Source organism: Heterocephalus glaber, unplaced genomic scaffold (assembly GCF_053883595.1).
Source record: "Heterocephalus glaber isolate CG9 unplaced genomic scaffold, H.glaber_assembly_v1.0 deba00001497, whole genome shotgun sequence".
In the NCBI taxonomy this organism is placed as follows: Eukaryota; Metazoa; Chordata; class Mammalia; order Rodentia; family Bathyergidae; genus Heterocephalus; species Heterocephalus glaber.
In genome coordinates this window covers 17,859,274-17,930,442 of record NW_028258320.1, presented here as the reverse complement: position 1 = coordinate 17,930,442, position 71,169 = coordinate 17,859,274, and the positions used below count along the sequence as shown (strand labels likewise).

General features: G+C 49.8%; 1 protein-coding gene across 1 annotated transcript; it reads left to right on the top strand.

Annotated features, from left to right (window-relative positions):
* Positions 1-36,401: 36,401 nt before the first annotated feature.
* LOC147825579 (collagen alpha-1(XIII) chain-like) lies at positions 36,402-62,443 on the top strand. Its single transcript, XM_087184776.1, has 2 exons — positions 36,402-37,240; positions 51,774-62,443. Exons 1-2 carry the CDS (start codon positions 36,959-36,961, stop codon positions 51,864-51,866), a joined length of 375 nt encoding a protein of 124 aa, XP_087040902.1. The 5' UTR covers positions 36,402-36,958; the 3' UTR covers positions 51,867-62,443.
* The last annotated feature ends 8,726 nt before the right edge of the window (positions 62,444-71,169 follow it).

The following is a 71,169-nucleotide window of genomic DNA, read 5'->3' as shown; positions in this document are numbered from 1 at the left end:
ATGTGGGTTGCTAATAAGATGATGACTTGGGACCCACATCCTAATCTGCTGACTCTATGACTTGTTCCCTTTCTGTCTCTTGCCCGGACTTTCTAGCGGAGTGGACACAGAGAAGGCCTATAAGTCCCTGACTCGGGCTTACTCCTCCTCCAGCTCCTGACACTGTGGGAGATTGATGGGCTGTTCCCCGGCAAGGCCCAGGAGCTGGTTCCACTTTGAGCCAAGGATGTGTGCAGAGGGACTTCCCCAGGCCCCGGGGCAGGGAGCCACATCAGGGAGGCATGAACCTCAAAGAGCATCACCCTCTCCCTGAAGCCCTGGCCCCTCCCCTTCCCCAGCTTCCCTTTAGCCCATCTCCACAGCTGTCTGTACTGGGCTCCTGAGGGTCTGGGGTAGCCAGAAGTTCACGATGGCAGGTGAGACAGTCACTGGGCCTCCGGCACCTGAGAGCAGGCTCCCTTCCCAAGATGGGCTACGGAAGCCGGCCTGCAGCCTGGGGTCTGGGCTGGGGCCCTGTCACAGGATATTTGGCATATTGGGAGATGTGGGTATAGACAAGACATCCCTACTCGCATCTGGAGTCTCGTCTTCCTGCCCTGCCTTCCCATAGCTTCTCCCTTCCCACCATCTGACATTCATCAGAATTCCAGCACGATGACATGCAACTCACACATGAGGCCCAGGAGGATGAAGAGGAAGACACAGTTATCACGGGGCTGGCCCACAGGAGCAGGGAAGTCTGTGAGCAGTGTTAGCACTGAGTGCTGGTCTCAGCTCCATCACGAATTCCGTGTGGCCTTGGGCGAGTCACAGCTTCATTCTGGGATGGTGTCTCCATCCATCTTTCCTTTGAGGGATCGTGTGAGTCTGGTCTAGTGTTCATTCCTCCACAGAGCCTGACAGCACCATAACCGATAACCAGTGCTAAGCACTCATCATGTGTGGTGCCTGGTCTTCAGGCGGGATAAGCATGTCAGTCATCAATCGTTACAATACTCCTCCATGACAAATGACCCCAAACTTAGTGGCTTAACACAGCAATTGTTTATTCTCAAGGAAGTTGGCTGAGGCTTAGCTGCTCTGGGCTCTGCCTCGGGATGCTTCTATGTTCAGCTGGGGACACTTGTCCCAGAGATGTTGTGTCTCTCATCCTCCCAGGACAAGGGAATAACTGGGACATTTTTCTTTCAAGACAGTGACATGAGAGACAAAAGAGGGATGAGGAAGTGCATGAAGCCTCCCAGGGAGCTGGTGCTTTCCTGCTTCTGCCCTAGGCCACTGGCTAAACAAGTCTCGAGGTGGAGCCTAAAGACAGGGAAAGTCACTCTACCACAACCAGGCCATGCGAGGTATGGCTACAACAGGAGTGAAGAATCAGGGCCAAGCATCCACTCTGGCCCACAGAAATGACTCAGCTTCTTTTAATATAGTAGTTAAACTCTTCTTTCATTTACTTTATCCCTGTTATACTAAAAAAAAAAAAGCAAATGAACAAAAATATATCCCCTTAGTTCCCCACTTGAGAATTTAAGACTTAAGCATGAAGCCTCCCATGATTAAGCAAAAAAAATTCCCCCTTGCTGGGAGGGTAGCTGAGTCATGAGTAGAAGCTGAGAACAGGGTTTAAAACCAAGACTAGGTTGGGAAGGATTTCCCCAGAGGCTAAAATCAGAGGATGTGTGAATGGTGTAGATAAGAGAAGATGTGAGACCTGTTGTGAGAAGGTTGCCCAAGAATTGTCACGTGAGCTGACTTAGCAAGAGACCTCATGTCTAATGGCCTGCGAGCTGCTGGGGCTCTGAAGCACCATCTGCCCACCTAAGAGCAAGAAGTTTCCATTGCCTGGGGACAAGCCAACACCAGTGGACCCCTGGCTTCACTTGATCCCCTTATGAACAATCATCAGGTCACAGAGAAATCACCACCCAGACACTGGACTTTGCTGAGCCCCATGTGATGACTCTGTGTGAAATTTCCATCCCTACTCTGAGGTCCTCATGGGGAAATCTCATGTATGGGGTCAGAGATAAGCACACAAATGGTGCCCCATGTGCCACAGGCCAGAAATTTTCTCCTTACCGTCAGACCCACTGGGAAACCTGTTTCTCTCAGGTGCCTCCCAGACCCTCAGCCCCAGGGAGGTGGAGTACAAGAAGGAGAAATCATAGCCCTCAAACCAGCTCCCAGTCCACCACCTAGCTGAGAAAACCAGCCTATATCCAGGAAGTGTTCACAAGTCCCATGGGTGGAAAAACATCTCAGTAGAGCTGCACAAGACCTTCTTCCACCAGTCATAAGAGATCACTGGGCTACTGGAGAAGCAGCATTGATGGAAGCATCCAGATTGTCACAGATGGAGAAGTGACAGTGCGCCGAGCTAGTTAATACCAGTTGCTCCTTCATTTATTCAACACCTTCTATGTGCCAGGCTTGGTAGGTAACAGGCACATGGAGACATGTTGAAGGAGACATGGTTTCTGATCTCACAGTACTTATAATCTCAGAAGAAAGATTGCAGACCTTTGTAGAGGGAAGGGATTTCATCTACCTTTTAAAGAATAAGATAAACTAGGTATGGTGGCACACACCTATAATCCCAGCATTCTTGGAGCTGAGACAGTAGGATTGCAAGTTTGAGCCCAGCCTGGCAATTTAGTGAGAACTTGTCTCAAATTTTAGAAAAATTTAAAAAGGTCTGGGGATGTAGCTCAGTGAGAAGGCCCTGGGTTCAATCCCCAGTACCCTGTCAAAAAAGGGCAAATTGGAGTAGATAGAAGTGGAGGGGCATATTTTTCAGCAGAAGAAAGCAAGCCCTGAAAGGAAGGAGAGACTTCCTTCCATAGGAAACTTGCTTGCAAGGGTCCTACAGTAAAAGGAATGAATGGGCATGGCCAGGTGAAAGGAGTGATTCTGCTAGTGGAATTCTGACAAGAATGGCACCTGGAACCAACCAAGTCGCCCATATCCATAGTCTCCCCCTTGGTGGATCTGTGGCCATCCTGCTCACCACGGCCTGGGTAAGTTTTCCAGCAGCTTCACAGAGGCATGACATTCTCTTTTCACATTTTCTCCCCCTAAGCCATGATTCCCTGCTTCTGGAAACATAATACGCCATCCGAGAGAAGTGCTATGGAAACCTTACCACAAATAGACAACCTCCCTGGTTGTACTAATTAAAGGAAAAGCCTGGTGGAAAATGGTTAGAAGGAAACACAGTTTTATTATTTTTAAGTTAATCCACTTGCTCGAGAGAGCGGACCACTAAGCATTCCGCAGTGACAGAGGGGACCTGCTGTCGGGGATTTATCTAATTCCTTCCCTTACTGAATAGCCATCATAGCCTACAAGCCTGAATCATTCCCTGCATCTGCTCTCTCAAAGCTCAGTCTGAAGCAGGGTGGGGGTGGGGGCAGACCCAGAACCACCATTACAAAGCCAAGAGCAAGGCATAGCAATAGTGAGGGGTAGGAAGCATCACTGGGACCCAGTAGAGGGTCACTGTACAAGGCGGGATGTTGGGGTCACCAGGGAACTCATATTCTTGGAGGAATGTGGAGACTTGCGGGTGAGAGCTGGGTCTCTTCGTTCACCAGGGAGGCATCTCATGCAATGGGCATGGCATCCTCAAAAGCCCAAAGGGGAGAGGCAGCAGGATGATTAGAGAACCAGAAACCAGCATTTCTGGATGGAACGAGAAGGTGTCGGAGAGCAAAGCTGAGGCTAGAGCTGCTGGTGAGGCCAGACCCTGGCACCTGTGAACTTGGAACTTTGGTAAGACTTTGCACTTTATCACATAAACACTGGGAGCACTAAAAGGTTCTCAGCAGTGAGTGGTGCAGGTAATGTGTGTTTCTGGCAGAAAGCTGTTGCCCACACAGCATGGAGGATGCATTAGGAGTCAAGAGATCGGCCGGTAGGTGACCAACAGGAGTTCAGGGGCCCATGCTTGGCAGTGGGGATGGAGAGAAGGGGATGTACCTGAGAAATGCTTAGTGGGACCTGGTGGCTTATGGGTATAAGGGAAAGCAGGAGAGGGAGAATCACTCTGTAAATCACTGCTAGATTTATTTTCTTTTAAATTAATTTTATTGGTCCATTTTAGGTATACAATATAATGACATTCATCATTGGAAATTTGCACCATTACATAATCTCTCTTGGTTCGTGTTTCTTCCCCATTCCCCTGCCCTTGCTTTAACCCCTCCATCCCTCCCTATTTACAAAGACCTTGTTTCTGTTTTTTTCATTTTCTCATATTAATTCCATTCTCTTCTTTCCTTTCCCCTACCCCTCCCATTTCCCCTTCCCCTTTGCCCCTTTTCTTCCTATTTCACTTTATCTATTATACCTTTTAGTCCTTATTTACACTTTCAGTTTCTCACACTAGAGAAACTATTTGGTATTTACACATGTGTCCTATTTATTTCACTTAAGGGTATGGCCTCAATCTGCATCCATTTAACTATAAATGTCTCTAATTTCTCATTTTTGATGGCTGAGTCGTGCTCCAGTTTTAAAAAGAACCACATCTTCTTTATCGAGTCTCCAGCTGATGGGCACTTGGGCTATTTCTAAGCTTTAGCTATTGCAAACTGTGCCGCTATAAACATGGGTGTGCATATATCACTGTAGTATGATTCTTTTAATTCTTTTGGGAAGATACCCAGCAGAGGAACAGCTGGGTCAAATAAGACTTCTAACCCTAGTTTTTTGAGGTATCTCCATATTGATTTTCACAGTGGTTGCACCAGTCTGCACTCCCACCAGCAGTGGAGCGGTGTTCCTCTTTCCCCACAACCCTGACAGCATTTGTTATTGGTTGATTTCATGATAGCAGCCATTCTTTCTGGGGTGAGGTGAAATCTCAGCATTGTTTTCATTTGCATCTCTCCAATGACCAGTGATGTTCAACATTTTTCATATGTTTATTTGCTATTTCTACTTCTTTGTCTGAGAAATGCCTGTTCATTTCAGATGCCCATTTTAGGATTGGGTCTTAAAATTTGGAAGGTCTGATCTTCTTAAGTTCTTTATAGATTCTAGATAGTAGACCTTTGTCTGAGGAACAGCAGGTGAAAATTTTTCCCCACATTGTGGGTTGTCTCTTCACACTGTTGGTGGTTTCTCTTGCTGTGCAGAAGCTTTTTAATAAGAGAGCCCACTTGTTGATTGTTTGTGCTAGTTCATGGGCAATTGAGGTTTTGTTCATAAAATCTTTTCCTATACCAATGTCTTCAAGAGTTCTACCTAACCTGTGTTTCAGATGGTTCAGTGTTTCTGTTTTAATATTTAGATCTTTAAACCATTTTGATTTTAGTTTAGTGCATGGTGTCAGATATAGGTCTAGTTTTAATCTTTGGCAAGTTGAAACCTAATTTTTTGAGTAGCATTTATTAAAGAGGCTATCTTTCCTCCAGTGAGGGTGTTTGGCTCCTTTGTCAAAGATGAGGTGGCTGAGTGTGTCTGGAGTTGTTTCTGTATCTTCTAATCTGTTCCACTGTCCTCAGGTCAGTTTCTTTGCCAGTACCATGCTGTTTTTATCACAGTAGCTTTGTAGTATAGTTTCAAGTATAGTATAGTATAGTTTCAAGTTGGGGACTGTGATACCCCCTGCCATGTCTCTGTTGCCTAGAATTGCTTTTGCTATTCTGAGTCTCTTGCTCCAAATGAATTTTTGGATTGTTTTCTCAAGGTCCATGAAGTATGCTGCTGGGATTTCAATTGGCATTGCATTGAATCTGTATAGCAGCTTTGGAAGTATGGTCATTTTCACCATGTTGATCCTTCCTACCCAGGAGCAAGGGATATCTTTTCATTTTCTGATATCATCTTCAGTCTCTCTTTTCAGAGTGCTATAGTTTTCAGAGAACAAGTCTTCGATTTCTTTTGTTAGGTTGATTCCTAGGTATTTCAGTTTTTTGGATGCTATTGTGAAAGGAATTGTTTGCCCTATTTCTGTCTCAGTGAGTCTGTTGTTCATGTAGAAGAAAGCTATTGATTTTTGTGAGCTGACCTTGTATCCAGCTACTCTACTGAATTTGGTTATTAAGTCTAGAAGAGTTTTGGTGGAGTTCTTGGGGTCTTCTATATAGAGTATCATGTCATCTGCAAATAATGACAATTTGACTTCTTCATTTCCTATCTTTATTCCTTTTCTTTCTTTCTCTTGTCTAATTGCTGTGGCTAATTTTTCCAAGACTATGTTGAACAGGAATGGTGATAGTGGACATCCTTGTTCCTGATTTGAGTATGAAGGATGTCAGTTTTTGATCATTTAGTATGATATTGGCTGTTGGTTTTTCATAGATGGCTTTTATCAGATTGAGGTAGAGACCATCTATTCCAATTTTTTGTAGGGTTTTTATCATAAATGCATGTTGGATTTTGTCAAATGCTTTTTCTGCATCTCTTGAGATGATCATATGGTCTTTGTCCTTGGCTGTATTGATATAGTGCATTACATTGATTGATTTGCATATGTTGAACCATCCCTGCATCCCTGGGATGAATCCCTCTTGGTCAGGGTGTATGATCTTCTTGATGATTTTCTGCATTCTATTTGCCAGTATCTTATTAAGGAATTTTGCATCTATGTTCATTAGTGAGATTGGCTTATAGTTCTCTTTTTGGTTGGGTCTTTCTCTGCTTTGGGGATCAAGGTGATGCTTGCTTCCAGGAATGAATTTGGGAGTATTGCTTCCCTTTCAATTTCATTGAAGAGTTTAAACAGTAATGGCAGTAGTTCTTCTCTAAAAGTCTTGTATAATTCAGCAGTGAAGTCATCAGGGCCTGGGCTTTTTTCAGTTGATAAGTTTTAATTACATTTGCAATTTCATTGATTGATATTGGGTTGCTAAGAATTTTTAGGTCTTCTTTGTTCAACTTCGGTAATTCATACATATATAGGAATCTGTCCATTTCTTCTGTGTTTTCCATCTTATTGGAGTATAGGTTCACGAAGTAGGTATTGCTGGGTCCGTTGTAATTTCACCCTTTTCATTCCTAATTGCATGGATTTGGACCTTTTCTTTCCTTTTTCTGATAAGGCTGGCTAAAGGTTTGTCAATTTTGTGTATTCTTTCGAAGAACCAACTCTTGGCTTCATTGATTTTTTTGTATCATTCTCTTAGTCTCCATTACATTGATTTCTGCTCTGATCTTTGTAATCCCCCCCCCCCTTGTATGAGCTTTGGCTTTGTCCTGCTCTTCTTTTTCTAGAAGCTTGAGGTTAAGCACCAGGTTGTTCAATTGAGCTTGCTCTATTTTCCTAATATGAGTATTCACTGCTATGAATTTCCCTCATAAGACTGCTTTCATTGTGTCCCATAGATTCTGATATGTTGTACTATCATTGTCATTTAGTTGTAGGAACTGTCTGATTTCTTCTTTAATTTCCTCTGTGACCCATTGGTTATTCAGAAGTGTGCTGTTCAATTTCCATGTGTTTATGAAATTCTTGTGGTTTCTTGTGCTATTGATCTCCAGTTTCATCGCACTATGGTCTGATAATACACAGAGGATAACTTCAGTTCCTTTGTACTACTTAAACATGTTCTGTGATCGAGTATGTGGTCTATTTTGGAGAACAACCCATGTGCAGCTGAAAAGAATGTGTTTTCAGATTTTGTGGGGTGGGACACTCTGTAAACATCTGTTACATTCATTTGTTCAAGAATTTGACTGAGTTCTAGTATTTTGTTGATTATTTTTTGTCTAAGTGATCTATCTATTTGTGATAGTGGGGTATTGAGGTCCCCCACTGCTATTGTATTAGTGCTTATTTGATTTTTCATGTCCGTTAGTATTTGTTTTATATAGTTAGGGAGTGTCTGGTGCATATATATTTATGATTGTCATCTCTTCCTGTTGGATTGTTCCCTTTACAAGGATGTAGTGTCCTTCTTTGTCTCTCTTAATCAGTGTTGATTTGAAATCCACTTGATCTGCAAAGAGGATAGGTACTCCTGCTTTTTTTTGGGTTCCTGTCACATGGAGTATTGTTTTCCACCCTTTAACTTTCAGTCTATGAGTTTCTTTTTTAATTAAGTGTGTTTCTTGAATGCAGCATATTGTTGGATCTTGCTTCTTGACACATTCTTTCAGTCTATTTCTTTTGATTGGTGAATTGAGACCATTAACATTGATGGTTATAACTGATACATATTGACTTATCATTGTCATGACTTTTTCTGTTTGTTGGATTCTCCCTCTTTGCATTTAATGTCTTGTCCTGCCTGATGGATTCATTCTGCTGGGCTTCCTGGTGTTGTCATCCTCATTGTCTTTTCCTAGGATATCGTCTAAAATTTTTTGGAGTGCTGGTTTGGTATTCCTGAAGTTCCTAAGGTGCTCTTTGTCATGAAAGTGTCTTATTTCTCCATCAATTTTGAAAGATAGTTCTGCAGGGTGCATCTATCTGGGATGGAGGCTGTTTTCCTTTAGGGCTTGAAATATGTCACTCTAAGCTCTTCTTGCTTTGAGAGTTTGCATTGAGAAGTCTGCTGTGATTCTGATGGGCTTTCCTTTGTATGTAATTTGTTTCTTTTCTCTAACTGCTTGTAGTATTTTTTTTTTTTTTGGTACTGGGGATCGAACTCGGGTCCTTGCGCTTGCACAGCAGGCTGCGAAACCACTGAGCTAAATCCCCAGCATCTAACTGCTTGTAGAAGTTTGTTCTTCTGTTGGGTTTCTGGAATCTTAACAATTATATGCCTATGTGTACATTTTTTTTTTTGATCAAGGCTATTTGAAGTCCTATATGCCTCACTTATCTGTATGTCAAGCTCTTTTTCCCTGCTTGGGAAGTTTTCTACCATTACTTTTGTGTACAGTTTTGTTTTTTAATCTCATCTGCACTCTCTCCTTTTCCTTCATTGACTCTGATCAGTCTTATGTTATTTTTCTTTGCATCATTTAGCAGCTGCTGGATTGATTTGTTGTGGCCTCTTACTATTTTAAAGAAAGTTTTCTCTTCCTGGTCACTAATGGCAATCTTATCTTCTATATCTGAAACTTTGTCCTCCCATTGGCTCATTCTGGTGTGTAAACTTTCAGTGGAGTTTTTAATCTCCTGGAAATCTCTTTGGATCTGTTTTATGGATTCAATTTGTTTCCTGTGTTGGGATTCCATCATGTTCCTCGGTTCCTCTATTTTTTTTATCTGTGTCTGCTCTAGATTTATTAATCATCTCTTGCACTATGGGCACAATCTCTGCTGTTATCTGAGAAATTATTTCTGATTTCATTTTTTCCAGATCCTCTTTTGTTGCCAATTTAAGGAGTCCAGGTGGTTGAGTATCAGATTGTTCCATCTCATTTCCTTTTGGGGTTGCCTTAGGAATTACCACTAGATTTACAGCTTGAGTTGCAAGGTACATCAGTCAGTGCTCACTGGAGAAACGAATTTAATATTAGACAGGTAATAGATAGACAGACAGACTGATAGATGGATGGATTTTCAAGGTTGGCTTATAATGATTGCCTGAGGAGTCAGGTATGGAAGAGTCCAAAAGGGCTGTCTGTGTGCTACAGGTCCAAAGGATCTAGTCAAAAACCAAAATCCCTGGCATTCACTGTAGGGTCCTGTGAAAGTCTGTATCAGGAAGCAGAAGGGTCTGCAATGGAAGGCTGAAGCGTCTGTGATGGAAAACTGAAGAGTCTGACATCCAAGATGAAAGCAAAGGCTGGAGCTCCTCCAAAGAAACAGAAGTAAGACTTGCTTCTTCATTCCCTTAATTATTCTATCCAGGGTGCAAGCCTATTGGCTGGTGCCACTCACACCCAGGGTGGGTCTTCCACCTTGAGAATCTGTTCGGCCACACTCAGAACTATGCTAAGCTAATCAGTTTTGGCATTTCTTACTCAAGTTGACACAAGAGTTAACTACCTGAAAAGGTGGATATTGGTGCCCCCAACTGAGATTAAGCAAAGGCAGTTTGGGAGGAGGGAAAAATAGGCTCAATTTCAGGTGCTGAGTTTGAGGAAGCTGCAAGTGTAGGACTGACTCCAATGGAAGGGACAGCCAGGCAGGTGGATGCTGGAGCTTGCTGCCATGGGAGCATGGCCTGGGAAAGGTAAGTAGGGACAGTGTGAGACCATGATGAGCTTCAGAAACCACAAAAGGAGATGGGGCTGCCCATCAGGATGTTTTAAGCTTCAAAAAATCTAACATCTCTAAAAGGGGCTCCAACAGTAAGGGCACTTATTTATTTCATTGCATTTGGAGGTAAGTTCTAGGCTGCTTCTTCATCTCAGTATTTTACTAAGGACCCAGGTATATGTATTTTGACACTGTTGCATTAGTTCTTTCCTATGTCCTTCAGTAACACGAAGGCACACTAGGCCCAGGAGGATGTTTATCCCCAGGGGTGAGGGTTAGAAAACAATTTTTCATAAATGTAAGAACTGTCTTTGGCTGTGTTTGGCAAGATGCATTAAAGAAAAGGATTAAAATCATAAAAGAACTGGCTTATTAATAAGCAGGAATGAGAGGAAATTGAATATCCAATAATTAGTAATTGTCGGGTTAGAAGAGGTAACTGTTTCTTAACCCTACATGGTAAAAGGCAAAGTTGAGAACTGTTTTCAGTAGGAAAGGCCATGTAGACTTCTGCTTTGGATTTCAGTGAAGCATCAGATGCTGGGCCAGCTCGCCACACCAATAACCAAGTAGGAAACTGCATAAAATATATGAAGCACCTGTTTTCAGACACTAGATAACCAGCAGAACAAAACTGTGTCCACTGAGAGAAGGAAAACAAGATGGATTCCAAACAACTTTACTTTCTCCCTAAAGGCATTGAGCAGACCACAGCTCCAGGAGTGGGAATTCAGGAAGAGCAGAAGTCTCATTGTTTTAGGAGACACAGATCAGAATTCTGAGAAGTGATACAGCTGGAATTTCAAGAATGAATAATGGAGGGAAGAGAGCTGCGTGGAGAAAAAGCTTTAGAAACTACTGGGGAATCTGAATCTCTGGCTAAATTATAAGTCATACAAGTGTAGGATGATGTCCATGAGGTCAGACCAAGAACAAATATTGCAGAAAGAATCATTATTGGGGAGTTGTAAGCTGAACCATGTTCTGAGCTCAAACATTGGAATATATTCAAATTTAGGGCAACCAGAGTAGAAAGACCTCACTAAGGACTCACGCAGTAAATGGAGACCTTAGGAAGACCAGCCACACCTGAGGAGCAGAGCTAACCTAAAAACCTTTGCCCTAGCAGGAAAGCTGTTCCAGGCCCATCCGTTCATATGTTTGTCCCCTGCAACTCTTTCTCCGGGGCTCTAATTACATGTTTTAAAGACCATTTATCCCACAAATCATTGAGAGTCCAGTCATGTTTTTCTCAAACTTGCCTTTCTCTTTACCTGTCAAGCTCACTGTCTTCAAGCCCACTGATTTTTTTTTTCCCCTGTCAGGTCTGATTTGCTCTTTAGCCTGCCAGAGAAATTTTTATCTTGTATACTGTATTTGTCAATCATTTCTCAAATTTGGTGAACAATAAAATTCCATGATCTAAAAGAAACTCAGTGAATTTCAATAAGGAAAAACAGAATGAAAACTGCACCAAAGCGTGCCACAATCAAGCTGTGGGAAACCAGTGATGAAACAAAAACTTTAAATGCAGCCAGAGAAAGGTATAAGCCCTGTGGCCAGGATTAAACTGATGATGTGCCTGTCATATCCATTGCTGAAAACTCTGAATGGACTTTTTAATTAGACTGACTAATGGGGGGGCAGGTGACCCTCACATCTAAGTTTGAGAGGCTCAACCTACCTGCAGCTAAATGCAGCTCAACCTCACTGCCTCTAAACCCAGGAGCTTGAGGGGAATGGAGGCCAATGGGGACAGAGAGAAATTCAGAAAATATAAAATGTGTGACTAAAATAAAAACCATGCGTATGGACTTGTCCAGAACCCAATAGTTAAAACTGCTCTGTCTTTGAGTTATACTGAAAAAAAGTCACAACTCTGGACTTAAAAAGTCTTTGTTCAATTCTTGGGCTTTCAAAAGTCTACAGGCTGGAAAAAGACTGAGAAAAGTGCTCAGCATCCAGGGGAGGCCTGTTCACCAGTGTGCACTGTGGATGTGGCCAAGGTGGAGCAGGGAAGACGTGACCATCAGGAATGGCAGATGTAGCTCCAAGCATCACGCTTTGCACTGTGACAACTCAGGCTGGAAGGCAAAAGGAGGGCTTTTCCCTCTTCTCCTTGTGTTGATCAGGGAGAGAAAGCTTTCTCTGAATACCCATCAGGCTTCCCCATAGGCCCCATCACCAGGGCTGGATCTCACGCCCCTACTCTGGCTATGAGGGAGGCTGGTTTTAGAGGGTATCTAGTGGTGTTGGCCTCAGTTATGGGAGGTGAGGCAGGGATGGGATGACTATTAGATCCCTCATCCTAACCCAGGAGCACTGAGAGTGGGAAATGAGGAGACCCAGAGTGGAATCCCAGGGAACATCAACATTTCTTGGAATAAGTTTCCCCAAAACTCAGTAGTTCAAAGCAGTAAAGATTTATTCTCTCATATTTTCTGAGCACCAGGAATCTGGATGTTGCTGACTCAAGGTCTCTCATGGGGTGGCCATCAGACCGATGGGTGGGGCTGCAGTCATCTCCTATAGGGAGGATCCACTCCCAAGAAGGCTCCCTCATGTAGCTATTGGTTGGAGCCCCTATTTCCTCACTGGCCAGTGGCTGAAAGCCTCAGTTCCTTCCCAAGCAGGTCTCCCCACAGGCTGCCAAGGGTCAACAGTATATATCAGCTCTTTCTCCTAGAGCAAGTGATCTGCGGGACCAAATGAGAGAAAGCCAAGATGGAAACCTCCCTGGCTCTTATCACCTAATCTTGAAACTGCTGTACCATCACGTTCACCATATTCTTTTAACCACATTCACCAGCTCTGGTGCAATGTGGGAGGTGACCATGCAAGGTAAACTGGGGGCATCTTTGGAGACCATCATGGAAATTGACTTCCAAGAGCCCTTGAAGGAGACAGAAAAGAAGATGAGAGAGTTGAGGTGAGCTTCAGAGCCTGGTATCACTGTGGACAAAGGAGAGAGTTCTAAAAGAGATGCATTCAATACGTTTCAATACAATAGTGAGAACCATTAGCCAACCATTGAGAAATGTCATCTAGGGTCATTAATATCACTAAAAGCAACTTCCACTGCCTGGTTTGCAGCAGACTGAGGTTTGGGTGACTGGGGAACAAGTAGAGAAAAGCAGGCGTGGACTTTGTGAGAGGGCTGGAGAGGAGAAGGGAGGTTGGACAGAAGCTGAAGGATGCTGAAGAGGATGTAGCTTTTGGATGTAAAAGGACTGAGTGTATTTTTAGGCAATGGAGAAACAGCCAGTGGACAAGGAAAGGGAAGATACAGGAGGCAAAGGTAACAGATGAGGCCATCTCTTGGAGGAGGCAGGAGATGTAGAGGTCAAGGACACAGGTGGGCTGGTTGGCTTTGAACAGGGAGATGCCTCATCCTCAGAGGCTGCAGTGGGGAGGCAGGAGGAGTCTGCCTGAGGCAAGACCTGTGGGTGAGGACGCCTGGAAATCAAGAACGCATACCTGATGGCCTCAATTTTCTTGGAAAGAGTGGGAGGCAAGGTTGGAGTGAGCAGAGAGAACAAAGTGTGAGTCACCATGGTGATTGCTTACATATGAAGGAAGGCTCTGAAACAGTCTGTTCTCGTAAACAGGGCAGACCCGTCCTCTGTGATCTCACTTTCTCTTTCTATCTCTCACCAAACTCATTTTTCATACTTGGTGATGTCTCCAGACAGCACCTGTCTGAGTTGCCACAACTTATGAGTTAGTGGAGTGGAAATAAATGAGCTGGAAGATAACAGAGCTTAGTGGTGTGAAGAAGGCTAGCATCTCAGTGGGGCAAGGGCTTCCTGCATCCCATCTGACCTTCCATCTATGAGTCTGTCTCACCATCAAAGGTTCATCTATCCTCTGTGTCATCTCCCACTGACGGGAACTCACTGCCCCTAAGAAAATCTTACCGTTTGCAAACAAATCCTTCAATAGGGCTGAAGTCTGGCTCCCCATGTCCCTGGTCCTGAGGGATTTCCAGAATAACTCCTTTGCCCACCTGTTGGCCCTTCACTGACGTGAGTTGCTCCTCTAGATGTTTTGTTTCCATCTTCCTCCGCTTGACAGAGTTTCTCGACCCCTCATGACCCCAAAGTTGTCTTCTCCCCCACATTCTTTCCTACAATGATCCTTAAGATTCAGCTATGACCTGGTTCACCTGCCTTCTTTGGAGCTTCCCAAAGTGCTTGGAAAAGCACTCAGCAATTCACATCCTCTCAGTGCTGTGCTGTTTGTCTTTTCCCAGGATGGTTTGATGGGGCTGGTGGTCTCAAAAGTCTTCTCATCATCCTCTGTCCAGATGTCATTGTCCCTGAGTGTCTTCGTTACTTTTCTCATTGCTGAAACAAAATACACAACACCTAAATATAAAGAGGGAAAGGTTTATTTAGCTCAAATCGACTGACTCCAAGGCAGGGTGGCACAGCAGACAGGTATTGTAGAGGAGAAACAGTTCATGATGGGCAGAAGGCAGAAGTCAGCATGGCAGCAAGTGACAATAGCAGCTTCTTTCTGTCCCTTTTATAGTCTATCTAGGCTATCTGGCTTAGGGCGAATGCCAAACCAATCAGTGGACTAATTTAGTAATCACACACCCTTAATCCCACCATCACACACTTAATCCCAGCATCACATACTCTAGAGCCAGCCACCTCTGAAAAAGCCCCATCTATGACCGCTTGAGGCTTTGGGGAGACATCTAGACACAAGCCATAATATTCCAAATGGAACTATAGGACTTAATGTTTGCCCTGCTGGATTTTGGACTTGCTTGGGTCCTGTTCCTTTCTATCCCCTTATTTGTACCTTTTGGAATGGTAATACTTGTGCCATCATATATTGGAAGTGTTTAGCTTTCATTTCATTTGTCTCTGGGCTCTTAGCTAAGAGTTTGCCTTAAATTTCAGAACAGACTTGGGACTTGGACTTTTCAGCAGTGCTGAAACTGTTAGGACTTTGGCAACTCTTAGAGATGGACTAAATGACTTTTGCATAAAGGAATGTGGATGAGTCTTTGGGGGATCAGGGGCAGAATGTTATGGCTTGTGTCTAGATGTCTCCCCAAAGCTTCATGTGGTCATAGGTGGGGCTTTTTCAAGGGTGGCTTGATCTAGAATGTATGATACTGGGATTAAGGGTGTGTGATTACTAAATTAGTCCACTGATTGGTTTGGCACTCACCCTAAGCCAGATAGCCTAGATAGACTATAAAAGGGACAGAAAGAAGCTGCTATTGTCACTTGCTGCCGTGCTGACTTCTGCCTTCTGCCTGCCATGAACTGTTTCTCCTCTGCTATGCCTGTCTGCTGTGCCAACCTGCCTCAGAGCCAGTTGATTCTGGACTGAAACCTCTAAAAACTGTGAGCTAAATAAATCTTTCTCCCTTAATTTTGGGTGCTGAGTATTTTGTTTCAGCAGGAGAAAAGTGACTAAGGCATGCAGCATCTGTGCTGTCAACAGTGTGACCAGGTGAGAGCTGCATCCTAGTCCATGTTGCTCCTGTACATTTCTGTGTCTGGATGCCCTGTTAAGTGTAAGCCAAATAGTGACCCTTTTCTGGATTTAGCCACATGGAAAGCAGCTCAATATCCTCCTTGTGGGTCTATCTGTGCCTAGAGGTAGTGTTTTTACAGGTTCTGTCTAGGCTTTGGGGGAACCTAGGCACCACTTCAGGTTAGTATTTTGAGATATTAATCAATGGTTTTCACGTGCTGATATTTCCTCTTCCCACACTTTTCCCCTTCCTTCCCACCCCCACCCAAACTTTCCTGTGTGCATGGTCTCAGAGACCAAGTGTGACTGCAGGAAGCAGAAGGAGTCTCCTGCCTTGGAGTTGAAAGCTCTTGAGCCCACCAGGCAGCAGTGACAAATTTGGAAGGGAATATGAGCAGGAGCAACACTTCCATGCCTGAGGTTTGTAAAGGAGCCTCTTCCTGGAGGAAGGCCAGGTGCCACTGAGATTGGACAGTAGGGGTTTCAGAGAGCTTCAGAGAGAGGGTCCCAGAGAGCTTTGGGGGATCTGAGACCAGAGGAGACCTGGATCCCATTATCCAGAGAGTCATGAGAAATGGCAAGAGCCTGAGAAAAGGAAATGGCTTCAGGGAACATTGTGGCAGCAAAGTCTTAGCCAGCCTTGCAGAGATTCCAAACACTAGCACAGACCTGAGGAGCAGCATAACTCCCAGTCCCAGGATAACATGGGACTCACCAAGGAGCCAGGTCAGCAGGGCCCTGCAAAGGACAAAAACCATCTCCATGGCAACCTACAGGGACCAATGCACGAGGACAAGCGTGCTGATGGACGTCATAAGTGACACTGAAGACCAGATGCCTGGACACCACTTAAGTCTCCAGGAAATTTGATGCCACTGCAGAAAAGGAGGGGGTCTCCAAATTGATGCTGATGACATTGCTACCGCTGTGGCAGAAGGACTTAAAACTGGCAAAGAATAGAGCTGGTTCCATATCTTTCAGACCTAGGTGGTGCACAGGGTCATGTTTTCCCATCAGTCTGCTCTCCCACACCCTGTAGAAGCACTTTGGCAGGTGGGGACCTCACAAGGATATGATGTAAGGATTATACCCAACAAATGAGAACTCTGGGCTGGAGTGAGCTGGGGATGGGCTGGCGAGAGGCCCTGGCCCTCTGGAGTGGTGAATGTTGGGCCCATGCCCTGTCCAGGAGCTGAGGGTCAAGAAGGCACCAGGTGTGGTCAGAGTACTTGGATGCAGGGAAAGAGGATGGGGTGAGCCTCTGTGGGAGAGCACCCTGTTGATTATGCCTAAAGCAGGCAGTAAGCAGTGCAGGCTGTAGAGAGTTAACCCTGAAGTTGGCTTATTTATAGAAGTGAGTCCGGCTGAAGTCTATATGCCAAGGTCAGAGTGACTTTTACCCAAATTCTGTTCCCAGAGTTAAAACTTTCTTGACTAAAAAGACAAGGTTAATTATTAACCATGATCTATATTTTGTCTATTTTGTTCCTAACTCAAGAATGCTTTGACTCTTCCTTTACAAGGCTTGCCTGCATCAGCAATGTCTCCATAGCAGCTCCATGTAGTCCCTCCATGTAGCCCCTTTACTTCAATCTAACTATGATGTCACCAATAAATATCAACAGCTCTGGGTGTTCAGGGACTTTGCTTGTTCAGCCTTACTTGTGTGAGGATTGGTCATCCTGGCTCCCCATTTCTCTTTAATTCTGTCTTTGAGTTTTTCTTTTAACCTCATGTCGTAGCACTGAGCAGGAGGTTGGAATCTGGGGTCCCTGATAAGCTTCTCTCTCCTTTCCTGCTTCTCCTGTGCCCCTTCCCTCTGCTGGGGTCATTTCCCTGGGAGCAAGTGGTGCACCGAGTCCCTGGGGAGTCTTCCAGAGGCTGCTGCCTGAGGGGCCTGTTTCCCCTTCCTTGGGCTGGAAGGCTCCTACCTCCTCCTCTGTGAGGTGACTGGCTGACCAGAATGTGTGGCCTCACTGCCCTACCACCTGCAGCACAAGAAACTTCCAAATGTTTCCACTCACAGGGTAGCCAATGGGGGTCAGGGATGCTAACTGACTTTTCCTACTGTGGTCCTGTCCTCTGCTTCTGGGAGTAAAGGGAACAGTGGTTCACCTCCTGAGCCAACTCCCCTTTTCCCTTCCCTTCTGACTTGCAAAGAGACAACTCAGGACCTTGGAGCTGGTGCAAGACCAGCAAAGGCAAAACCAATGGCCCTTGCCCTTCATACCACACAAATTGGGTTGAACTGGCCTTCACAGACACAGTTCCTGGCGCACAAGACTCCACTGGGAAAATTAGAAAAAGATACCCTTCCAGGTTGAGCAGCCCCATGATGTTACAACCTGACTTTCAAGCCTCTGCTCACCTTAGGCCAGGCACACTTGTGCAGTGAACAACCCTCCCAACCATATATGGCAGCTGCAAACACAGACATTGTCTTATTTGAGTTTCACAGGCACCCTTGTAAGGCAGGCAGAGAATGTTTTCCCTATGAGGAAACTGATGCTCAGAGATGTGTCAAAGTCACACAGCAAGACAATAGGAGCACCAATGCTCACCTAGTTTTTTGTACTCCCTTCCTCATGTCTGTCTGTAGCAATCAGCCCATTTGACAGTCCCCAGTAGTCTGCTGACTGTTCTGGCTCTTTCTGCTCTCACCTGTTCTCCGGAATACCTCTTTCCTAATGTCTGAGGCCATCTTCTTGCCCTAATAACATGCCATGAATTGGTTTTGACACTAGAGGATTGAGCTGCACATCCAGGAGTAGTGTGGGCTCTGATGTTCTGCAGAAAGCGCCTGATCACAAGTGTCTCCAGGCCCCGGGGCTCTCAGGTGATTTCACTTTACACTTGGGATAACAAACGCTCGTTGAGGGCTGGGGATTTAGCTCAGTGGTTCCACCACCTGCTATGCAAGCAGAAGGTCCCGAGTTCAATCCCCAGTACCAAAAAAACAAAAACAAAAACAAAAAAATGCTGGTTGACATTTTATTTTCTTCTTTACCCTAGAAAAAACTTGAAACCATCCTGAGAGAGTTGAAAGATCCATTTGGAGATACAAAGGGGTCCTTCGGTATTTCAGGGAAAACTGGGTTGGGGCCTCTGGCAAGGCCCCAAGCCACAACCCCATTTTGTGTGTGTGTGTGTGTGTGTGTGCGCACACGCGCGCGTGCACATGTGCTGGGCTTCACACTGAGCTACATCCTCAGCCCTTTTTAAATTATTTTTAGTTTGAGGCAAGATCTCACTAAGTTGCTAAATTGCCCAGGTTGGGCTCAAACTTATGATTCTCCTGCCTCAGCCTCCCAGAGTGGTTGGATCACAAATCTCCATCACCAGGACCAGCGCCAAGCATCATCTTTTGCCACACTGACTGCTTCCCTCTCAGGCTCAGTGTGGATTGAGCTCCTTGGTTGGCCACATTCTGCAGGAAGGGAGTCCCCAACCCCACCCCACCTCACCCCGCTCCAAACCCCTCCTGGTTCCTCAGGCCTCTTCATAGCCAACAAAGCTGTTCTCACAGAATGCACCCGAGGGCCTCAGCCAATCCTGTACTGCCGTAGGTGAGGAGAAGAGTCTGCACTTAGAGCTGACAAGCTTGTGAGACGAGGCTTGGGCTGTCGGGGGTCAGGGCGAGGGAAGGGCCGGGTGTAGTTTTGCACGTGGGATCTTGCGTCATTGTGGCTGGGGGAACACTGGGATCTTAGCTTCCAAGATGGCGCCAGTGGTCCTCTAGAAGCTCCTCCAACACAGAACCAGGACTGACCTCTGACTAGGAACACAGTCCAGTGAGTCTGGCTTCTAAGGGCAGATCCTAAGCAGCATCATATCCTCTCTGCCTGGGCCTCTGGGTCCCCTTGCATTGTGGAAGCTGGGAGTCTCCTCAGAGGATGCCTACATAGAGAGGAGCTGAGCCTGGCCACCAAGAGCCACTGAGCCACCTTGGAAGTGAATCCAGCCCAACTAAAGCCTTCAGATGAGCACAGCCCCAGCTGACCAGCTAGAACTCCATGTACTTCCAAATTCCTGATGCACAGAGACTGAGAACTAGTGACTAGAGTTGTTTCAAACTACCAGCCTTTGGGCAATTCGTTATGCAGTATTGATCACTAGTACCTCATCACCACTATCAGACGTTCCAATGTTTTTATCTCTCCTAGATGAAGCACAGAGAGGTTGAATGGCAGTCCCAAGTCACAAAGCAAGGCTACCTGTATTTAGTGTCAATATGAAACTCAGCTTCTATCCTTCCATTTAGAGCTCCTGGATCTGCACTGTCTCTTCTCTACCTCTCTCCTTTTGGAGCCATATCTGCATTTAGTTCATGCCCCCACCCCCCATCATCTCTGTTGGAAATGGACTCTTTCCTTGTATCTCGAGTCCTTTGAGTTCCAGCCTGGCCCCTCCAGGTGGAGATGGTAACAGCCACTGCTCCTGAGCTAATGTGTCCAGTGTGGGCAGTGGTGGCTGATGAAGTTTGTCACTGTGCTGTCTGCAGAGGGCTCTGTGTACTAGGCTGGTTTAGACACCGTGATGTACGAGCCATGCAGTTTCTGGCTCTGTGCTCTGGCTTGTCAGATTGCCTTAAAGAAAGGACGGCCAGAAAAATAAGAACTTAATTAAGGACAAGTCCCCTAATGTGAAGGCAAAGGCTCATTCTCCACAGTTAACCCCTTGTGATGTTTTCATAATCCTCTTTGAGTGTTAGAGGCAGAAAGCCCAGAAGGAAAACAGCACTCGGAGGTGGGGCAGGGTTCTGCTCCCTGGGCTCCCTCACTTAGCTTCCCATCTTTCCTGGAGTGAAGATCTCTCATTTTAGGAAGGGAGACCAAGGTGGGACCCTGTGATCCTACCAGACCTGCTCTCCACACTTCTCCTCCAACATTTCCACCAGGCAGGCTTCCGGCTCCATCTCACTTGCCCTGACTCCTAACAGCTTGTCTTTCCACTCCCTGCCTTCCCCAGTCCCATCTATGAGAAATGAGAAACATGTGATTGACATCAGTGTTCGTAGAGGTCCCAATCACACGTGGGCCTGGCTAGAGAAGAGGCCCAGAGACAGCTCCTGCTTAGACACAATAAGAAGTACCACAAGACAGGTGACAACACATGGTTCCCACGTGATGGGATTTCCTTTACTTGAATTCCCCAAGTAGAACGTCTCTGTTCTGTTAAACTTGGCTGCCTGAGACAGACAGGCAGGGCAAATGTCATGTGGAATGAAAAACACCAAGCAAAACCCGTCAGATTTGTAACCATCTGAGGAAGGGCTCGAGTGGGAATGTGTAGCAAAGCATGCTGGGAAACATTCCCAGCAGTCAGGCTTAATTTCCCCAGGGAGTGAGCTACGCAGTGCCCCCTGCAAGACTTCGTAAGGAGCTGACCTCGCCTGCCTCTGTCTGCAGCCTCCCTTGGGAGCACTTTCTTCTCCTGTACTTCACAGCAAGGACCCTTGTTCCTCCTCAGCAAAGAGAGAGGTCCCTTGACAGGATGAGTTTGACCCACAACAGACAACTGCTTTTTCTTCCTCCCAGGCCCCAGTCTCAGTATCTCCAAGCAGAAGCCTTTGGCAGGGAGACAGCCTCCTCTCTGAAAGTCTGGGATCGGCACCAGACCAGTGGGGAGTTTAGGGCCAGGCGAGTGGGCTCGGGGAGTCAACACACACTCTCCTCATTAGGACTCTTGAGCTGCCAGGAACTGAAAACCCAACTGAGCAGGCTTCAGCAAAAAGAGACCTTTTTGGAACATTTTGCTGAAATTCTCAAAAGCTCTGCTTCAGGTGCAGCTTGTTCCAGGGTTTTGAATTGTCCCCAGGGAGCAATCTTTGTCATCTTCTCAGCACTGCTCTCTTCCAGTTCTTTTCATCTTCTGGCATCAAGCTGTGGGAAGGGGGCTGTCACTAGCTCCCAGCTTTGCCTGCCCAGGTTCAAGTTTAGCAGAAAAGAAGAGAGTTTCCTCCTCTACTAATGGAAAACAAACTCCTGGGCCTGGCTGTCATTGGCCCGGACTGGAGCTTTTATCTATCTCTGGGCAATCACTGAAGCCAAGAGAGTGAAATGAATGCACTGATTGGATCATTGTAAGTCACACCCCCCCTTTAAATCATGTGGGCAGAAACTGGAAGGGATGAATTGTTCCCCAAAGGGAAACTGGGGTGTTGGTGCTGTGGGCGGAGGGATGAGATCATGCACGGTAATGAAAAGAAGCATCTACCACACCACTGTCACCAGGAGCCATGATAGATAACATGGACAGACAATTGGAGTTCTAGGAACATGCATCTCTGTACCTCAGTGGTGAGAAATCACAAAACTTTTATGCTGTTATTAAATGTTTTGGCTTATAAAAAGGCTGTGGGGTCCACAGTACCATGAACCAAGCAGGCATATGGTGGTTGCCCCTCAGCCCATTTGCTCCTCCTTTCCATGTAGAGATGGTGAACATGAGTTTGGAGGTGGTGACTAGGGAGCATGGCTTTTATTCTGACCCCATGCAGGGTGGATTGCTCTAGGAGTGAGCGTGTGACCTAAGCTAGTCCAATCAGAATGACTGTCAGGACTTTTGATGACTTCCCTTGCTCCTTTGGCAGATGTAAGACAACATGCAGCCTGGGAGCCCTGGGCAGTGACATTGGGGCTCCAGGGAAGTGGGACTGAAGGACAATGCTGCCATATTAGAAGAAGCAAAAGGGGAAAGAGAGGAGAGAGGGAGGCATGAGAGAGAGAGAAAGAGAAAGGAGGAAGATAGGGAAGAGGAGAAGAATGAAAAGAAAGAAACCCAGTCCTTAGTGACACAGTTGTGTTCTAGATCAAGCATCATCTGAAGCCAACTTGCCTCTGGAGACAGACTCTGAGAAAGAGATGTGTACACAGGCAGGGGCAGGTACTACGCTATGTGAGCAGGGCTTGGCAGAGGCTGTATGTACATCTGTCTCAGAGACTGTCTCCCTGAGAACCCAAGCCACAAGGTAAGTAGGTGTTGTCTGCATGGCATGATATCAGAGGCCTGACTCCAGTTAATTGTCACGTGTCCCCTTCTCCTTCTCCTCCTCCTTTTCCTCCTCCTCCTCCTCCTGCTCCGCCCTCTCCCTCTCCCTCTCCCGCTTCTGCTTCTGCTTCTTTTTGTTTTGTTTTTTTTCAGTACTAGGGATCGAACCCAGAACCTTTGCACTGAGCTACTTCCCAGGCCTTTTGTTGTTGTTTACTTTGAGCCAGGGTCTTGCTAAGTCACTAAGCTGCCCAAGCCACACTCAAATTTACAATCCTTCCTTCCTCAGCCTCCCAAAGTGTTGGGATTGCAGGCGTGAGCCACCATGCCCAGAGTCATGTGTCCTTACTGATGGAGATACATCCTGAGAACTGCATCCTTAGATGATTTTGTCACTGTCTGAACAACATAATGTACTTACACACAGTAAGACAGCTGTAACCCCATGGGGTGGTATCACCTATGGGACTACCAGAGAAAAACAAGTGGCCATCCTTGACTGAAATGTCGTCATACAGCACATGACTTCTTCTAGACTCACGGGAATAGGGTTAAGAAAGTAAATGTGGGGCCAGGGATTTAGCTCAGTGGCACCATGCCTGCCTTGAAGGGCAAGGTCCTGAGTTCGATCCCTGGTACAAAAAAAAAAAAAGAAAAGAAAAAAACGAAAGTAACTGTGGTTGAGAAGCACAGACACTTGTTTGAGTTTTATGTAAAATAAAAGAAATATTTTCATCAGAGAACCAACATAATAAGTTCACTGCAGAAAAACCTAAGAAGTCCAAATATCTAAGTAAATTAATCAATGAAGACTCCTACATCCTTCTGTGAACAACAATGACAGCTTTGCATGTTGAATTTGAAAAGACGCATTGAGTCCCTTCTGTGGTCCGAGCAGCTGTGCAGAGGACCAGAACAGGGCAGGAGAGCCCAGGTATCTGGCTCTAGATCAGCACTTTCCTCAGCACAACCTTTCCCAAAGCAACAGGCTGAGCTCAGAGTTTCTGAGCACATGCTTTGGTGGGGCTGAGGGTGTGGGTGAGAGAGAGAGTTTTAGCCTGGGAAAACACTTTGCTCTAGTCCTGGCTCTGCCACTCACTTGCTGGTTGACTTTGGACAAGGACTTTCACCTATAGAGGTTTCCAGGTGGGGGTATTCCCTTCTGTGTGCAGGATCCTGAAAAGGAGCTTAAAAGGCACACAGTGGCTCTGGCTGCCTGCAGGGGGCACCACTGAGATGTGGACAAAACTAAAAGTGGGGAGGTGGGACACCCCCCACAAAAGACAATATTCCCACCACGTCGCCCCCCTCCCCACCAGGCCTCCCAGGGGAACAGGGAGGGGACTCCCAGGGTAGTAGGAGCCTTAGAAGAGCCAGAGTCATGCAAGGTGGGGCCCAGAGCTGGAGCCTGGTACATCTCAGTAAAAGGCTTAATTTATCTTAGTTCTCTTTGGCCAAGGGAGACAACAGGAGAATGTTTGACTTTCTTTCTTTTTTTCTAAAGAAAACTTTCCATTGTGGAAATGGCATGTGTTTATTTTTAAAACTCCAGCCACAGGGCTATGCAACTTCTGGGGGAGGGAGAAGGCTCAGGGGCCGGTACTGACCCTCCTGCCATTAAGATCGGGTCTGGGTTTCTTTAGCCAGTTGAATCCTCCTGGGCCTCTCTCCTTTGAGCAGAATAGAAATCTTGGTGGATGAGAGGGAGAATGACAAAGAGGAGACCCAAGGTCCAGGGAGTTAAACTACTGTCACAATAATCATAGCTAACATTTATTGAGACTTACTATGTGCCAAGCACTGGTAAAGCACTGGTCGGTGCTTTACACACTGGATGTTCCGAAGAAAGAGGTTTATTATCTGCACTTTACAGATGCAAAAGTCCATTCTTAGAGAAGTAGTTGCCAGCCCCAGGTGGTGAAGGGAGAATCACACACAGGATTGGCTGACCCCAAAGCCATAACTCACTGTCTCATGTTGTGGCAAAATCTTGGAGTCCTGTGTTCACTACTGCAGGCAGGCAGGAGCCTTTTTGGGGGGAGGAGGACTGACCCCCCCAAGGAAGGGGGGAGCCTTCCCCACTACCCAGTCCACCTCCCTCTGTGCTCACCATGCGGGGGATTCCAGGACCAGCCGTCCCTAAAGTAGAAGTTTCTTTCATAGAACCCACACAAGTTCAGTTCCCCCCTCTTGGCCGCAAGCCCTCCCTCTGAAAAATTCCCTTTTGGGTAGAGGGGATGAAGAAGGAAGGGGGCATCTGGAGAAAGGCATGGGTCAGAGGCATTGCTTGGGGTGGGGGAAGAAGTTCCCCCTAATTGTGATAAGCTGGGAATGGGACTCAGAACTCAGAGCATATGGCTTCCCAGCTTCCCTTCCTAACAGCCTGACCTCGAGTGGGTTACATAACCTCTCTGTACCTGGGCTTCCTCATCTGTCAAATAGTGGAATGGGAATACCTACTGTTGAGGCTTTCATCGTGCATGATGAGGGATGTAATGCACTTCAAATAGTACCTGGCACGTGGTAAAGGCTTCACAAAAATTCTCCAGAGGTGACTCCTTTTCACCAAGTAGACCATGGTGAACAGATCGTCACAGCTGAAGTATAAATGGTCAGACATCTGGCAGGGTGCTTTGTTATGTCTTCTCTCCCACTGGCCAACAGTACAGCCCCTACCTCAGGTTCATTTTACCTAAAGTTTGAACCTGGCTACTCCTCTTGCCTGGAGACCCTTGTGAGTCTCAAAAGAACCTGATGAGGTTGAGAACCCCAAATCTCTCGGTTCCAAAATGTTCCAATATGTTTCTGAAGTTCTATGAAGTTCCATCATGACCTTCTTGCCTCTCGAGGTCCAGGTTCAGCTAGGAGTTACCTCTAATCCAGCTAAGAGAAAGGACAGTATCTGACATTCTGGAAGAATTTGTTCTCCCTGTCCCCTCCCTAACTCCCCAAATCCCTTTTCTAATGGTCCTTCGTTGGGTCTACCAGACCCATGTTTCTGAGATACCTGGATTAGATTGACAAAGCTTTTGGCATCTTTTTGATCATCACAATCAATCACATGATAACTGCCACCATCACCAATACCATCCTGGTCAATGTCACCATCTACTCTACACCCTGCTCACCGTTGCCTCTACCAGCAACAGCACCATTGCATCCCACAACCTCCTCCATCACCAGTGTGGCCTTTGCCATTTTCATTTTCCTCTTTGCTATCATCACTGCTAGGATCTTGCACATGATCCTCTTTATGCTGCTCAAGGGTCGTTTGGAATTCTTGGTAGTAAGAAACAGAAACCCAAGTCAAGTAACTTAAGGAAAAAAGTGATTGGGGGAGGGGGTTATGTTGTTGTGGCAAAGCAAAATTGTTCAGTGCTACAGCCAAGTGTTACAGCTCAGTATCACAATCAAGTGCCACCGTTCTGAGGCACAGCTGAGAGTTACAGCTCTGGGTCAAGGCATTGCAACTTGAAGACTTGAGAATCTGATGGTCACTCAAAGAGGTGGAGAGAAACCTTTATTACCTCTGAGCCGGTGGGCTCAGAGGAGTTCCTACGCGAAGTCTGAGTGCTCTACCATAAATGAGAGCCTCCTTATATAGGGATCTGTAGGGTAGCTGAGCATGCTCACTGAGGCAAAAGACCAGAGTTACAGAACATTCCTGAAGCAGAGGGGCAGAGCTTAACAGAACATTCCTGAAAGGTCACACAGTCCAGACAATCGCAAAACAGTTTGATACATTGGGCAGGAGCCACTGCCCAGCAGCACAAACTGTTACATTTCTGCAACAAAACATTTTGTGGGGGAAAAAAAAAAACCCATGAAAGCAAGGCAAGGGAAAGGCCAGGGCCTATCTTATTGTGTGTTATTACTCTATCAATGTCTAATACACCCAAAACAAAAAGATTGTCCTAGGAATGACCATGGCCAAGGGACTCAAACACCCAAACACCAACAGGAAACTTTCTTTCTCCTCCTCTCTCTTCTCGGCTTCTCTCCATTGTTCATTTCATTCTCTCCTGTAGACAGACCCTGTCAATGTGCACATCACACATTTATATGCTGGCTGCGCAAAAAGCAAAAGAATTTCCACCCCCCAAGATCAGAATTGAAAAGTCCAAGGCAGGTGCCTGGCTGATTTATTAGCTAGGTCACCCTTTGGGCTGATCACAATGATGGGAGTATATAGTCCTATGATTGGCCTGGTTTGGACGCGTGCCTAGTAAAGACATGGCAACCAGGAAAAGCTTGGAGAACAGGTGATCGCCTTGGTTTGCATCCACATCCACCCCATCCATCTCCACTACCACCACCATCCCCAACACCACCATAACCACCACCTTCATCACCATGACCTCAGTGCTCCACCTTTGCCATCACTGTCATTACCACTATCACCACCACCATCACTTTTTTGCAAACTATAATGGGCCCCACCCTGAGCTTCACATTTCGAACTGCAGTGAATCCAACTTCGATGAAGTCCCCAGCCCTGCAGAAACTGCCTCTGGGAAAGAAAGCTGACATATTCAAGAGACAGACTTGGAGTCCTTGGCCACGGGACAGGAGCAAAAAGGGAAGCTATGGGGGCAGAGTCTGCACCCTGGCAGCCCCAGTGTTCTTGGGACCACGGAGGCTCCTTCACATCTGCATAGCCCTGCCCCAGCCCAGCTCCCCCATCCCCAACCAGGGCCCTCACCACATCTGCCCCCATCCCAGGGCAGGGGCTTGTTTTTGGCTCAGTGCCTCGTGTTTCTGCTCCATCTCTGAGCAAACATCTGTTTCCAGATGTTGTCCCAGAGCCTTATGAAGCTGAGGAAAGGCCTGAGTAATACATCTAGAGCAGGCCCGCCTGTCGGCAGCAAACTGATGTCAGGTCAGTCGAAGAAAGCAGGACCTCTCATTTCCTGAGGGGGCAGGGTGTACAGGAAAGACAAACAGGGCTCCCCACCACTTCAGAAATGACCTCAACAAAGCAACCTCATTCAGAAAAAAGAGGGAGAGGGGAAAGACGCCTTTGTAATGAGGTTTACAGAACAAATGTTCCAGGCAGGTCCGCATTCATAGCTACTGCTGGCAGAGGAACTGGAGGGGGAGGAGCTCAGCCAGGAGAGCAGAGGGACCCCTGCCTTACTGGCCATTGGCCACAATCCAAGCAAAAGGCTGAGTGAACCCAGGGCTGAACCTGGGGCTGGGTGGTACCTGGCTAGGAAGAGATCTGGCCCAAGTTTGGCTCTGACACTAGTATGGTGGGCGACCTTGGACCACACTCTGACCTCTCTATGCATAGTTTCTGCAGGTATCACATAGCAGTGGAGCCTCAGAATAAATGTCCTTCTGGGCAGGTGCAGCGGGCAGGGGGTGGGGTGTGCTTCTGACTTGGAGCAAGGTGACGAGCTCCTAAGATGAGATTCAAAGAGTGAGTGGCTAAGTCAAGACAAGGGACACCGCAGTGGCTGGGGGCACAGGGCTGGGAGACAGGAGTAGGAGTAGGCAGAGACACGAGGCTGTAACTTGCACATCCCAAATGTTGGTAAACAGGAATCTGTTCCAGTAAACAAATCAGGGTCTTTGTTATCTGTCTGTCATCAACCAGAAACACCTGTCCTCAGACTGCAGTGTCTGCCTTTCCGACAGCTCTGCTGCCTGTCAGGGGGAGCACACGGCCTGGGCTGCTTTTCCCAGCACATGCTTGGGGCTCCTTCCACTTGCTCTGTGCTGAGGCCCACATTTGGAGCCCTGTTTCCACAGGCTGTCAGCTCAGAGAGTCTGCGTCTCACTCTCCCTCCTCTACTGATTGTTCTGCCTCCAAAAGGCTGCAAAGGGGGCCTCATGCACGCATTTGCTCATGGGTTCTGACGTCTGCCTACAGCATGAGGATCCCCATCAGCTCTTGGGGATTTTGTGCTTTACTGGGCCTTGTGCATATGATCTCAGTTGAGTGTTTTGTATTCCCATGAGTGGGAATTAATATCCCCCTGTTCCGGACAGGAAGCTGACTTCCAGTGAGGTTAAGACATTTACTGATAGACACACAGCTTGCAGATGGTGAAGTTAGGACTCAGGACTTCTGGGTGCTTTATTTAAAATTTGAATCATCAAAATGGTTTCAACTTGGGCCGGGGATTTAGCTCAGTGGTTTCGCCACCTGCTGCGCAGCCTCAAGGACCTGAGTTCGATCCCAGGTACCAAAAAAATAAAAAACAAAACAAAATGGTTTGAACTGAAGTGCTAATCTCTAGATTGATAACAGCACCCTGCTTTGAGAAGCCTAATGGTGTATGTGTGTGTGTTTAGGTGGTGATACTCTGTAGTTGATTAGTGGTGCCTGCCAATGGTATGGGAATAGGAGTATTGGCACAAATGAAAGGATTAAGGGTATCAGGAAGTCATTTGATGTATGCCTGTCAAGGATGGGCCACAAGAAAGATTGGAACTTCTGCCTTGTTCTTCCTGTCGTCTCTTCCACCTGGGTCCTGCCCTGCTCCAAGGCCCAACTCAGACCTCCCTCTTCCAGGAAGCTTTCAGCTTCCTGAATCTTCAGCACAATTCCAAGTCTTCCCCACTCCTCTTCTTCATGTCTCAAGACTCTAGTCATCCACCTGCTCATTTGGTCCTGGGCACTGCTCTTCTCTTTCTTCCATACCCAGGTTCCTGCAGAGGCCCTCAGGACTTCAAGGCCTGGAGAACCTGCCTCAGTTTTGCTTCTACCAGGAGCTCCATAACCAGTGGGGACTGACTGATGGTCTGTGACCTAGCCCTCCAAAGTGGGAAAGCAGTGACGATGACCCCCACCCTCAGCTGTGGGAACACAGGACTTAAAGGAGATGAGAACCCCTCTTTGATCTTTGTCCTCGCTCATCTTGGCTGTTTGTGTCCAGTCTCTGCAGTTGCCTTTACAGCAGCAATGGCACCCACGGACTGAGCGCTGACTCAGCACTTGACACATGCCTCTAGGAGACAGTAACTGTCTGCTCCATCACTCAGACTTTAAAATCAGATGAAACTACTGCATGATTTGCCCAAGGTCACATAGGTAGTAAACAGTGAAGCCAGCACCCAAAGCCACCAGAAACGGCTCCCAGGTGAACAGAGAAGGAGTCCCAAAGCTGTTTATACCTGTCCTGGATTAAGGCCATGTTGGAGACTTCTGCTGAGTTATTCTCCAGCCACCCAAGATCGGAGTCATGGGGGCTCTTTGGGGCCTCCTGCTGTTTCCAGAAGAGTCAGCAAGCCAGAGCTGGCTGGGAAGGGTCTGGAAGGATCTGGGGCTGATGGCCTGGCATGGCCTTTGCTAACCACACTTTTCTCAAATCCTACTTTGCAGGGTCAAACGATCCTCTAGCAATGTCCAGTAGCCTGCCCTACCAAGCATTTCCTCCTTGCTGGGGTAAACACATCTGGAGCTTCCAAAGGACTGTGCATCTTGCTATTAGGTAGTCCTGGGCTTGGCTGTGTGACTCATTTTGGCCAAGGGACATTAGCAGGATCATATACGCAGAGGCATGAAAAACCCTCTTGGAACTCTACATCTGAAAGCCAGGCCTCATGCTGTAAACACACACAGGAGACACTGTAGAATGTTCCGAGGCTACCTAGAGTAGTCCCTGTAGGATGAGACCACATCTTAGATGTCCCCCATCCCAGCTGAGCTCTTGCCAAGCTCCTACAATGCAGCCACACGAGTGACCTCAGCCACACTACTTAGAGCAGCAAAACCATTCAGCTGAGCCCTGACAATTCATAGAATGAAAAGAAATACTAAATCACTGTTTTAGACTCTGAGTATGGGACTATTTGTTACACAGATACAGGTGACTAAAATACTGTCTTCATTACTGCTGTTATCATTCCTAGACATGGTTAGGGTCCCAAATGTTCAGCAGCACGAATGTATCCTTCTATACCATCCGGACCAAAGGAGAATATATAGATGAGGTCAGCACACCTCCCTTTCTGGGGTCCATGTACGGACACACCCCCCCCAACATGCAGATGGGTGCGTGCACACACACACACACACACTTGGAGGCAGTCCATGTGTACCACAGGAGCATCCTTGGCCTGCTGAAGAGGGTCCCCAAGGCCTCTCCATGAGCACAGCCTGCACTCTTGGCTCCACTCTTAATTAGAATTGCTTTGGCCTGGATTAATAAGCTCTCAGGGCCTCCTGGGTAGACTGACCTCCCCCGCACATCTGCGGCCCCTGCCCCTCAACCCCCATCCCTGCTCTGTAGGGTTAAAGCTCCACGAGGCTGTGTGGGAAGAAAGTGAGGACTCGGGAAAAGACATTTCCAAATGTCTGCTCTGCAGTTCCCACCGGGAGCTTCTGCTGGCCCTGAGGCCTTAAAATGCTCTCTAAGGTGATACTTCATACTGCTCTCCCCTGACCTGGGGCAAACATTTGCACAAAGGTTACTTTAAGAGCCCAAGTCCCAGAGAGCACCTGCTGGTTCATCCCACCTCTGCCTGGGGCAGGCTTCAGTTTCTGCCCTTTGGGATCAGCATCCAGCATGGCAGTACAGCACTTTTGATAGCTCGCTCCCCTTTACCCTCCCGAAGCCCTTCTCAGTTCCTCACCCTCAGGCCTTTGTACAGGTGGGGTCCACTGCTAGGCCACCCTGCCTTCCTGCCTCCCTTCACCTGTTTACTCTGTTCACCCTCAGGTCTTAGGCCCCAGGCCCAGCTGGGGTTCCCCACATACCTGGCATAATACATAGTAGTAGGGCCTGTGCCACTTGCCTGCTTTCTTATATCCCCAACACCAGCACAGGGCCCAGCCCTACAAAGGCTTCATAAATATTTGCTGGACAAATGGACTTTTGAGGTGGGATGGCTTTAAGCCATCCACTTCTTTCCCTTCCTTGCCCATTAATCTCTACATGTTACACAAGAGGAAGTAGAGGTGCAGAGATAGGAAAGAGCCAGACCCTCCACGCAACCCGCCCCCCATCAATTATCATGCACATGCTCACTGATTCCCATCGCTATTCCTAAGGCCTTGCGCCATGCTGAGTGCTGGAGGCACATGGGTGGACACAGGCAGCCCTGCACCTAAGAGCTCAAAGCCTCAGGGTCAGACTCAGGTCTAGTTAGGATAGGGCTCAGGTTACAGAAGACAGGCCCAGGCTCCCAGGAGCTAGGTGACTTCTCACTCATGTGAGAGTCTAGATTTGTGTGCTACTTGACCCCACAAAGCCACTAGGGGCCCAGGCCCCTTCTCTTGTGTTGCTTACCACACACAAGAGTTAGAAGAAGAGCTGGAGAGCTAGGCCTTCAGGCCAGAGACCACAAAGCTTTGGAAAGAACTATGCCATGGGAAGTCTGGAGTGTTTGGAGAGGTTCTAGCAGGTCCCAGCCCAGCCCCTTCAGGTGGGCTTCTTGGGTGGGGGTTGCTTGTGGTGGCCACTATGCAGGAGAGGAGGGGCTGGGTAAGATGTGGTCTTGGTCCAGGCCTCAGGGGCAGAGAATGCAGAAAGGGGGGAAGTACTGGGAGAAACTCAGGTGGCATCTACAGGGCAGTCACAACTGGGTGAAGGAGGGAACAGTGACAGAACAGACTCCTGGCCCCAGCCTCAGGGTGATGCCAATACCCTGAACTAGGGGAATGAGCGAGAGGCAGAAAGAGCCAAGAAGCTGCGTGCAAGGGGAAGGAGTGGAGCTCCCAGGGCCCCAAAGGCAGCTAGAGATCTGGGTGATAAATGCGGGGAATGTGAACTATGAGTTCACATGGGAAAGGTCACAGGCAGAGAGAAGAGAATGAGCCCAGGAGGAACAAGTCACCCTAAGCCCAGTGTGCAGGGCAGGGCCTCTACCGTGGAGGTTCCTCCAGTCCCTGGGGAACTTTTGTGAGCAGGATAAGAATTGTGATTCCCTCCCACCCCCTCCCACCAACCACAGAGAGATTCAAGGTCAGTAAGGTGGGATGAGGCCCTCTGTGTGACTCAAACCTCTCAGACTTGCAAGAAAAGAAAACCAGCTCAGACCAGTTTGAGCAAAACTGATTCTCATGGGTGGAAATTTCAGCCATTGTGTCAGTTTTCCATCACTGTGACAAAATATCTGAGAAAAACAACTTAGACGAGGAAAGGTTTATTTTGGCTCATGGTTTCAGAGGTTTTAGTCCATGGTTAAATGACTTCATTGCTTCTATGCCTGGAGTCAGGAAGAAACGTTGTGGTGGAGGAAAGCTGCTCATTTCAAGGTGGCCAAGAACCAGAGAATGAGAGAGAGCCTGTGCTATGGGTTCCCTCCTTCCCCTTTTGTACCATCTTGGCCCCCGCCATATTCAGGTGGGTCACCCTCATCAGTTTGCTGTCACACACATGGATCATCTCTGGAAACATCTTCACAGACCCACTACGAAGTGCGCTTACTAATTTCCTAGATGTTTCCGATCCAGTCAAGTTGACAATGAAGACTGACATCATAGGCACAGATGAGCTTCCATCTTGTGAGACCAATGGGCTTCTGATGTCTTCAGGACTCAGTCTTTCACCATTGACTGCCTCCTTGTTGGCTTCATTCTCAGGCTGCATCTTATTTCCAACAGTGGCAGGATGCATGCTGCAGCCCCAGCTGACTCCCTGTTAGAAAGCCCTTCCCAAAGACAGCTGTCCCTTCCCCAGCAGTCCAGCCTGGTTCTTGTTGATCTGGGCTGCTGCCCATCTCTGACCAAATCAACATAGCCAAAGGAGAACCAAAAGGTTCATTGGTTAGGTTAGTTCATATGCCCTAGGGCCACATTGGGATCAACTCTACCAGAGCCACATGGACAGAGAGGGTCCTCAAAGGAAACTGAGTCACAGTTGCCAGGAAAATAGGGAATGGGCTCAAGTCAGGTAAAACCACCACTGTCTGTTTTCCTGCAGCCCCCATGGGTGGTTCTGTTGTGCAGCCAGGTGAGAGCTGTGGACAGCACAGCCCAGCAGAAGGCCTGAAGTCCCCAGGAGGGCTGACCACTGCCTTTGACACTGGAGGCGGGAGAGCAGTGTTCAGGGAAGACTGGACGGCAGGCTCTCGGGAGCAGGATGATGCAGGCCTCAGGAGGAAAGAGTGTGATATAAAAACCATGATGAGAGCAAGAGAAGTGGGGTTCATTCAACAAAACCAGGATCAGAGCAAAAGGCAGAGGACAGGAGAAGAAGACAGCCTGCCTGGCAGGCAGTCCAGCAACAACAAACATGCGGAGGCAAAAATATCACAGAAAATTCCTGAAGAACTGTTCAGATTTGTGCACAAGGCTGTTTTCCTTTGGCAGTCCACCCGGTTCCCAGAGGGGCCATTTTTATCCAGGAGCATAACTGCAACCACGGAACAGAGTTAGCACTCTGACCCTCTACCTTCTTGCAGCACATCAGATTTTATTTCCCGGGACTCTTCCTGGACCACTAGATCCCTGTCCTTCTTTCTGGGGACCCCAGAGGCCCTTTCTTGTGGCCTGACCACAATTGCCTGCTCTGCCTTGTATGGCAGTTGTATGGCAACACGGCTTAGTTTGCCTGCTGAACTCGAGTTCTTGGAAGCCAGGATCTTTTCATCTCTAAGTCTCGGGGTCAGGGCCCTGACTCTGAAGAAAGAGGGGCTTAAGATAAGCCAAATTTGCTGTAACACTTATCTGGGAAAGACAGTGTTTAATCTGATAAAGTCTCTGAAGTCAGAATTTCAAACAGTGCCATAGAAGGAACAGGACATCTATGGCCTCTCATGTCAGAGAAAGTCTCCTTTGTCACAAGCTAGCCATCAGCTTTAGGAAAATAGAAGCTAACTGCCAGTTGTTCGCTTCTTCTTAGGATACAGGTTTTTTTCCCCATTTCACATCTGGGAGCCCAGAGGTAGCTGTGTCCTGCCCTGCACTAGCAGCAATACCATTTATTGAGTGTCTACTATACACCAGGCACTGTGCTTTATATGCATTTCCTTACTAAGGCCTCCCAAATTGTTAGATACTTTTATTATAAGTCCATTTTGTAAATGAGAAAACTGAGGCTCAGAGACAGTAATTCCAGCATAATGGAATAGGCTCTATCCCTGGGTTTCTCTGACTTCAAGGGTCCCAGGAAACTTTGGGGCTGGGACATGTTTCCAATGTTGGGGCCCACAATGCCACCATGGCCCCCTCCTCCCTCAGCTCCCAGTCACAAAATTGCCATAGCCCCAAACTGTTTAAGCCCCTGCTTTAGCATTCAAGGGCCCCTGGAAACCTGAAAAGGAAAAGACCAGCCTGTGGAATAACAAGGATTGAAACTAATTTCCAGTTCAATTCTTCTATACTGGCCTGGAGGGGAGTGGGGAAGCCTCAAATCCCTGAATTTCCTTGCCTGCACCTTCCAGCTGGGAAACTCTCCAGTGTCCCCTAGCGGTCTTTGATACCTCTGTGTTCTCAAGGATTGGTACACTGCACGTCGACTGTCACAGGACATGCCAGGGTAGGGACATAGAAATAAAGATGCAGTTACTCAGTGAGGCACATCAAGGAAATCCTAGAGCTGGGACTGGAACCTAGAGTTCCTGGCCACCCTGCCCTTTCTGCCCCCTTGTTCTCCAGGTAGTCTTCCACTCAGCTTGTGTCACTCATGACATAAATACTATGTTACAAGTTCAATCCACTCTCTCAAATGTGAGTCTATCAGATGTGCTGCGATACTGTGTTACAGATTAAACTCCCATCCACGTGTAAGGGATGAAGCTTGTGGGCCCCATGTTACCATGAAAGGTCTCCACCAGCTCCTCTTCACATTCAAGGGCCAGCCTTCTCTCCCCTGCCTCACTCGGGCTTTCTCCAATCCCACCGCCTCCAGAGGCACAAGGAGATAAAGTCTCGAGGGACACAAACCTTAAAGTGGCTGGAGGTGACAAAGAAGAGTGAAAGCTGAAAATGCAAAAACGCCCTTCAGGGCACTAGCTTTTTTCTAAGGGAATGGGAATAGGAAAAGGCAGCAGAAGGGAAAGGAGGAAGGTAGCAGGGAGGCAGGACTCCCACTGGGATGGAGTCCAAGAGGGTAAAGACTGCTCACCTTCGCTAGCTGGGACGGAGGGGCAGTCTGAGCTAAGAGCAGCACAGGGGAGAATGATATGGGCCCCAAATCTATGCAAGCAGGAAGGGGAGAGATCAGGACCTGCACCCTGCATGCGACCCGGGGCTCCTCTTCTCCTGTATCTTGTGAGGTCCTGGTTTTAAAGGAGAGAAAGGGAAGTCAGGGCTGCTGGCCCCCAGAGGGCTGTCTTTTCACACACACACACCCCCAACCCAGTCTAGACATGGCTGGCAGATAAACCCCCGCCCGCCCCCCGCCACTACCACCACCACCACCACCACCACCACAGGGCGCAGGAGGAGCTACAGGACTCGGGTTCGGAGACCAAGGTGGAGTCAGCAGGTAGGGCACAATGTCAGGCGAGGGGCTTGGATCGTCGTGCTTGGGACACGGAGGTCCGTTCGGACGCCTTGTCAATGACTCAGCCCGGTGCCTGGAGCGTCCCAAAGGTAGGCTTTGCCAACTTCTGGGAAAGCAGAGTGCGGTGCAGCAGGACCGTGCGACTTTGGCGGGAGGTTAACGGGACCTCGGCGTGACTCTGGAGAAGGGAGAGGAGCGCAGCCCCAGCTCCAATCCACACCCCCTTCCTGCCTATAAATAACCCCAAGTGTCACTTCAAAGAGAACAGGGAGCGCGGGAGAGGGGCTCCCGGGAGGGCGGGCAGGGGCAGCGGGCCCCGCACACCAAGCCCCCCACACCGGGCGAGTTTGCATAAATAAACAAATCCAAGCCGTCTGCCCCGCAGGAGGGGGAGGAGGAGGAGGAGGAGGAGGGAGGGGGCGGGAGAGATTAGTTTGGGAAGTAGCACGGATTGCTCATCCGATCCGTGCAGCCGCAGGGAGTGTGTCAAGTTACAGAGGCGCCGGAATCGGCCCCAGCGCTCCTCGGCGGCGGCCGCGACCCACCTCTGCCCATGGGGCCCTCCGCGCAAGCCCCTGCGCCCGGGGACTGAAACTGGCTGGCCCGGGGGAGCCGAGACGCCCAGCGGCACCGACTGCGCGGCACCAACCCAAGGACTCTGCACGCGCTGGAAGGGACGGCGCGCGGAGAGCCGGCCAGATGCCCCTAACTTTCCTGGACTTCCACCGTTCTTCGAAATAACTTTTTTCTCACTTTGTTGTACTCTGATTTCCGCTGGTCGTGACGTTTGGCTTTCCCCCTCCTACTGCTAATTTTTCCGGTCCTCTTTTCCCGGAGCAAAGGAAAGGGACGTTTGCCAGCAACACGAGCCCTTTCCCCCAACTCTGCAGTTTGGACCGCGCTTTTTGGCAGCGGCTCTGGCCTTTATTTATTCTATTTATTTATTTATTGGTTCTCAAGACGCAAAGGGATGGTGGCGGAGCGCGCCCGCAAAGCTGCAGCCGCCGGCGCCCGCGGGCCTGGAGAGCTGGGCGCGCCCGGGACGGTGGTGCAGGCGGAGCACTGCGCGCGGCTGCCGAGCCCCGGGTCCTGCGGGCTGCTGGCGCTGGCCCTGTGCTCGCTGGCGGTCAGCCTGCTCGCCCACTTTCGGACAGCCGAGCTGCAGGCTCGGGTGGTGCGCCTGGAAGCGGAGCGTGGGGAGCAGCAAATGGAGACGGCTATTTTGGGACGAGTCAACCAACTGCTGGACGAGGTCTGTGCTCTTTGTTGGCTTTTATCCTCCCCGCGGCGCCCCCTCGCGCAGCCTCCACACTTCACCGGCCCAGGCCGACTGGCGCTCGCTCTCCACACCGCGCGGTGCGCCCCGAGTTCGCACCAGTTGTCTGCGGGAGGACCTGGGCCACAGACAGACGCGGCCCTGCCGGGGACCCGGAGCACAGGGGCGGCAGCAGCGTGACCTCGGTTCCCGCCCCAGACCGGGCGAGTCCGGCGGCCGATAGCCGGCTCTGGAGCGCCCTAGTCGCGCCTGTGCAGGTGGAGGAGGGCAGGGCGCACGGAGCCGCGCCGAGGCGGGCAGGCTGCTCTTAGCCCCTCGCCCCGCGCGGTGTGCGAGCCGCCCGCGCCCACGCGGCGGGAAGCCTGCCCTGCGCCCTGGCCCTGCCCCCACGAGCCGTGGTACGGGCCTGTGAGGGCGACCGCGGGCCGGGGAGAGGAGGAGGGATCGGCCAAGTGTGCCGGGCTGGGCCAGAGGGCGCAGTCTTTGCTGGAAGCAGCGTTCTGGTCCTTGCTGCTGCTTAAGCCGCTAGGACCCGAATGTGGGTCGCCTGTCCCTGCTCTCCTGGGACACAAGTGAGCCTGTGCTTTCCTGATCCTCAGTGGGGTCTTCTACTCGGGCGCCTCTGGAATGGTCCCCAACACCTTCTGGGAAAAGGATGCTGAGCTTTCTTTTACCCTAAGTGGGCTGGAAGCTAACAGTGTGTCTCTCAGCCCTGGCAATCTTGAGGCTGCCCGAGAAGGCGCCAGCCTCCCCAGGAAGGAGAGCGCGCGGTCTCCTTGTGCCACCAGAGGAAAGGTTGGGCCTTGAGAGGGTGAGGCCTGGGGACATGTGGGGAGCGGGGTAGGGGGGGCACAGAGGACCCAGCCCCCACGGAGCAGGACAGGAGGGTGACAGCCCGAGTCTGGGGGCCCTCCTGGAGCAGGCTGGACTGGAAATTTCTGGTGTGGAAGGGTCTCTGGCTTAGCAGGAGGTGGGGTAGAGCTGTGAAGAGCAGGGTAGTGGCCTGCAGCTACCTGGGTTTTTATCCCCACTGCTACTTGGAAGCTGTGCAGCCTGGGCCTACGACTAACCTCTCTGAGCTTGCAGCATGCTGGTGGTGGTGGCAAATATTGGACCCCAGCTCTAACTGGCGGGTGCTGTGGACATTCTGATCAGACACAGTGGTTCCCTACAGCCAGGCTTCTCTCAAGGGCCTCTTGTCCCTTAGAGTTCCTCAGGGTGGTCAAGGAAGGGAAGGACGTGAACCAGGGCAGAGTGGGCACAACAGGGCAGTGACTGGTGTTACTGGTGCCCACAGCTGCTGTTGTCAGCTCATTCCCATGCCCACCAGCCCCTGGAGAGTCTGCCCTATTGGTCCCCTGGGCCTGGGGCAGGCTCTGGGTGCAGCCGGAGGAGCAGTGGCCTTGCTGGCTGGCTGAGTGTGCAGATGGGACTGGCTGGCGGGGAAGAGGGGATTGGTGCCTAGGGGCCCTGGCTGTGCCTGACCCTGGAGCTTAAACGCTTGCCATCCTCTTGCAGAGGTCAAGGTGGGCCCTGCCCACCCCATCTTCCTGACACTGAGGGCATGGGGCTGACTGCCGTACCCTCTCCTCACCCTGGCACCATGTATGCCCTGCTGACTTCTGGACCTCCTCATCTGCCAGCGCTAAAAGTCACCCCCAAAGATCATCTGAAGTGACCCTCACTTTAAAATGGGAAATCTGAGGCCCAGAGAAGGGCAGTAGGTTGCTCAGGGTCATGTGATGAGATCAGAGACCAGAACCTAGGTTCGCAGACCCTGTGGACAGGGCACTTTCCATTGCGTCCTGCCAGTGTTCACTAAGAGCCAGCTAGGGGTCAGATATTGTGGGAGACACACTTCTGTCCCCTACATGTCATGGCAAATGGGGCACAGAAAGTAAATGGGCTGTGACCATGTCGCATGGAAAATGCAACAATAAATGGAAAAGAGGGGCCAGGGAAATACATGACGTGCAGTGGAGTGTCTTGGTGGTAGCAGTCATGAAAGGCTTCCTGGGGAAGTGATCTTTAGCTGATTAGTTAAAGGGTAAATAGGAGTTTGGCAGGCAGAGGCAGTGAGTGTGGGGCTTTACACTAAGGGCCAAAGGGACAGCTTCTGGAGGCTGGAGCCAGAGGGAGGGGTTTGCCTCGGGCTGAAGAAAGTCCAAGACCTTGGCAGTTGGGGAGAAAGATGTGGAGAGAATGGGGTAGCCCAGGTCGAGAGGGTGTTAGAGACAGTTAGATCTACATGAGGGTAATAGGGAGCCACTGAAGGGCTTTGAAGAGGGCACTTGTGTCCCTAGAATGAGAGCTGAAGGTGGGCAAATGAGCGAGGCCGAACTGGAAGCTGTTGCAAGCCCAGGGGCCATGACCAGGACTGGGGGAGACACAGGCAGGGGTGGGGGAACTGGACACGGGGGCCATAGCCTGGGAACCTGAGGTTGGCAGGGAAAGGGGGTCAGAGGGAGGGCAGTCTTGTGGGCAGAGGCCTGGCCTAAGTGGGTGTGGGGCCTATAGTCCTGGGGCTCCCAGAGGGACACTTTAGGATCACATGCGTCCCACTCTGTAGCTACCAGCCATGTGTGACTTCTTATATGTGAATTAATTAAAATTAACTGAGATTTAAATTTCAGTTCTTTGGTCATACAAGCCCCGCTTCTGGGGCTCAGCAGCCAGGATAGCTCGCGCCTGCCACATTGGGCAAGGTAGTGGATCCCACACCTTATCTGTTGCCGCAGGAAGTCCTCTCCAATGGCACTGTTCCAGGGGCAACTTCTAGGCCTGCAGAGATGTCCCCAAAGCTGCTTGAGGGAAGCCACCCTTGGCCTCTCCCTTCCCAGGAGTGTCCTTAGATCCGAGCAAAGAGTACAGGGCAGTAAGGGGTGAGACAAGGCCTGTGGGGTGGGCAGGAGCAGGTGAGGAGAGGGACAGGTGGAAGAGAGAGGCCACGTAGCTTTGGTGTCAATCGTAGTTGTCCAGAGGGTCCCCTCTCTCACGGGGCACATGGGCAGCTGGTGAGCTCAGGGGGCCAAACCCAAGATTCTAGGAGCTGTGCCAGCCATGTGGCCTCCGGAGAGCCCTATAAGCTGCACCATGTCTCCACTCTGAGACCCTTGGGGATGGCAGCTTGGGGGGGGGGCACTGAGAAGTGCCACCAGCAAAGGCCAAAGTCAGGACCCAGTGAGCCCTTAGGAGGCGCCATGGACTGAGGCAGGGGCACTGTTAGCAAGTTGGGGAGAAAGAGTGAACGTGTGCCAGGCAGGAGGGAGGACAGGCTGGGGCAATGACACTGGTCAGGTGGGTCAGCAGCCGGAAGGGGTGGGGAGCCAGGAGTACAGTTTCCGGACCTCAGCACCCCTCCCCCATCAGTGCCTCTCTCAGGTCTGGGACCCTTAATGAGCACTCCAGCTGCCTGTTGCTTGACTTGCTTGCTGTGAAGAAAGACACTGGAATGTCCCAAATGGAGAAAATCAGATGACAACTAGAGCTGACAGCAGTGTGCAGAGAGAGAGAGAAGGAACTAAAAGTAGCCAAATCTACTTTGTGGGCCCAGGGGAGCAGAGGAAGAGCTCACCCGCCACCTTCAAGGGGAATTCTGCAGGATACCAGGCAGACTCCCCATCCCTCGTAATAATCACAGATGTAACAGGACTATCACGTGTATGTGTAGCAGAGTGCGGCGCTCTTGATCCTCCCAGCTTCCCAGCGGGATTGGCGCTCTCATTACCCCATTTTACAGATAAGAAGACTGGTGTCACTTCCCCTCCCTCCCACTGTCTGTGACTCATTCTTCAGGCATTGAGACGCTCTCCTAGGAGAGGGAGTATCGGCAGACTCCCTCATCCCTAAAAATAACACCTGTTATAGAAATGGCCTCATATAGGTACAGGGGGCTTATATTGGGCCCTTTCCAGAAAAGGTGATTATAGGAGAGATCATAGCAGTGGCTGACAGACAGGGGTTCTGGATAGGGACCCCTAGGATAGAAATGCTGGAATGAGGATGGGTGCAGGGCCTGAAAGGGGTGGAATGTGTGTTGCAGGGGTGGGGGGCCTGTGTGGCATCAGACCCTAGACCCAGGCACATTCAAGGGTACCCTGCCACTCCTGAGCCAGTCTCAACTCTATTCCTTCCTTCATGCAGGAAGAAGAGTCCACCCTCTCTGTAGATAGGAAAACCAGTCCAAAAGATGTACACACTAGTATCAGAGGAACCAGGGGTAGGATGAAGCCTGTGGCAAGTATTTTTCCTTCACACCAGCTCTTCTCCTTCTGAGGCTATTAGCTGGTTCACTGGAAGCCAATACACTTAATGTGTTTTGCTCCCATTCCAGGGCCCTCAGCAGACATTGCTAATCAATTGCGGCACACTTCTCCTACAGAGCTTACCTATAGCTTCAGAATCCTCAACACAGTGTTCTAGGAAGCTACTTCTAACTAATGAGAGTGTTCAAGGTAAAAAGCTGTTTCACAAATCTTAAGTAGGTTTGCTTTTTAAAAGCTTGTATACCATGAATAGTCAGGGAGAGTTGTCACACAGCCTTACAACTTCTCCAGAACCTTAAATCTAGCAGGTAGCAACAAGCTAGGCAGAGGGTTTCATGGAGCAGCCAGCCCCTGTACAACTGCTAATGAGGAAAATGAAAGCATGCAAAACAAAGTGCATCTGCCTGAAACCTAGTTTCACAAGTGAACCACTCCCAGAAAGATATCTTTTCCTTTATTCTAAGTCATTCTATTTGTGCCCTGGTGCCTTCTAGAAAGCCTTCTCCAGCCACCCCATCTCTGTGTGGGCTCTCTCCCTACTCTAACTGCCCACCACTCATCCTGGCTTTGCTTGACGTTTAGGTCCGAGGAGAACCATCATAACATGTGCTGGGGGATTTTCTATCCCTGACCATGCAGACATCACTAATCACTCAACGCACTCTTTCCATGGAGGCCAGCTGGCCTTCAAATCCTTCTCCACCCAGGGCTCTGGGCTGCACTCTTGGTCCACCAGAGTCATGCACAAAGTAGTCGACTTGGCATCCATGACTCAGCCCACACCTCATGCAAATATCGCGTCTTGTTTGACTTCAAATGACTATTCTTCCATTTGGTCACACACAGCCCAATGACAGGGACTGGGGCTCATAGTCTGTTGGTCTCTTATTGAGTCTCACAGGGACTTTGCACATAGAAGGCAGTTCTCACCCATCAGTTTGGTTTAAGGGTCTTCCGCTGGAGGCTGAGCCCCATGCCTCCACCTCCAGACCCAGCTATGGACTCTTCATCTCAGGGAGTGTGCCCTGGAAGGGAGGCTTCACAGCAGTCCACAGAGGGTGAGATGATGAACCCCTATAAGCCAGGGTGTCCCAGCTGGAACAGTGGGGATGGCTTAGTGCATGACCTCCCACCTGGATAGAGCAGCGGGGTGCATGCACTCCCCTTCCCCCACTGCCAAGGTCAGGAGCTCCATTTTCATCTGCCTGGGCTGCCCTCAAGGTGTTTCCTTTTGTGGGGAGGGGAAGGAATAGTGAAGCAGGCACACCCACATGGACCTCTGCCACTAGTCATGTGACCAGAGACTCCGGACCCTGATTGGAACACAGACATGACAGCATTCCCTCAAGGTTGCTGTAGTAGTAAATAAAATCTTCAGATCATGGTGATTATAACCATTATGTCCTTCCTCATCATTGGAGGAGATGAGATGGGGCTGCTTGGGAGCCACAGCCACCACTTGTATTCGTAGCTAATATTTAGGAGTGCTTACCATGCAGCCAGGCATTATTCAGAGCTTTCTATCTACTGATCCACAAAATCTTTGCAATAATCCTATGAAGTGGTTACTACCTTTTTAGTTTCCTTTTCACAGAAGAGAACGTGGTGGTCTAAAGAGGTGAAGTAACTTCCCCAAAAGTAACACAGCTAGTGAGGAGCAGAGCGATACCTTGAACCCGGGCAGTGTGGCCCCAGAGCTGACACTGCAGGCACCAGAATCTACTCCTATGCACGATATACTGAATCTATCAAACACTGCTGATGCCGGGCCCAGTCACCAGGGAATTGAGGGTGGTTCAGTTGGGTTCAGCTCCCACAGAGGTGGCATTTGCTGAACCGACTTGGTATCAGGCTGGCATCACGCCCCTGCTGTAAGAACCCTCCTCACCTACACTTAATGAGGAGCCTACCCAGCCTGCCCAGGCCTGGCTTCTATGCTGTCTGTGAGGGCTGGGTTTGTTCCTGCCTCTTGGACTCAGCAGTGGCCAACCAGAAGCTTAGCATCCAGTCTGGGCTTCACCCAGGGGCACATCATGGTCCTTGGGGCAGAAGTTTTGTTCAAGTCGCAGTCTCAGTTCTCCTTGCTCACCTAACCCTTGCTTTCCTTTTTTCCTTTTTTGCTTTCTCCACCTTCCTAAATAATATCTGTCTCTGTCTGTATCAGCTGTGTGATGTCCCCTTTAGATGAAAGCTAGGGTTTAATGTTCCAAAGTAGCTGGACATTTTAAAGTTACTGTCTTTCCTTCTTGTACCCAGATGTCCTCAAAGGCCTGCACTTGGATCCACGACAGCATGGCTGTGTTAGAATCACCTGGGGAGCTGGGAAAATAGGGACCAGATCCCTTACTTGGGGCCCCACTGTGCATGAGGGGCTGAAGGGGTGGTTATGGGGTCCTGGGGAGGTGTCATTGAAAGTCCTACTGCACACTGAGCGCTTCAAAAGGCTGTCAGATTTAAAGAAGAATCAGCAGTAGGTCTATGCTGCCCTTGCTTTTCAAAAAATGGAATCACCCAGGGGAGTCGTCAAAGATCCCCGGGCCTCCTCCTACCCACTACTGGGGATTGGACCCACAGCCATCTGTATGCTAGGCAAGCATTCTACCACTGAGCTGCAACCCCAGCTCCTCTCCTACCTCTTTTGGTTGGACTCTGACCCTCAGACCAGCTTGCTGAGTCTTCAGTAGGTGAGAGAAGTAAGCAGAGTTGGGGAGGGGCCCCAGCAGCACCGCACAGACACTCCCTGTCTCGAATAGGTGCTGCTCCTTGCCCTGAGTGGGGAACGCCCCTGCAGAAGGCTCTCCAAGGCGCTTTAGGGTGGGTGGAGCCTGCCGGCAGCCCGTGCCCCGTGCTTCAAAGAGCCAGGGCAAGCTGAGCACAAAGGAACGGAACTGCCTGCTCACAAGTCTGGGCCTGGCCTCTACGAGGGACACTGGCCTCCTGTCTCCCTCCTGGAGTCTACTGTGGGGTTTTCCAACACCCTGCGTGGCTAGAGTCCACTTGGGCTGGGCCTCGGGCTCTTCAGCCCGTTCCCTTCCTCTGTCCCACCCCAGCCTTGCAGATGAGTCGCCTTGGTCTGACCATTGGCTTGGGCAAATCCTTTGCACTGCCGTGGGCTTCCCTGCCACCCAGGCTCCTATCGGTGGCCACATTTCTCCCTGCTCCTTAGGTCGAAGAAGGGAGGCCTGTCTGCCCCAACCCTGCCCCGGAGCTGGGCTTCTACCGTCCCTGGGACTGGTCATGCGCAGTTGTCTGTTAGGCTGCAGGGGTCCTGGGGAGGCACTTGTGGATCGGGCCTATAGGGCAGGTCAGGAAGAATGACCCCTGGCCACTGGGATGCGGAAAGAAGATTGAGTTAAAAAGACATTAGCTGGATTTCTTCATCCACCCCCTCCCCCGGGCTGGCCCATGGGGTTTCCTGCATGTGGGAGGAGGCTTAGTGACTCAGGAGGGTGTCCTTCGCCCTCCAGCCTCCCCCAACCCCATAGAATCAGAGTGTTGGAAGGAAGGGCCTTCATAAGGCAGGTGCTGCAGGGCGTGGTGGCGCAGGACTGTAATCTCAGCACTTGGGAGGCTGAGGCAGGAAGATCACCACAAGTTCAAGCCCAGCCTGGGCTACATAGTAAGTTCAAAAACAACCTGGAATACATAGCAAGACCCTGTGTCAAAATAACAAAACATGGGTCAGGGATTTAGCTCAGTGGTGCTGCTGCGCCTGCCTCATAAGCGTGAAGTCCTGGGTTCTATCCCCGGTACTGCAAAAAAAAAAAATCAGGAATCCCCAAAGCAGCCTTGGTCCTCCCATTTTCACACCCTCACCAACGGGGAGCTCACTACCTTACACAGCAGACTGTTCCAGGATTGGACAGCTCTGCTCTTCATGCTGAGCTCCAGACCCATCTCCGCATGCACCGTCCCACATCCCCTGCATCTCAAAGGTATCTCAAGGTCAGCATGTCTGCACTGAGTCGAAAATCACCCCTCCCTCCCAGGCCTTTATCTTATCTTGGTACTGCCTTCCCAGCTCCCACAGACTGTCCCAGACCCTCACTCCCTGCCCTTCCTGATCCTGTTCCAACCCAACCCCTGACTCGTCTGCTCCACCCTGCCCCTTTATCATCCCTACTGCAGCCAGGGAAATCTTTTATCATCACACCCTCTTCCTGATTAAAACTCTTCAGTAACTACCGAAGCTCTCGGGCCAGACACAGATCTCGAATACATGGCCCACGTGTCCTGTGTTCAGCCCTTACCACCCTCTCCAGCCACAGTGCTCACCTGCCCTTGCTTTTTGATGTGCCTCCTCTCCCTGCCTTTTTCTGAGCTACAGAGCAACGGACCACAGAAATCTGTGCTTCTGTCAAAGCAGGGAGCAGACAGACCCTCAGGCCCTGTCTCATGGCCCTGGCGGGCTGTGATCAGGCGCCAAGTCCAAAGCACAAAGGAAGCTGTGGAGGGAGGAAGAAGCCAGTTCCTGGGTCCCCTACCACACCCTCCAGTGCACAGGCCCAGGGCAGCTGGGGGAGCCCGGGTGGGTGGGTGTAGGCTGGACGTCTGAGCTTTCTCCGGTTTGAGTCCACCCTGCCAAGTTGCCTGCGCCCTGGGCCTGGGTCCCCACATAGGCTGTCCCTTGAACAAACCCCTTCTGTGGGGTTGGCCCTCCTCTGCAGTCCCAGGGAGCCAGCACTGAGGAGCCGGTCCTGCAGCCGAGCCCCTGCTCCTAGCTGGAATCCCCTTTCTCCCCATCCTCCCATCTAGCCTGAGCCCAACCCAAAGCCCACCTCTTCCTGGGACTGTGAGGACCAGGCATACAGGGAAGACTTAAGAGTAAGTGATTCTGCTCTAGTGTGGACCCGCGACACCAGCCCCGGGCCCCGCTCACACCGGGAGGCTTGGTCTCCAGCGTTTAATCAGCATAACTGCTCCAGTAGATGGGATCAGGTGCCACCCAGGGCCTGGCATTGGGACTGGGGCACTGGCAGAGATGCAGAAGCTTTGCCTGCCCGCCATGGTCAGGTCCACAGGCAGCTGCTCTTCTTTAGCATCTGGCCTCAGGGTTAGAAGGCCAGACCCTCCCTCGCTCCTTCCCTTTTGTGGGGAGCAGGATCTGGGTTTCCCAGAGCAGGGAGAGGAGTAGGGAGGCCAGGACACGTGGCCACCTGCTCAGTGGTGCACTCAACATGGCCAGGTGGGCAGGGGCCATGTCAGTGCAGGTGGAGGAGGCAGGCCTTGTAGCAGCTCCAGACAGACAGACATGGCCTTCACCTGGCCACGGAAAATACCACCTTGCCAGCCAAGGGCTTGTGCTGCCTCACGCCTGATGCCTCTTTTGGTTTTCTCTTCCCATCTTATTGTCTATTGGTCTTCCAGATAACTACTATTACCCCATTCCACTGGTGAGGACGTCGAGGCCAGAAGGATTCCATGTCTTGCTTAATACACAGTTATTGGACCTCAGAGCCCGGCATTGCCTAAGTAGCTCAAGCTCATATCCACACCACTAAGCCTGACACAGGGTGAATGCTTCATCTGAGTTTGGGGGCCATCTGTGACAACCCCAGAGAAAGTCCCAAGGGCAAGTGGCTTTTAATAGGCTCATAAACTACTCTTTTTTTTTTTTGATACCAGGGATCGAACTTGGGACCTTGCGCTTGCGCGGCAGGCACCAGAACCACTGAGCTAAATCCCCAGCCTGCATAAACTACTCTTTAAATGACCTTTTTCCCTGAAGTACCTGGCCCAGTGCATGGCACACAGTGCTCACGGTGTGTGGGTGTGATTATTGGTCATTATTGTCAGTGCTTCCTGGTCTCTGTGGCACTCGCCTCTGTTATTTTATTTGGTCTCCACATCCCTTAGGAGATTGGCAGGGGGACAACCCCCCCACTTTGCAGCTTCATGGTCACAGTGTGCAGAGCGGAGCTCACCTGGCCTCTCCCTCTTGTTCCCCACACCACGACTTGGACCTGGCCCAAGTAGGATGGGACCAGGTGGAGCCAGGTCCCTTTAAGGGCCCTCAGGCTGGGACATGGGGAGGGAGTGGCCCCTAAACCCACCGCAGGCTGGGACTGCATTCTCTGGGGAGCGAGTGGCCGCCTGGCATTTTCCCTTTGATACTGATACAGGCATTTTAATAGCTTCGACCCATCAGGCGGGTGATGTTTCAGCTCTGGCCATGCAGGGCATTCCAGGAGGCCCTGCCTGCCAGCAGGGGAGAAGCAGGAAGGGTTCTGCTCTCAGGGTAGCAGGGGGTCCATGCAGGGGCTGGGAAAGGATCCCACCCACTCCTGAGCCTCAGCCTGGAGACTTCTAACCAGGCCTCTCACACTCACGTACCTAAGGGAGCCAGGCCGCTGCCTGAGCAAATGAGGCCAGCCAGGGGAAAGAGTGTCATGGTGCCATCTACAAGGGGGCAGCCTCCACACAGCACCACCGGGCCCACAGCTGCCAACCCTCCCATGATAGAAGACAGACCGGAAGTTAGAGATGAATGTGATATCAGCTGATTTGTAAACAACCAGTACTTACTGAGCACTTGCCACGTGCCAGGTCCTGTTCTAGGCACTGGAGATATGACAGAGAATAAAACAGAACAAAGTATCAATGTCCTTGTGGAATTTACCTTCTAACAATAGAGGGAGACAGTAAGCAAAATAAATATGCAAAATATACAAATAAATAAACATAAGAAGGAAATGAATCAGGGAAGGGGATTGAAAGTATGGGGGTAGGGCTTACAGAACAAGGAAAGGCTCATCAGGTGCGTGCCACATAGAGAGATAGGAAAGAATAGCATAGGCAGAGGGAACAGTAAGTGCAAAGGCCCTGAGGCAGGAGAAAGCCTGGTAGGTGCAGAGCAAGAGACCTGCATGGTCACCCTGGCTGCTGTGTTAAGAACTGGCTGTGAGGGAAGGGGCAGAAGCAGAGGGACCTACTGGAAGGTTATCACAGTAATTGGGCCAGGTGGTCCTGGTGGAGGCGATGAGAAGGGGCTGATGCTGGGTGTATCTGGAAGACAAAGAACAGGAGCAGGTCATTGAATGGGTGTGGGTGAGAGAGAAAGAGGCACTGACGACAATTCTGAGCACCTGGTGGGATGCAAGCACCATTCGTTCCCTGTAATGGGAAGCTGGTGGCAGGGTGGGTCCGGGCAGGGGACAGAAGATCAGGAGCTCAGTTTTGCAGTGCCAATTCTGAGATGCCTGTGAGCAGACACATCCAGTAGCCATGAACGTGTGCACTGGGCTTCTGCAGGGAGGTCTAGGTTCCTGAAGCCCCAAGACCAGGCGAAGTCCCTGAGCCAGCCGGGGCCTGGTGGCAAGAGGGCCCTGCATGGTGGCCCACAAGCTTTAGGAGTCAGGTAGACAAGAAGGGGCCCGTGAAGAGAACTAAGGGGACAGTCGGGATGACAAGAGGAAAATGGAGAGAACTGGCCTCCTAGGAGCCAAGCGCTGGGAGTATTACCTGGAGGAGGAAGGAGCAAAAACTGCCCGTGGGACTGTCACTGTACCTGGGACCTCGGAGGCTGCTGTGTGCCCCGGGGAGAGCCCTGTGCAGGGCAGAATGTAGTAGGAGCAGCCTAGGGGACACCATCACCAGGAATTTTTCTAGGGAAAGAGCTAAACACCCTTAAGAAAAACTGTTTCTTTTCTTTTTCACGATGAGAGGAAGAACAGCCTGTCTGCACTGTGATTCCATCAGGGTAGACAAACCACAGCTCCAACTGGCTGGCAGCCCAATTTTGTCAACCTGTTTCTATGGCAACACAGCCACACTGATTTGTTTTCGAATTGTCCGTGGCTGCTTTCACCTGTGACCAGAGATTTGAGGAGTTGTGACAGAGGTCTTGAGGGCTCACACCACTGAAAAAATCTGCCAGGACCCTTGACAGAAGCTGTGTGCAGTTCCTGGTATAAATGACCTGTTCAGAGGAGGAGGCCAACCAGGCGGGAAGGCAGGGGACGTGCTGGCCTATGGTCCCTTTACAGGCAGGCTGGGGAGATCAGGGCAGAGGGAGGGTCTGGCTTAGGCAGGGAGCACAAATGAGAGGGAGGCCAAAGGACACTTGGGGTCACAGACACAGATGGAAGGTCTGGTTGCTGGCTGGAGCCACCATGTGCACTTCTGTTGGCACCTAGTGCCAGGCTGCTGTTGGATGAGCCGTGAACCTGTTGGTCACAAACTGTGACCAGATTGTTGTAAACTTCACTGGCCGTGGCCTGTGGGTCATTGACTAGCTCCATCACTTAGCAGGCCTGTGCCACATGGCCACTGGAGAATAGACCCACAGGTTGTTGGTGGGAAGGGGGATGGAAATAGACTCCCGAGGTCTCTTCCTGCAAAGTGACATTCATGAGCCAGACTCAGACCTGGGTATCAGAGACGCTTCCACCAGACTTTGCCTGGGGGGTCACTGTCCAGTGACCACTCCGGCCTCAATACTCATCTGCCTTACAGTTGGGTGCCACCCTCCCCTCTCTAAGTCATGGAATGTTCCCACTCTTCCTGTCTCTTTGACCTCCCGTCCCTGCTGGTTTCAGAGCCCTTTCCCACCTTGTCTGTCCCTGAGCCTCCTCACTAAGGACATCTGTACTCACCTTTCTCCAGCCGGACAGAGTGGACTTGGCCTCAGAGGCCAGAGTGCACAGCTCAGATCCACCATACACTGGCTCTGTCACTCAGCTTGAGTCTGTTTCCTTGAGTAGCTACTGAGGTCACTGTTAAACCTCCCTTAGAATTTGATTGTGAAAGATAGATGTGATCCTCCAAATTGAAGCGCTCAGCTCAGTGCAGTGGAGCTCAGCATACATCAGTGTGTTCTGAATCTTCTTGAAGCTTTCTGACCTGACCTCCCCTCCCTACTACCCAACATCAGCTCCAGGACATCTCCCATGTGACTTTCTTTTCTTCTGTGGCCCATCCTGAGGGGCAAAATGGCACAGCACTGAGGAACCAAATCCAAGGGAAACATGTATGGTCTGCCTGACCTCCTAAATGGCCAGCACTGGCCAATGGGATGGCAGTCTCAAAATACAGCCAGATTTTGCCAGCCAGAGTCCAGGGCCATGTGGCAGGATCTTCTCGTTTTTCAAGAGAAACTGGAAATGCAAATTTGCATGGGAAACCACCCACTGCAAAATATTGGCAGTAGCCTCCATAACAGTTTTTGAGATCTACATTGAAGTCAGATGAACTACACTAAGGGCCAACATGGCTCTGTGGGTGCCAGCTTCTAACTGCTGCACCAGTGTCAGAGAGTGTGGGTTTGAATCCCAGCTCCAACCTTTACTTCCCTGTGACCTGGGCCGGTGACAGTCTCCCCTCTGTACCCAGGTCTTTCACCTGTAATATGAGTGTGCCAATGGCTGATGTTCCTTGAGGGCTTCCAAGGTGTGGGACACATATGCACCGACCTTTCCAGTCCTCTTGGTAATGCAGGAAGCTGGGACTGCAAGGGCCAGGATCCAAGAGCCCTGTGAGCCTGGCAGTTTGGCTCTGAGATAGTTGGGCCGCCTCATTATGAGGAGTAGCAGGAATCCTCACATAAGGCACACTGCCCCCGGTGGAGTGGGCATTCAGGATGTTGGTAGCTGTGGGCATCCTGCTGTGTGTTGCATGAACTTGTTCACTTGCCGCCATCTACGTGGCATTCCTGGGGAGTAAGGAGTGTCTTCCTTCTTCCAGACTGGCACAGTGACCTCAAGCTGTGGAGGAAGAGGTCTGTGGAGAGGTGCCGAGGGCCTTCAAGTCCCCATCCCTGCCCACTTGCCTGTGCTGGCTTCATGAGGGACACCAGAGGAAGACAGGAAACTGTCCCGGCCCCAGATCCATCAGGAGCCCCGTCCAAGAAGGGAAAAAGTTAGCAGGGAGCTGAGAAAATCCTGACAGTGTGCACATGAGCATGGGGTGCAGAAGGTTTGTAGGGTCCTGCGGTTGGGGTTAAGAGCTTGTTGAAGACATCAGACCCTGAGATGACTGTGATAGGCTTTGTCCTCTGCTTATTAACCAGGTGCCCAGTGGCCAATGGAGGGCCATGAACCAATATTTTTTTTTTTGGTACCAGGGATTAAACTCGGGACCTTGCACTTGTGAGCCAGGCGGCGGAACCACTGAGCTAAATCCCCGGCCTCCAACAATATTTTTTGATCCGGAGTGGTGCCCCTTCCTCTCCCACCAGGCCACAGACGCTTCCCAGGGCCTTGTGTTTACAAGCTCTAGGTGACTTCTCTCTCTGTCTCCTTGCACAGAAATGGCAACTCCACCTTCGGAGGCGCCGGGAGGCCCTGAAGATGTCTCCAGGATGCAACTGCCCGCCAGGTAAGGAGCTCTGTGAACCGTGAGGTCAGCGTCTTTAGGATAAAAGCACCAAATACTGGAAATCCTTCCCGGTGCTCATGCTGACTTCACAGGCCACCTAGGCCATTGCCTCTCATTTGAAAGATGGGTGAATGATGGTGTCTATGATGGTTACCTTCTGTCTACTCACGGATGGGCCCACTGGTCTATCCATCCATTCATCCACCCATCCTTCCATCCATCCATCCACCCCCCCATCAGTCATCCATTCAAGCATGCATTCATTCACCCCCATTTGTTCATTACCTCTTCTGTGGCCGGACACTCTGTGAATCAGGTTGCAATGGAATCAGCTAAGATGATAGATGCTGTCATGTCTTGAAAACCATGATGTGCTGCATGGGGCCCAAGGGAAGATCAGCTCCACGAGAGTGGGGACCCCACTTGCTATGTCCACTGTTGAGCCTGCAGCTCCTGACACATAGGTGGTGCACAAAATGTTTCTTACCTGAGTGAATGAGGGCCCCCCTTATTGTGAGGCTTTGTTTGCCCTCACCAGGGGCCTTGGGGTGGCATGCCCAGTCTATGGTATCTGAGCCACTCTTATACACCCACATGCTCACACACAAGGTACCAGACACCTTAAAAATTGCCAGGTGGTGGGGTGGAACGAAGGGAGCCACTCTAATCTGAATTCAAATGCTACTTTTGCCATTTACCCGCCCTGCATGGGCAGATCCCTTGCCAATGCCAAGGATCCCTATTCTAGTGTTTCTGGCCTGCCCCATAATGATGTCTCCACATGGATTTAAAGCTGTGCAAGGCAGCTTCTCTGTGCCAGCTGCCATGCCAGGTGCTGAGTTCAAGTATATTATCCAAAGGTTATGCCACTGATACAGGACGGCTCCTGGGAACTTTCCCGGGTTCCTGGCTGTGTGCGCTAAGCTGTGAGGACAGCAGATGAACGTAGTACCCTGCTCTTTAGAGCACCTAGAGTGAGCTGTGCTCCTTTGGGGTGGGGAAGCAAGCCCTAAAATGTAATCGCAGGGAGACTGGCCCTGCTCAGGCTCTCTGCCAGTCCAGGGTGTTCCCCCCTTGGTACCCTCTGGGGGCAGGTGGCTGTGGTGGGGCACTCTCTGGCAGGACTCCTCTGGCCACAGGAGGTGAGGGCCCTAAGAACCCTCACACAGGGACCTCAGACCAGGGAAGGAGGCTGGCAGATGTTAAGCATATGGGAAGTGCAGGGACCACATTGGGCTGGGGTGCATGGGCTGGAGTGGGAGTCACAGAGCGGGCACGCTGTGCCGGGAGACGTGAGAGTGTAAAGACATTCAGCTGGCCGAAGTCAGAAGGGGGTCGTCAGGGTTAATTAAAAGGGTATCCAGAAGCCCTGGGAAGCTCCCTCACTCCCTCAGAGCCCAGGCAATTGGGCCCTGGGGTCTGGGAAAGCTTCCTGGAGAAGAATACCAAGATTAATGAGACGAGGTGGAGATGCGGGTGGGGTAGCAGGGCCTGGGCAGAGTGACTGTGCACACCCGCATTTCTGGGCCTGCCCACAGTTAGGTCATTTTGTCTGTTGTCCTCAGAACTCTCAAGCAATTACAGTTGATTAAGGGCAGGAATTTTGGAGCTGCAGAAGATTTAAGTTTGAATTCCACCTTTACATATACCAGCTGTATGACTTTCAGAGGGTGTTTCAACCTCTCTGTACCCCAGTTGCCTTGTCTGAAAAGCAGAGGTAATAGTCATCTTGCAAATGTGTGGTAAAGATTCAGTGAGATGGTCCTGGACTATCTGAATTATTAGCACTGTGTCTTATCTACATTAAGTGCTGTTATTACTCCTATGTCCTCATCTGCCTCTTGTACGTCAAAGACACCCAGAGATCCTTATCAAACTCCATATCCTGGTGTTCAGGGCATTGAGGGCTGCATGTTCATGGCCAGGCTGAGCCTTCTTCTTCCCCTGTCTGATCTGGGAAAGCAGAGCAGTTGTCTGATGGTCTTCAGATGGCTGGCTGCTGTCAGTGGTGCCTAACCCACAGGGGCTGTGCTCCCAAAGGTCTGGCTCAGGTGGTTCTGGGCAGTGGCGCTGGGGAGAGATGGGGCAGGAGGACTTGGAAGAGCACCTCACTTCCTCTTTGCCTGCTGGGAGGCCATGAGGGACCCAGGGTCTTGGTCTTGGCCAGAGGGGAGTCCAGAGCTTGGGGCTGGGGAAGGAGACACTGCGGGGGGTGGTTTGCAGCAGGCCCTCTGTGGGGTGGGGAGGGGGCAGCAGGGATTATGTTGGGCTGGCATAGAGCAGAGAGAGCAGGGGCTTGTGTATCTGATTCCCTGGGGGTTGGGAAGTTCAGCAGGGCAGTTTGATCAGAAGCACACGGTTAAGAGCAGGACAGTTTCCCCAAATCGAGGCAGAATTGGGTGACTCAAATGCCTTCTGCCAGCTCTTTGGAGAGTCAGGCTGAGGACTGGAAAGGTGTCAGGAGGCCATCTCACATCCTGGATATCAGATCGAAGTACATCTTCAGCCCTGCAGGGTCCCCATACCTGCCTAGCCTCCCTCCCCTCTCCCCCAACCTGAGGCATTGCACCCTGAAATAAAGAAACCTCCTCAACATGGACACTAGGGCGCTCTCAGTCATACCGGTTTCTGTCACTGTCCTCAACTGAGTACCCACTGTGTGCCGCTTCATCCTGACGGGGACTGTCCTCAGAACACTAACAAGAGATAGAGTTCTCACATCCTGAAATGCTGCCTCCTCAAATGTATGAGTAAAACCCCTGTCTCCTCTCACCTGCATCATGTAGCTCTGATTCTTGCTGTAGGGTCAGTTTACAAATATTTTACGATGCTTGCAGGACTCATGCAAGTGCCACGTGCAAATGCAGTGTTATTCACCTTGGTCTCGCCAGCACTTAATATTGTGTCCCCTACATAGTAGATGCTCGATGCATGTGCAACAAATTCAGTAATCATTTCTGATGATTAGATTCTTTCTCGTGATCTCCGTCTGCCACTTGATTGCTTTGGATGCTTTCCTTTCTGTTCCACCCCCAGTCTTGCCTAATGCTGGAATCGCCACACAGGACACAACAAATAAACACACTCTTCCTGCCCATGGTGGCCCTTGAGATCAGGGTCTACAGCTCCAAGCCCAGGCCTGCCCTGTTTGCCTCTGTGGCCAGCTCTCAGAGTCCTGTGGTGGGTGTGTTCTTCCTTGGGCGGTAGGTAGAGAGCTTGGGACATATAATCATGGGCAGAGAACCTACCTTCTTCCCTTCCTAGTCTGACCTTGCGAGCATCCTACTGGGATCCTCCCTGTCCTAAAATAGCCCTCTATTGGTTCAGAGCTGGCCATATCCTGCTTCTGAGCCACACGTGTTATTTGCCAGGGCAGTGACAGGCTCTCAGGCCACGGATGAGATGCCAGAGGTCAAGCCTCAGTTGGGAGGGACACTCAGCCAAGAGTTCAGAGGAATAGGTGTGGACCATTTGCAAAGCTGCAGTCATTCTGGTGGGTTGGGAGAAGGGCCTTGGGAAATGATGTACATACGGTGGGACTTCCTGGGCCACTTGAGATGAATACAAAGATCAGGGAAATTCACCCATTCTTGAGCCCCATTCTAATTAACAAAGGAAGAGGAGGACAATATAGGTTTCAGCTGGCAAGGAAGCAGCTCCTTTAGCCCCACCTCACTGGGGCTGGGTGGGGTGGCCAGTGCCACATCCAGGCTGGGGCTGGTGACCTGAGGTGTGGAACATTGTCACACACAGAAGGAACCATGGCTAGCTGAGTTGCTGAAGCCAGTCACCTCGCTGCCTGGGCCTCATCTGTAAGGGAAAGGGCAGGGCAGGGTCACATGTGACTGCCTGGCTGAAAGCTTGGGCTGACACAGCAGCAGGGACAAGTAGGGTCAGCTCTGCCTCTCAGTACCGTCTGTCACTGGCCCTTGCATGGAGGGTGGATGGTGGGGAGGGAAGATGCTGTTGGCCAGGCTTGTGGGAGAGGCTGTGACCATGCCCTTCAGAATGCTGGTGACAGGTGTGTGTCAAGTGTCAGAGAGCCCCGAGGAGCTTGGGACCCTAGGAGAGCTTCACCGAGGAGGTGGTGGCACTGAGGCCAGTCTCAAGGAAGCAGGTGGGAGGGAATACAGTTAGAGAACAGGCTCAGCTGCCACCATACCAAAGACCCCCAAATACAAGTACTTCAAACAGAAGTGCAGGTCTCTCTTACTTAGCAGGACAAATGGGCGTGCATGATCCAGGGCTGGGAAGTGGCCCTATCACCTTCATCTTGGGGCAGTCATCTCTCGGCCCCTGGTAGTTAGCTGCTTTATTTCTTGCCATCTCTCAGCTAGCAAGAGTGAGGAAGGGACTAGGGCAGTGTATACTCAAATCCTCAAGAGCAGAATGTGAAAAAAAAAAAAAAAAGGTCCCTTCACCTCTGCTCACTCCCCATTGGCCAGCACTTAGCAGCCTGCTTATCCTGGCCTGGGGAAGGTGAAACAGTGTTTTTTGCTGGGTGGCCTCATGCCCAGAGTGCACTTTGTTACTGTGGGAGGTAGGAGAACAGATATCCAGGAAAGACCAGCACTCAGCACAGAGAGCTTTCCAGGCACTGCCAAAGGCAAAGCTTGCAGGGCCGGAAACAAGGCAGGAATATTTGGGGAGATGACAAGCAGTTTAAGGCATCTGGAGCACAACACAGTGTGGTGATGGGAAATGGATAGGCAAGGATGAGGGCGGAAAGAGATGTCAAGACTGCAAAGAGTCTGGATGAGGAGTTTAACTCTCTCTCTGCTCAATGAGGTCAAATGGTTTTCATGCTGAGGGTGATTGATTGGTAATGGCTGCCTGGAGGGCTGTGCTGAGTCAGCCTCTGAGGTGGTATCAGGCTCAGCAGGAAGCGTGGTAATCACTTAATCATGTCTGCCATGGGTGCAGGAGCGTGAACAGTTATGCCTGTGCCCTGGCTGTGTTATCCTCACAGGATGTAATGTGGCATCTGGGGCCAGGGTGATGTGGAGGATGCCTCAGAGGGCAGAACAGCCCCTTCTGGCAACAAAAGTCAATGGTCCTATGAACAGGACTTGATTTTCTCTTGAGCTGCTATTTATGTTCAGGTTGGAGCAGCTTCTCCAGCCTTGGTCATTTCCCCTCTGGTGAGAGCTGCTGCCTACACATCCTGAATCATCTCCTTTGGCCATCTTTGCTCTGTTTTCCCTGGCACCAGATTTTCTCCCTTCATCCTACCCCAGCCCCATGACATTACATAGGCAGAGCCTGTGGCCAGGGCTTCGGTCTCACTTCGGGCTCCTCTCACTTCCACAGAGCAAACCCACAGCCACACCTCGTTCTTTGTGGCCCTCCTCATTTCAGACTCAGCTAACCCAGAAAAGGGAGACTTCAGACCACAGTGTCCCTTGGTGCCATTAACAAAGAAAAGGATCCCAGAGCTGATGGTTATTTTAGGGAGAACATTTCAACTGAAGAAATACTGTTTTCAGGCAGCTCAGAAACCCTGCTTGACATGCAAATAATTGATGGGTTACCTCTGAGTCATCCCTGGCTATTCCTTGAAGCAGGTCCCCGAGGGCCACCTGGTAAGGGACCCTACTGTTTGGTTGCACTTGTCACTGGTGTTCAGATACTCCCTTGTTCTGCGGCCAGGAGAGTGTCTCACGTGCTGTGCGGGCCTCAGCCCTCCCCTCCCTGCCTCTCCTCCTGCCTGTGCAGTCCTTGTCAGGACCCATCTGCCTTTCCTGGAGCCAGGCTCAGCGGTGAAGCAGCATGATCAGGGCCTCCCTCACCCTCAGGCTCTCTTCGCTCCACCAGGTGCTGGGATGTCTTCAATTCCACTCTGTTCCCAAACCACCCATGGCTCCCTTGTGCTCTTACCCCCACCACAGTGACAGGCCCGCTTTTTCTCTCTAGCCTGGTCTCTGGCCATTTCCTGCCATCTCAGTAAAAGTAGGCTACTCACGGCTGGACCCCACCATGTCCCCCGTGCACCCGTGCCCTGCCCTGCTGACATCTTTGTTCTCACTTTCTATCTGCTGAACTCATAAGCCCTCCACCTCAGTGACGTTGTCCCTGCAGCGCCTCCCATCCAGCTCCAAAATAAGACCAGGTCTTAAATTAACTTTTGGCCCCAAAGACGCAATAGGGCATATTTTCAGGGTATGCCTTATTTGTTCTACATTTGTTCTTATACAACAATCTACATTTACTTAAATAGTCAAAAATTCTCCAAAAACCCTGAATTCCAGCCTCATTTCCTCGTGACTCCATTCCCCATAGAACTGTTGGCCTCAATCTCTCAAGTCCAGCAGTAGAACTCTCTTTAAATAAGCTCTTCTTGTCCTTGTAGCCTCCCCGTGGTACACTGCAACCCAGCTGTCAGTGATTTTACCCATGAATTCTTCACCCAAGTCATGGTCTCTTGAAGGCTGGGCTTCACAAAGTTTCCACTAAATCAAGTGTTAATTGAAGACTTACACGACAGGAGTGGCAACAAAAATGATGACAGTTAAGAACAATGGTCCACACACAAGTGACAAAAAATTGCAGGCACCAAAATTCAGAAAATGTTTATTTCACATGAGTGCATTAAGTACATTTGTTATGACACACAACATATCAAAATATGAAGATTCATAGTAGACACAACCAAGTCCATTTGTTATCAAGTGCACAGGTGATCCGTGTGTTGTGTCTGTACTCCAACTGGTCGTTCGGCAGTAAATCTCAAGTTCATCTGTTTAGATAGGTGTTTACCTCTCATCCAAAGGCTCCCACTTGGGTATTTACAAATACTTAATTATAATTTATATTATTATTTATTGTAAATATTAAAGTCAACAATATTTACATTTAATTATATATTAATATTATTTTAGAACTCGGTACATCTGCCGTGTGTTGGCAATTGACATACTAAATGTGTCCGACTGGGTGACTGTCTTAACTGGGGCTTATTTTGGGTAGTGTTTGTATTACAAGCATCCTGAAAACAATCATACTAGGGCTTATTTTCAGTTAGGTCTTATTTTGGATGAAATACAGTATTTTAGACCTATCCCTTAGTTCTGCTCTTTGACAGTATGCTGGTGCTCAGTATATAATGCAGGCAAGACCATTTGCAGGATGAGTAATTTGTCTCAAATGAGAAGTGCAAGCAGACCAAGATGCAGATATCTGAGAAGGTTTCCCCGCAGCCAGGACCATTAGCCACATGATATAGATTCGGTTGGCCACACTCACCACAAGACTGTGGCGGGAACATCCTTTGTGGTCTGCAGCCTTGGAGAGCTCCCCTGCAGACCACACCAGGCAGCGTCACTGATATCTCACCTGGATGTCTCATGGGCCATCCATCGTCAAATGGCACACGACTGAAGCCAGCATCTCTCCCCACACCTGGCCCTTTATGACATGCTCCATCTCACCCAGCACCTAAGAGGTCCTGGGTGCAATCTTTTCCCCACATCCCATGCACTACAAGTCCCCTCCATGTCACTCTGTTGATTCCTTATCACTACAGTCTCCATCCTGGTTCAAGCTGCTGTCATCGCTCCCTTTTGGGCCACCAGAACCCCTTAGCTGGCTCCTCCCTTCCCCTATTCACATAGAAGCCAGAACAGTATTTATAAATAAATGGACAGCCCTAGTTCACCCAGCACTTGAATGCTTCCCATCACCCTTAGGATAGAGAGCCAAGTCCCTGGCCCCTCCCAGTATCCTTTCCACTTTCCCAGCAGGCCGGGTGGTGGCACCGGTGCTGCTGCTCATCTGACACATTTGGCATGGCAAGGCGATGGGGGAAGGGAGCCCTGGCCACCCCAGGACAGGGATGTTATGCTTTAGAGATGGGATGGCCATCAATAAAGTCTAGACCTGAAGCCCCAAGCCAGGGTGCTTCTTTGTCCTTCGTAGCCCCTTCTCAGCACCACTAGCTCCAGAAGGGAGGTTCCTTAATGTTACCTTGGAGAAGGCCTCTGCACCCAAAGAAGCCCCCAGTGCAGCTTCTGGCCCCCTGCCCCTCGAAGGAAGGAGGATCAGGTAACCAGTGTGGGAAGAGCCAAAGCAACCACAGCAGCCAGGAGGCCAGGTGCTGCCCAGCTGCCTGCTAAGTGCTCCACCATCTGCTCCTGGAACCCCCTGGGCTCCAGGCCCTCACTCAGCACTTGAGGGCCACATGTGGAGTTTTCCTAAGCTAATTTCTTCCCCATTTCCTCCCAAAAGCACTTCCAGATCCCCAGCACTCCTGGACACCACTGATAATGTGTTTCTCCTAGATCAGCTCTGATAACGCCCACCCAGGTGGTTGTGGAGACTTGTAGGGAAATACAAATAAGGAAATGGAAGGTTCCGGAAAGGCCAGAAGAGCCTGGCTAGGAATCAGTTTCAGAGCCCATGGGAATCTGAGCAGCTCACTGCCCTCTTTCTGGACCTTCCTCCCCTCACTTGCATGAAGAGGTGAGTGATTTTAAAGAAGCATGGGGCAGGCCCTGGTGAAGGGGAGATTCTTCCCAGACGCAGCACCCCTCCTAGGCAAAGTCAAGGGAAACACTGGTGTATGAACAAGGAAAGGCTACTGGGTGTGGCCCGGCCCAGCTGCAGAATCAAAGAAAGGAAGAGAAATCCTGTGTGCAGGGGAGCAGACAGATAGGTCGTGGGACATTAAATTGCAGTGCTTTTATGAAGGAAATACCATCCATGGTGAACATGGATCAACTAGCCCCAGGACCAAGCAATTCCTCTGACAAATCGCATCCTATGGAGGGAAAAAAGCATATGACAAAAGAATACCTATCGTGTAATTTATTCATATAAAGTTTAAAAATATAAAAAAGCCTAATGCATTGTTCAGGGAATAGATGCATAAGTCATAAACATATAAAGAAACATGGCAGAGATAACACTAGATTCAGTGGGGAGGAGGAACGAAGAGGAGACTGAAGCGCAAAGGTGATTCTGGTGAATCAATAGCTGTTTAGCTGGGTGGTGAGCATGCTAGGTCCATTATATATTTTCAGAAAAATTTTGAGACAAAATTCATATCAAATCCATCCACTTAATGGGTACAGTTCAACAGTTTTCCATATATTCATAGAGTGCCATATCACCACAATCAACTTTAGATTTTCATTAGCCCCAAAAGAGACCCTATACTTTTTAGCAGTGACCTCCATTTCTCCTCAATCCCCAGCCCTAGACTACCCCACGTCTCTTTTCTGTTCCTAAGGATTTAGTGTAATGTTTTCAAGGGTTATTCATGTGGTAGCATGGTCAGTATTTCTTTCATTCATGTATTTATTTATATGTTTGTTTGGCAGTGCTGAGGATTGAAACCCAGGCCCTCATACATACTAGCCAAGCACACTACCACTGAGCTACATCCCAAGCTCTTTTTTTGCCAGATAATACATTATTTTAAGCTTCTCTGAATATCAAATACTTCAAGATGAAACAGTTTTTAATCATGAACATTATGGTTGAGATCTAAAATGTTCTCCAAAGCCTCATGTGTTCAGGGGTGGGGCTTGGGAAGATGACTGTATCATATGGTGCTGTGCTCATGGAGGGATTTATCCACGGTGAGTTCACAGTTGAATGTACTATTAGGAGGTGGGTCCCTGGGGGTGTGACCTGGTAGAGTGCATTCTTGTCCCTGGGCCCTTCTTTTCTCCCTCTCTTTGCTTCCTGGCTGCCCTGTGTTGAGCAGCTTTATTCTGCCATGCTTTCCCACCATGCCATTTCTGCCTTGAGAGCCGGCCAACCATGGACTGAAACTGTGAGCCCAAATAAACCTTTTCTCCTTTAACGTATGTATGTCAGGTACTTCATTTCAACAATGAAAAAATAACTAATACAATGATTAGAAGATGTCATTGGATTAAAGGTTATTAATCCTTTGGCTCTGACTCTACCTAATTGTCATTCTCCACCAACAAAGATCCATCATTGCTTGGCTCCTACCTCCCTCAGCCCTCTCTGGTGGCAATAATGCCAGCCCTGCCAGCACCCAGCCTCAGGGGACAAACCTGCTCAGGCTTCGCTCCAACACCCAATTCCCTGTGTGGTGCTGTGCTGCCCTCTTGCCTATGCTCCGCGTCACCACCCCCAGGCAGGGCTGCTGGCCCTATCTCCTAAGCTCGCTCAGAGTTGAGTTCCAGCAGCTATTTGGCCCCATGTAAGAGAGCAGCAGCCACACTTCCAGCCCTGCAAGGTCCCTGGCTGCTCTGAGCAACAGCGCAGCACGGTCAGGTGGAGCTGCTGGTGCCAACCTGACAGACCCAAGGTTAGGTATGTGTTAAATTGCTTGAATGTCTCTGACTGCCTCATTGGACAGGAAGATGGCCCTGGGCAGGCACTTTGCTGCCTGTTGGAAGGGATGCTCACCTGGCTTCAGTAACAGTGGCACCCAGCTGACACACACTGCAAGAAGCAGGCTAATCTAGTGGTTGCAGCTGTGGGCTCAGATTTCCAGCAACTCCAGATTCAAATCCCAGTTTTACTCCACCTCAGTCCTGGGCTATGGGTGAGTCCTCTCCTGGCCTCATGTAAGTGAGGATATGATAAGGCATACCTTACTAGCTGCTGGGCGCCCCATGGGTCCTAACACATACTGGGCTGTGGTGGTCAGCTGTGATGAGGAGGAGGAGGAGGAGGAGGAGGAGGAGGAGGAGGAGGAGGAGGATGTGGGTGGGAAAGGGCCTCTGGTAACATGGGGCCATGAGCAAAGCTTACAGGCCTTGCCCAGTTCCATGCAGCCATGTGGAGGTCTGGGAGACAATGCCCTCTTTGCACTGAGTACAGTTGGGAAGCAGGTATAAGCTGCCCAAGGCATCAGCAAACCCCAGCTTCCCTCTGTGCACTGCTGAAGGCCGAGTCACTCCAGCACTGTGGCAAATTCCACATGCTGCTATTTGTCAGGTACTATAAGAGATACAAGATGAGTGAGATGCATGCTGCCCTCCAAGATGGGACACAGCATTTGCTATAGGGTGAGGACCCCTCATCTGAGTCCCAGCCCTCTGTGTCTAGCTCTCCAATTCTGGAAATGCCACTTCCTCTCTGAGCTTCTGTTTACTCATTTCTGGCATATAAGTAAGCATTTTACTGGAGTATTGTGAAAGTTCTTGATCAACTGTAGAGTACGAACAAAAGATGTGGGAGGGGAGGCAGACTCGTCTACAACCCACTTATCTAGTAGAAGATAGACTGCTGAGTGTGCTGAGATATAAAGGAAGGGCAGCAGGCCATGGGGTTAATCACAAGTAGGGGTGCTGGTTCAAGGGATGTTGGTGCTTACTGGTGGTACTTAGGGCAGACCCTTGGAACCCCTGCCTTGGGAAGAGAGACTTATCCTGCCTTCACCCCACTCCATGCAGCCACCATGCAGACTAGGAGCTACTGAAAGTGGACTTTTCTTAGAGGCCATGTTCATGCCCCTTCCCCTGAAGCCTCACCATGTCCTGGGAGGGAATGGACTACATCTCCAGCAGCTGTTGTGGAGTGAGGGTGAATGGGTTTTTGCAGGAGCTCCATTGTACACAGAACCCTTGGGACAGTCAGAGGCAGAACATAGGACAGCCTCAGAGAGGTCAAGGGAGGTGACCTAGAATTAGCAGAAGCCATCTGCCCTAACTCCCAGGAGCATCATGCCTTCCCACTGTGCCCCGTGGATGTGTGCCATGTTGCTCACCTGTCAGGTGGCTTTTGCTTAGACCCTGCCCCCAGAAGGTGAAAACTAAAGCCAGAGGAAAACATCCACTCACCCTAATTTAGCAGAGAAAGGACAGGAACATGTGGTCAGACTCTTGGGCTGGCCATATGCTCTTGGGGCTCCAGGCTGCCCATGCACTACATCAGCAAGTGACCTGGGCCTGTCAATGGGCATGGAGCTGCTCCAGGCCAGGGCTCAGTGCCATGGAGTACAAGGTGATCAGACTCAGCCCCTCCTGTCCAGGGCTAGGGACATGCTAGACAGAAGCAGAGGTGCTACCTGTGGGAAATGCAAGCACAGGGGTGATTACTCTTGAAGAGAGGAATCAGAAAAGGCTTCATGGAGAAAGTGGCATTTGAAGCAGGTTGAGGGCAAGAAAGTTTTCAGTAAGTGAAAACGTAGATAAAGGCATTTTAAAACTAGGAAATAATGTAATCAAAGAATAGAGGCCTGAAGGACCGTTGTTTGGTTTGGTTTGGTTTGGTTTGGTTTGGTTTGGTTTGGTTTGGTTTGGTTTCCTCCTCTCCACTCTGGGAAGTGAGGAATGATGTAGAATGGTTGTAGCAGGCTCACATGAAGCTCAGAGTAAGAGCTAACTAAGGCTGGAAAGAAAAGTTGAGATTCGGGTGGCGGGAAGGACAAGCCATGGAGACTGGCTTCACTTGGCGGGCAGTGAAATCCATGAAGGTTTCTCAGAAGGGAGGTGACAAGATCCAGCTGTGCACGGCTGCACAGAACGATCGAGAGGCAAGGACAGTAGCCAGGAAGAGGCCACGAAATGATCTTGAGAGGCCACGAGAGAAGTCAAGGGAAAGGCGGGGAGATAGAGGCGAGAGAGAGAGAGACATTGCAGAGAAAAAACTGACAAGCACTTGTCACCTATTACAGATGGACAAGGGAGCCCAGGTAACCAATGGTGATCACGGCATACATTTGCTGAAGAGAGGACCTTGAGCCTCACACTTTCAATATAGTATTGTTATATCCAGTCCGGCACCCTGTGACATAGGCCATGGTCATCCCCATTCCAAAGAGCAGCAAACTGAGGCTCAGGGACATTAGGGATCTCTCAAGGTCCCCAGTTAAGAGATCAGCCAGATCAGCCCAAGACTTAGAATGCCGTGTCTTTGCCCTCAGGATGGAGGAGTCAAAGGGGAAGGTTGGAGAGAAAGGAGGCAGACCTTGATTTGAGAGGAGCTGAAAGTGGGAGCTGGGGATGCAGGAAGTGCTGAGGGCCCTGGAAGGGCTGGTCCTGGGGAGGGGCAAGAGGTCAGTGAAGATCCTGTGCCCTTAGAGAAGAAGCAGCCTCCCTGTAGCCAGCATCTGGGCAGCTGCCAGGGCCTCAGCTCGTGCCTGGGAGCAGGCAGGGCGAATTTCACAGGACAGCCGGCTGGAGGCATCCACGAAGGAGACTTTTTGCTCCTCACTACCCAGATTCATGGCCTCTCCAAAGCTAGCACTGGCCTATGACACTTTGGAGTGACAATCATCCCCTGCCCCTCAATTGTCCTCAATAGAAGGTGTCTTGATCTGGCCTTCACCAGCTCTTCCCTGAAGGATCCCAGAGGAATTTCCCACAGTGCCACGCAAGAATGCCAGGTGGTTATAAGGGACTAGAAGGTGGGGCTCACCATACACAAGGACACAGCCCTTCCTTGGAGCCACCCCAGCCATTCCTGTCCTTGTCATAACCCAGCCTCCTACTTCCTGTGCTCTCCGGCAGGTTCCTGTTTAGCCATCCGCATGGCTGGAGTAGTCTCTGCTGGCAGCAGCGCAGCTGCCCCTGTGCACTTTGCTCCCTCCTTGCACACCCTCCGCCATCTCTCTGAGGTTCAGGCTCTTGTTACTCCATTTTCCTAGTGGGGACCCTGGAGCTCAAAGTGCTTTGCTCAAAGTCATGTATTAGGAAGTGACTGGGTCAGAACTAGATCCAGCTTGCAAAGGCGTCATATGGTACATTATACCTGAGGGCTACCCTGGCACAGTGGGGAAACTGAGGACTGACCATCGCCATAAGGTTTGTCCAGGGAGAGTCATGTCACATGAGGCTGGATGACATTAACTAACAATGACCACAATAGCATGTATTAAATGCTTACTGTATGGCAGGCCCTGCGATAAAAACTTTATTACACGATCTCCTTTATTCCTCATAATTGCTTTACATGATAAGTACTATGGTGTTACCTCCACTTCATGGCTGAGACCTCAACAAGGTTATGTAACGTGGCCGAGACATGGGGCTGGTGCATGTGAGAGCCAGGATTTAAGCCATTTAAGTGACCTGACTCAGATGAACCAGAGCAGTGTCAGAGCACAGACCACTGTCTGCCTCTGTCCACCTGGCTCCTCTCCTCACCCATCCATCCAATACTTGCTGAGCACTGGCTCTGTGCCACACCCTGTCTGCAGGAGACAAGGGAGCTCCCACGCCAGGAGAAGAGGTGGGCAAGTAATGCAGTCGCTGCTGCCACGAAGACCAAGGGCGGAAGTCCTGGGACCCCATCCTCTAGGATCCCAGGCCCAGCGAGGCTGGCTACAAGCAAGTCAGGGGCCAAGACAAGAATGTGGGTCCAGAATCACAGCTGGCAGTAGCATATGTGGCTGGTGTTTGCTCTAAGGCGCCAGAACCAGAACCAGGGTCAGAAATGCCCCTCAGCTGCCCGGGCTCCTTGGCAAAAAACAGGAAGGGTCCCCAGTGCAGGGAGCAGGGTGTTCCCGTAGGGGAGGGGAGGTTGGGTGGGGGCAGGGTGGGCCCAAAGAAGAGAGGATGGTAAGGGGTCTGAGGGGTCAGAGCTTCCGAGTGCCGATTGGCGGCAGGGCCCTGCCTGCTCATTCTTTCCGGCTCATTTCACATACTCATTTTCAACCTGACACTTCCTCCCACAACCTCCACCCTCTGCCATCTATCTGTGTGTGGCAGGAACACCAGGCAAAGCATTGTGGGAATGTCCCCAACAGGCAGTGGACTAGTGATTAAGGAGTGAGATGGGCAAGTCTGGTGCATGCAGACCCACAGTCCTCAGCAGCCTGGTGCAGGCCCCTGGGAGCCCCAGTGGAGCCTGGAATGAGAGGGAGCCTGTTCAACCCCAACTGGGAAGGAAATTCAATAAGACAGTCTGGCACAGAGCTGCAGAAGAATGCCCAGCAGGCAGCATGTATATAAGTGGACACCAGCTCCCTACATAGTTATGTGAGCTGTCACAGCACAGCCTGGCACACCATGACAGGGCAGCAGGGAGGGGGCAGGGTCCAGACCTCCTGGGGGCAGTGGACACAAGGCCCATTGGCTGCCTGTGTGTTGGCATGGAGGGGTCTCTTGGCCACCGGCTCCAGGACACCCAGGGTCAGAGCTTGGGCACCTGCAGGTCCTCTTTGCTACCCTTTGGGCTGAGAACCTAGACTCCCACCCTTCTGGATGATGGATTTCCTTTCCCTTGTGGCGCTCACATTCTGGGCAAGATGGCCACACCAACACTTGTAGGGCCTTCCTGGCAAATCCTGCCACTGTGGTTATGAGTGGGGACCCTCCGTATGGCTCTAGGTCCACATACTTGAAGATATCGCCCTGGCTATGCTGTCCTTTGCTGGCACTTAAGAGGCAGGGATGCAAGTGTGATGTTCTGTTTTACTCAGGAAATGCGGATGAGTAAGGAGTAGGGAATTGGACTGAGTATGTGCTGACTCTGAGAGAAAACACTGGACATCTATGGAGAATTTTAAAAATCTCTATTATGTAATTATTTTGAAGACTTGTCCGCCTTTCTCGTCTGGATAACTGAGCTTCTTTCTGGTTAATTGAGGTTATTATTGTCTGATGCTCAACATATCTTATTTTTTTGCAAATACATCTCACCCATTTGTGTCTTCCTCAACAACTATGAAGAAAAGAGAGAGAACTTTACTTTGTAAAAATCTGTTCAATTCTAAAGAATCCAACTCCCAGCCCTTCCAATCATAATAGAAGCACCTGCCAACTCCTCCCCAACTTAGCCAGGGAAAGAGCAGGGAGGCTCCCTAATAACACATTAAGAAGATGCGGGTGAGGAGCATTTAAGCTGCGGGCAGTGTTGGTTTCATGACTCCAAATGGCCCATCTGACCAAGCAGAGGCGAGGGAGTTCCTATCCCCATCCCCAGTCATGCCAGGATCCAAGGGGTGGAATGCAGACTGTGAGCACCAAAGGGATGTCAGAGGCTATCTCAGGCATGGCTGGGCAGCCACCAACCTTTCTCTGAAGGAAAGCTTACATGCACTCCAGCACACACTTCATGTACCTGTAAGAGCAGATCCCTGAGGCTGGGCTTGACGGGCTGGGGCACTTGGGTGCCCAGAGTGTGTCCCACTGGTGACTCCCTCCAGACACCTCTGGAGACCCCCAGAGTGCCATGAGCACATTGTAGAATCCACTGATCTCATCCAACCCCTTCATTTTACAGTTGAAGAAAAAGAGATCAAGGGGAAACTAGACAGAGATGAAAGCATGCACCAATCCGGCCAGGCTCTGTCCCCCAAATGGTCCTCAGAGCCACAATGGGGGTCACAAGGAAGAAGTGGGAGTTTGATAGAAACTGGGGTGGCATGGAATTGCCTCATGGCCAGGCTCAGCCAACACCAGAAGCTCCAATGCCTCCCGACGCCAAGGGCTCCAGCCAAGCCGGGTATGTGGTTCCGGATTCATCTGTCTGTTAGACAGCCTGTCCTTCCTGACAGGTGATACGTCTGGTAAAGCGGAACAAAGGATGCTGCCACATCTTCAAAGCTGATTGGCCCCTGAAGCCACCACCCACCACATGACTATTTCTAGAGGTGAAGTTACGTCCAATCTTCTGTACACCTCCCCTGGGGCATTTTCCCTCTGTCCATCTGCTTGCTTCTGTGGAGCACAGCAGACCCCTGTAGAGTTAGCACCTGCCCTCAATTCTCACCCTTCCCCAGCCTCCAAGCCCACCCACTGAGGGTGACCACCTAAGACAGCAGGATTATGTTTCTACATAAAGACAGACTTAAAGATTCTGCACCCCCAAAAGGAAAAAATACAGACATGGAACCAGATTTTATTATTCAAAGAAACTCAGGTTGGGGCCAATTTCTGATGTGCATTTTAGCAGCCTGCTAGTGGGGCTAGATGTTACTCAGCATTTGCCCATCTTAAAACCCCCGTGTGACATGAAGAGTTACTTTCTTGGTCTCAGCCTTTGGAAGCTCCCAGATCTGCCAGCCCTTCTTCATTCCCACTTCCTGGCCTCTGTGGTCCTGCCATCACTGTAGGCTGGGGTCCTGGGGATTGGTTACCCCTGAGCATTTAGTCCACAGTGTCCTGGGAAGGGCGAGGGCTACCCCTGCTCCCAGGCTTCCAGGCAGCCCCTTCCTCAGGTTGCAAGGGGCCCCAGGAGACCGCAGTGACATCTTGCTGTCTTCCCTGCCTCGTTGTGTCACAGTTGGACAGGCCTAGATAGGACCTAAGCCTTAGAGACAGAGCAGGCACAAGGTTCTTTCAACATCACCCAGCCATTCCTAGAAATGCCTGGACAACTAAGTAGCAGGATTGTTTGCTGGCTGAGTTCGGGGTCTGACTGGGTTACCAGAGACAAGCAAGTTAACATCTCTGAGTGACAGCTCTCTCACCTATAAAGTGGGGTTGATGATGACATCTACCTCCTTGACCTGTCATGAGCGATAAATACATGCATATAAAGTGCTCCATCCGGTGCCTGATAGGAGGTGCCTAAAAATGTACGGAGCTGCTGTTGCTCAGCTCTCCTGAAGCCCAGCCCACTGCCCTTTTGACCACCCCCACTCCCCTTCTCCTGAGCCTCTACACTACTATCCTGGGGACCAACCCCTTCCACAACAATGTGCTCCAACAGGAGCGTTTCTGCCTGCTGGCTGCAGTAAATGCAATTTATTGCACTGAGCCCTACTGAATATGGAGCACTAGTGCTCAGGCAGATGCAGCCTCTGGGAAGGCCATGGATCTGTCCAGGAAATGTGGCTGGTCTGCTCTAGGCCCCAATTCCCCCATCTGTGAACTGGGGCTATGACGGCTTCTCTGAGTAGATGCAAGAGGCCAGTGAGTTTATGCCTGGCAAGCTCCTTTGCAAACTGAACTGGATCGCTGCTTGCTGCAAAGGCACCAGTTGTTATTTTTGTATTTACATGATGATAGACGAGACCTGACCCTTGCCTTCTAGAAACCCATCCCCTAATTGGGCCTCCAAGCAGAGTCCACAGGAAATATCTCACCAATTATATCCTGCAGTCTGCATGCAGCAGCAGCGGTGTTTAGAAGCCTCCTTGTGGCAGGTGACCTCTTCATTCACTCACTCGACAGATATTTGAGTGCCTGCCGTGCAGGCCCTGAGCTCAAGGGACAGACAGGTCTTTCCCTCTTGGAGTTTCCAGTCCAGCTGAAGAGACAGACAAAAGAAGCACATAAAGAAATAGACAAGAAAACCTTTTTTTAAAATACAAATAATATATTTTATTTCATCCCTGAAAACAAAGAAAACCCCCCAAAAATGTCTACATCTAATCAAGAGAGAACAGTTATTCCAAAACTTCACCTGGTGATGGTATATAATTAATTTCTTCATTTAAAAGTACAGAGAAGACAAGTTTGGAAAGCTATCTTCATGAAATAATATTTTCTCATACTTATATTTGACAAAATATTATAATTAATGCTACTACTTAATGGTAGCATGTTGTAATAATGAACAATATCTAAAACTAAATTCAATAAAGTCTAAATCTAGAAGCTAGCTGCACTTGAGCAGTTATTATAGAGAATAAATACTATGAAATACAGGGCACCATATAGCAATCAGATATGCTACATGGAAAATTTAAATAAAGTGTACTTTGTTCTATACTAGAATTACCAAAGATCAAGTTTTCTTGTGTTGTATACAGTAACTGTTTTCCTGAAAAGATAGTCAATCTTCATAATTTAAATGTTCTTAATTATTTTAAGTGATCATTATATAAGATGAATAGCTAATCCAAATTTCCATAAAGCAGGATATTCTTATGTAACAAAGTAGTATGTTCTAAGCAATTTATGCAGCACGAATATATGTATTATATACTCTGACTAAACTCCTTGAGTCCCTGACTCTCCCACCAACATAACAAAAACAAAAATTACCCAAACATGGAAATCATGTGGTTTTCCTGATAGCATAGACACTCAAGGAGTTAAGTTTTGTTTTTGTTTTTTAAAGATAGTCTCACTAAGTCACCTAGGTTGACCTTGAACTCTCAATTCTCCTGCCTTATCCTCCTGAGTAGCTGAAATTACAGGCATGTAACACTGCACCCAGCTAAGGGTTTAAACTTTTAAATTAACATTCATGCATGTGAAAAATCATGAATATAGTTATATTTCATTTCATCATAAAAATATTTTTAATTTTCAGAATATATGTAAGAAATTTTTAAGTATGAGATTAGAGATATAATTTAAATGTTATTAAATTGCCCCCAAGAAAAGATTTTTTTTTTGGTACCAGGATGAACTCTGGTCCTTGAACTTTAAACATTGTTGATAAGAATAAATCAAGGAAGTTCTTTTTATGATTGTCCCCTGTCTTTATCAGAGTATAAATGACAAA

Excerpts from the sequence above, each read along its gene's own strand:
- LOC147825579 (XM_087184776.1), top strand. The coding sequence starts at position 36,959 with ATGGTGGCGGAGCGCGCCCGCAAAGCTGCAGCCGCCGGCGCCCGCGGG. Across the intron at positions 37,241-51,773 it reads TCAACCAACTGCTGGACGAG|AAATGGCAACTCCACCTTCG; the intron begins GTCTGTGCTCTT and ends CTCCTTGCACAG.